This window comes from Plecotus auritus, assembly GCF_963455305.1.
Source record: "Plecotus auritus genome assembly, chromosome: 2".
Taxonomy (NCBI): Eukaryota; Metazoa; Chordata; class Mammalia; order Chiroptera; family Vespertilionidae; genus Plecotus; species Plecotus auritus.
Window position 1 is genome coordinate 54,116,535 of NC_137771.1, and position 72,089 is coordinate 54,188,623.

Consider the following 72,089-nt stretch of genomic DNA (forward strand, 5'->3'; position numbering starts at 1 on the left):
GCTCCAGCCCAGATCCAGGCCCCAGCAAGCCCAGTGACAGTCCCCAGGCAGGCCCCAGAAGGTAAATGTCTGATAAAGGGGTAGGGGGGATACTGGTGAAGGTGTTCAGTGGCACAGGAGTGGGGGAAGGGGGATCACTTAAAATGACACAGGAGGATCAGAGGGAACAATCAAAATGACACAGGAGGATCAGAGGGGACAATCAAAATGACACAGGAGGATCAAAAGGGGTTACTAAAATGGTAATCCCCCCCTCTGATTCTCCTGTGCCATTTTGATTCCCCCCTCTGATCCCCCCTGTGTCATTTTGAGTGATCCCCCTCCCCTCACCTTGATACCCCAATTCCTTTTTTTCTTACCCCATGAAATGAGCGCAAAAAGAAAAAGCTACTCCATGGAGTACAAGAAAGGAATCGTGGAAGACTCTTGGGGCCAAAATCTTACTGCTTTCTGCAAAGAGAAGATGTTGAGTATCCGATTGGTCCGAAAATGGCGAGCAGAGTATGGTAGCCTCATTGAACAAGTGGACAAGGGAAATGCTAAAAAGCGCAAGTGTGGATCAGGTCAGCAACCATTATTTTCTGAGCTGGAAGACCTGATCTGTGAATGGGTTGTTGACAGGAGAGCAAAGGCTTTCATTGTGAATAGGGCTCAGATTCAAGAATTTGCCCTTGCAATGGCACCACAGTTTGACATAGCCCCTGAAGACTTCAAGCATCACAACACTGGCTGGATAATTTCCTTCAGCGAAGTGAACTGTCTTTAAGAAGATCTACAACATTGTTTAGGTTGGAAGATACTCAAGTTATGAAGCGAGCACTTGCATTCAAGTCCTTTATTGATGATGCTGACTTCTCTAAATACAATCTTTCCAACATGATTGCTATGGATGAAACTGCAGTGTTTATGGGCCAATCATCTCAAACAACAATTGAACAGCGGGGTGCCTCCTTAGTGTACATTCCCTCCACTGCTTACGAAAGTGCACGTGTTTCCTGTATTTTGGCAATTCATCTGGATGGCACTAAAACCCCACCTTTAATCATTTCTAAGGGCAAGAAGGAAAAGATTGAACGTGTTTTGGGCGTTTTTATTCTTGAAACTGAAAAAGCCTGGGCCACACAAGCAGTTATAAGAAAGTGGGTCGATTTAATGCTGCCGCTTGTTATGCGAGGGAGCCAAAGAGATCTGCTAGTCTGGGATGCAGCCAGCACTCACCGCACTAAAGACATGAAGACATTTCTTCACGAAAGAAAAATAGATCAGATAATGATTCCCACAGGAATGACGGCCTATCTCCAGACTCTTGATATTGCAATAAACAAGCCATTCAAAGACAATTTGAGCATGGAAATTAATGACTACATTGAAAATAGAATGGAGAGAAATCAGCGTGGAAACTTTGTGAAACCTAAACTGCAAGAAGTTGTGACTTGGGTGAAGAATTCATGGGAGAAAATCACTGACAGTTGCATTGCAAATGCACTGCGAGCAGGCTACCTTGACAAGAAGTACTCATTTAAAGACAGTGCTATTGCTAAACATGAGAGATTTGGTCCACTGATTCTGAAAGGAATGGAGTCACAAGAAATTCACCAGGAAATTCAGGAATTGGATTGTTATGATGATGTTCCAGAAGATGATGACATGATTGTCATTGAAAAAATGAGTAAATTCTTGATACTGTAGGATTCACAGTTTGTCTGGTTTGTGTTGACAACTACTGTACTACCATACCGTATACAGGTAATAAATTTCCTTTATTTTCATTTAACAATAAATGTGTACCATATTCTTCTTCATGGAAAAATAAGACATCCCCTGAAAATAAGACCTAGCATGTCTTTGGGGGCAAAAATTAATATAAGACACTGTCTTATTTTCGGGGAAACACGGTAGATGTACCACAGTTTTTTAATCCACGCATCTGCTGATGGGTACTTAGGGTGTTTCCAAATCTTAGCTATGGTGAATTGTGCTGCTATGAACATAGGGGTGCATATATCCTATCTGATTGGTATTTCTGGTTTCTTGGGATATATTCCTAGAAGTGGGATGACTGGGTCAAATGGGAGTTCCATTTTTAATTTTTTGAAGAAACTCCATACTGTTCTCCACAGTGGCTGCACCAATCTGCATTCCCACCAGCAATGCCCAAGGGTTCCTTTTTCTCCGCATCCTCACCAGCACTTGTCCTTCATTGATTTGTTGATGATAGCCATTCTGACAGGTGTGAGATGGTACCTCATTGCTGTTTTGATTTGCATCTCTCAGATGATTAGTGACTTTGAGCATGTTTTCATATGTCTCTTGGCCTTCTGTATGTCATCTTTTGAAAAGATCTATTTAGGTCCATTGCCCATTTTTTTTTTTGATTGGGTTGTTTATCTTTCTTTTGTTAAGTTGTATGAGTTCCCTATAAATGTTGGAGATTAAACCCTTATTGGAGGTAACATTGGCAAATATGTTCTCCCATGCAGTGGGCTTTCTTGCTGTTTTATTGATGGTTTCTTTAGCTGTGCAGAAGCTTTTTATTTTGACGTATCATGCTGTACCATTAGTCTATAAAATTTAAAGAATGGCTGAGTCCATTTGATACATTCATGTTTTATTGATAAATATTTAGAATGAACAGAAACAATTCATGTACAGAGAGAGAGAGAGAGAGAGAGAGACATTAATGATGAGAGAGAATAATTGATTGGCTGCCTCCTGCATACCTCCTACTTGGGATCAGGCCCGTAACCTGGTCATGAATGTGGTCATGTGCCTTTGGCTGGAACTGAATCCGGGACTCTTCTTTCTTCAGGCCAACACTCTATCCACTGAGACAAACCGGCCAGGGCTATGGTGAATTGTTTTTCAAAAATGTCCCATACTTGCTACTTTGAATAGAACACTGGTAGTTTATTTACATCCATATTTTAACACAGTATTTTGTTAATCAAAATTAATTTGGTATAGCTAGTCATTTTATATATATTAGAAATTTAACACTTATTTTTTTCTCATTTGTTTTTTATTGAGCAAAATTACATGATTAACCACTAACTCATTCTCTGTAGAACCTAGAAAATGATTAAAGCTTTTATTTTTAATAAAATAAAAATTGGTAGAATTTTGTATCTCCCAAAGCATACAGTCCTAAATTAATTGAATTCAGTTAAAATGCATAAGTGCCCACTTATTTTCCTATGTTTTCTAGTGTAATCCCTTGTTATTTCATAGAAATGTGGGTATTTTTATTCCCATTTACAAATGAGAAAATAGATATTTAAGGAGATTGGAAAGGAGTAGAGTGCTAATTTTCATATATTATAATACAAGTCTTAATTGGAAAGCTGTATCTACTAGCATTAAAACCAATGAATGGTTCCAAGTAGAGTCTTTTGGAATGGCTCACTGATTAATCATAAACTTTACATTATAGAGTGCCTCAATCCATACTGTCTGAGTCTGTGAGTCTGATGATGCTTTACTTTGAGCTTTCATAACAGGGATAATTTGCAATTCAAAATTAGATTCACCTTTTCTAATTAGGTGGAATTACAGTTGCCATATTATATTTCAAGGTTATGTGACAGACAGGGGTCTTTGTTTGGATTATATCAGATTATTTTTCTGGTTTTCTGAAAATTGTAACTTTTAATGAACATGGATTTTTAAACGTTCTGAAAAATATCTGTTTGTATTTAGGAGTAGAACTGTTTCCTCTCTCTGAACTTGAAATGCAGCTATGACTGTCTATATTATGGGACACATTCAAAAGCATTTCTCTCTCTACCAAACTGTCTAAAGGAATTGATGTCAGAATATTTCCCTTCTAATGAGGACATGATGTCTCCCAGAGATGCTATGAAAAATATCACTGTGCCTCAAACTGAATTATAGTAATATCACTTAATAACGCTTTTTAAAATGCCTGAAATTATACACCATAGGAATATTGAAATATGGAGGTCTTATACAGGAATTGCATTGCCAAAAAGAGCTTTTAGTTTTTGCCCATTGAAAAATTTAAAATGTATTATAAAATCAATGCCAAAGATATGAGGTTAGACCTCATAAACTTGAATAACCTAGGAGCAATTTAGAGTAGTTGTACAGAATCTGAAACCAGATTGCCAGGGGATCAATATAGAGAGCTTTCCCTCCTTATAAGATGGGGAAAAATGCCTAGGATTGTTGCAGGAATTAAGAGTTAAAGCATATAAAATACTTAGAATATTGTTTAGCAAAAGCTTTGCTCTCCAGAGTGTTAATTATCTCCTTTGGACAGAGTATTTGTGATAGAAGTTTTTCAAAAATCTCCTTTTGAAGTTGTTTATGATAATCCATTCTATAATTTATTGAAATTTCTTATATAATAAGTTTTTCTAAACAGTATGCTTTTTTGGTACCTTGTGATTTATGAGTAATTATTTAATCACAACATTACATCACTCTTACCCCTATACCTCTTCTTGGGGTTTTAATCAAAATTTTGTCTCTAGCTAATAAAATAGGTTTGGCTCTAAATTGGACTTCAATGACCTCAAACAAAACACTTTCAATCTACTAGTATAAAATGTTGATCAAATTTCTTACAGATTTTGTTTCATTTTGAAATGTATCTACTTCAACTTTTAATATTTTTATTACAATAAATAAGAACTTATTTCCAACTTCTATTAAATTATATGAAAGTACAATTGATAGCAAAAATATATTCTTAAACTCAATATTAATGAGAATAGGATAAATATAAATTTAAAATTTATTGATATTTAAATGGGTATATACCATATATAATACACTGCACATTCAGAATATTAACTTTAGGAATAAGCTAAAATACCGGATATGATTATACATGACACTGCAGTTTGTATAATGGGTTTTATTCCATTGTAAATATCAAACAATTAATTACTTAAGAGTTTTTGTCTTGGTATTGTTTATAGACTATTTCCTTTTTTGTACTAAAATATTAACAACCATTTATGTTCAATCAAAATATTTCCTTTCTGTATGATATTTTCTCTAATGATGTTGCCACCATGGCAACTGAAGTCCTCAATGACAATACTATGCAAACAACCGAGGTGAATTATGTTGACAGAATTTTGAAGTAATTAGATTATGAAGATGCTTTGTCTTTTCTAGTTCAGAGATTTGTGCAACATTGCTAGATAAATTATTCTGAAAATATTAAGTTGTTTAATCAGTTATTGTCATCTGACTCTATTATCACTCTCTTACAATCTTCTATCATATACACGTTACAGAATTGCTTAGTTGATTCCTATCAATTCACTAATTATTTCCTGTATGAATTTTACTTGATATATTTTTCCTGGCATCGTTTGGTTTTGTGGATGTATTTTAACACATGGAGCGACAATAGACTATAGGTAACAGAATACATCTTATTTAGCTCGGACAAGTTGGACACACCAGGGAGTTTGATTTGGAGAGTTACCCTTTATTTCTTTCTATTTTGCAAAGGCTTTCTATTCATGTATGGATTTGTAGGATATTTGTGTTATTTTGATTTTAACAAAATGTGTTTAAACATGAGTCTGTGTCTATATGTAGAGGATGCCATGAGTAAATTCTTTGGTATGGGTTGCTCAGGGATGTTGGGGCTGGGAAAACAGACCTAGCTGGGAATCTGTCACTTACAGATCTATACTGTGTCACTTTTCCCATCACTGTGGATGGGCAAGTGTAAACAAGTGTCAGAAAATAGATTGCTTGGGCTGTTTTACTTAGGATATTGAAGTTGCCTGGAGAACATTTTAGTTTGTTATTGGAACAGAGCTATTAATCTGGCATAGCAAATAAAAGGTTAGAGTATCCAAAGTACAGGGAGGAACTAGTTAGTAATGCCAAAGATATAGATATGTATTGGTTCTTCCCCATTTTAAAACAGAGTCTGAACAAAAAACATGCGGAGATAACAGCAACTGGGACACTGAAGGCTAACCAAATACTCTTGCCTGAAATTTCTAGGTAACCGTTGGCAAAGACTTTCTGTTTTCATCATCTGAGTAATTTGCCCAGTATTATGACATGATAGATAAATTTGTTTTTTTAAAATTACATGCCAAATATATGTAGATAAGGGAATTTACAATTAATTGGTTATGTTAGAAATTTTCTGTATCTTAAACCAAATCCACACTAATAGTAGTCACTATATGAAGTCAATCCCTATCAACCTCTTAAAATAAATTTATACACAATTTAAAATTTATAAGTCTTTGTCATTCTTATTTCTTCATGGTTTTGGACTTTACATCATAAAATTATCTACTTTCCAAGGTAAATTCATCACTTTCTTACTTAACCATGTGCAGAAATATTTCAAACATCATGGATCTTGTTACAAAGCTAGTGATAGGTTCTCTGATTGTTGGAGTAGAGAATATACTAATTAAGCTTGTTAATTTTAGTAAATTGAACAGGCAAGTATACCTCATACTGTCAGAAGAAAAGAGGTGACCAAAGCTTAGTATAAACATAAATTTTATAAACCAAGGAGAACTCAAAGAAATAAGGTTGTTCATAAAGAAGAAAAGTAACTGAACACTGAAGATTGAGAATAACTGACTTCCTTATGTGGTTGTCAAAGAATCAATATATACTTAATGAAAATTTACATTGGGCAAGGGAGTATTTGCTAGAGATACAGAGCTGAGAAAGTCACTAACCATGGCCTCAATTTGAGTGGAAGAAGTTAAAAAATACAAGTTAAAAACTGATTATAACTAAGTAGTGTTTTGTTACAATTTTAAAAGAAGTAAATGAAAAAAAATGTTGGCCAATGAAATCATATCCACATATGCAGGTCATTAATTTTGTATTTATTTATTTTTTGACAATATCGCAGCTGTCCCCCATTTTTCTCTCCTCTGCCCCCCTCCACCCAGGGCCTGCTGCACCCCAGGTTTTCTCCACACTATTGTCTGCATCCATGAGCTATATATGCATATGTGTTCCTTGGTTAATCTCTTCCCATCCCATTATTTCAAGGAAGGAAAAAGACCATTAAAGCTCTAAAGTGTAAAAGAAGGTAATAAGTTTTCCAGGGATTCATGTATTCAGATTTTCTCCTCTTTACCTTCCTTCTTTTTTTTTCTTCATCCCACAAATTCAACCTACCAAATATGTAATAACTAAGGTTATTTCCCTTCTCTTACGTTTCAGTTCAGGCTTGCTTCCTTGAAGACATCTAATTCTTCTTGTCTCCTTCCTATATCACTGCTCCACACTGTTAACACCATGACCTTTCTAAAACAGAAATCTGATTAGTCTTTCTGTTGCTCAAAGACTTTCACTTGACTGTTATTTTCTACAATATAAACAACTGAAATGACAGGCACTCAAGAGCTAGACCTACTTTATCTTTTCAGTCCAATTGTTTTTTTTTTTGTTTTGTTTAGCTGAGCCTATAGTTTTCATTTCCCTTATAAGATTGTGAAATAGTTGGGTCATATTATGGATATATGACTTTTTTAAAGAAAATATCAATCTGTTTTCCAAAATAGTTGTACCATTTTACATTCTATGTCAGAGTTCCAATCTCTACATTTTTGCAAACACTTAGATAAGCAACCTTTTTAATTTCAGCCTTTTAAATAGGTAGTGGTATATGATTGTGATATAATTTGCATTTTCCTAATGAGATATGATGCTGAGTACCTTTCCATGTGCTCATTTGCTATCCATACATCTTCTTTGAGAAAGTATGCAAATTGTTTTCCTATTGGTAAGGGAAGATATTTGTCTCTTTAGTATTATATTTGAAAATTGCTAATACATTCTAGATACAGATCCTTGTAGAAGTTTTTTGCAAACATTTTCTATAGGTCTGTGGCTTGATTTTTCATTTTCTTAATAGCATCATTCAAAAGTAAACATTATAAATTTTGATGAAGTTCAATATATCCATTTTTTTTCTTTTACATATTTGTTTTTTTGTTTAAATATTGTATTTTTTTTAACTACTAAGGGGATCTTTCTGAATACTCTAGGCTATTTTGTTTGCATTGTGAGATCTTTCCATTCTGATTGAAGAGAAAAAACTATTCCCAATCACTGTATATTCTGATGATAGTTTGACCTGTTTTTCTCTGTCTTGTGGTCCTTCCCCCATCTTTCCTTATACACATGTGCTGACCAGTACTCAGCTAAAGACTTGAGGGATCCCTCTGTATAAGTTCTGTCCCCCCAACTTAGGGAGATCACTGGGTCCTGTTTGGATCTATCTCCATGCTCTGTGGCCCAGTTCTCCCTTCAGGCAGTAACATGGGACAATTGTAGTGCTTACTTACCCTATCTGTTTCCCTTCTCTAAGGGTCATTATGCTGAGATTCCTATTGTCCAGTAATTTAAATAATTTATATATTTTGACCAATTTTGTTTGTTTATTTATTCATTTGAGGTAAGAGAATAAATCTAGTTTGTTACATCATCATGGCCAGGAGCAGAAATCTATAATTGCCTTTGATGGGTCTATGTTCTTTGATAAAATTTAAACCCCCTGAAGGTAAATGATCTAGTCCACATTTACTATTCAACAAATATTTCTTGAATAAAATTAATGCATTTTTCTGAATCCATGTGATTTATTTAGAAATAAGAAGACCTGCTTTCACTTTATTCTTCTATTTTAATCCCAATCAATTCTATTGAAAATCTCTAAGGTGAGTAAAGAAGCAAGAAGTAGAAACTAGCATACAAGCTCATTACTCACAGTTGGGCATCTCTTTGCTTTCTTTTATTTATTGTTGTTTTTAACTTGTTCAGCTCAACTTTGGAAATAACACAAGGCAAGCATGGCATTTTTCTTGAAGGGATTTGAGTGAATGAATATACAAATGGAAAAGAGCCAGACTATATATTAAAATAAAACTCTGACTCAAAACTTGCAGCAACCAGCCCAGGAAGCCAAACCACACCCTCTGTAGCCTTTGGCCCTAAATAGTCAGGACTTAATCAGTAACTGATAAATTCCCTTATTTTTGACCCTGCTTCCAATTTAGGACCAACCAGAGAAAGCCAAATGTACCTCCCTAGTCAATTATATATGATGTCCCATTTCTAGTTTGCTTGCCTCCAGCTTCCCCATGTCTACAACCCCTAATCAGGGCATACCTGACACTTTCCACTTTATTATTTTATTATTATTATTTATTATTATTATTATTATATTTTATTATTATTGGTAGTATTTTGCCTTGAATCTCTGCCAAATGCAAATGATGTTGGCTGGCTCCTTTGCTTTAGCAAGCTCTGATAAAATAGCCTGTATTTGTTCTCATTTGGGTGTTCTTTATTTCCACAGTCATAGTATAGTGAAAAATATAGTACATATGTGATAAATCATGAGAAGGAGGAACTGTGCTTATAGAAGGGAACATAAACTAAGGTTTTTGTGATAAGAGAAGCCACTGAATTGATAATTCTAGATGTTGAAGCAATTTAAAATTTTATATTTTATTCATTGATATATGTATAGATGAAGAAATTTCCCCTCTTATTTTATTTTCATAGATATTTATTTCTATTATTTGGGGGTTTCTTGGGGCAAGAATTTTTGGCATCTTTATGTACTATGAAAATCATGACACTATTTTCAAATCATAGACCTTGCCATACGGAGTAAAAGGAAAAAATCAATGTATGTTTTATCCATTATTTGTTATTGCTTTATTTTACTCCATTCTCGAATTATACCCTGGAAGGAAAGAAAAATAAAATAATATCTATTGTATACCAATCTGGTGTCATTCATAGTTCTACAAATTTTCATAATAACTGAAATCTCATTTAATTCTTAGAATTACTAATTCTATGTTAATATTGTCATTCTTATTTTACAGTAATAAAACTAATACACAAAGAACTCAAATATCTAGTACAAGGTCACAAAGCTAGCAACGTGCTGAATCCCAATAGGAACACAGGTCTCTCTAACTATAGATCAAGGTTTCTGAACCTCCTCCGTGTCACATGATTGTGCATTGCAGGATGATTAGCAGTATTCCTGGCCCCTACCCTCTAGATACCAGTTCTGTTCCCCAGTCATGACAGTCAAAATGTTTCCAGACATTGCCAAAAGTCTCCGGGGGGCAAAAATTGTGCCTGGTGAGAACCACCTACAAATGAAGTTTAGCTATTCTACCTAGTATGAGCGTTCCCTTAGCTAACCTAATCTTTCATAATTAATTATTTCCATAATTTGTTTGATTCAACTTCTTGAAGCATGGGAATGCGCACACACACACACACACACACAAACATACATACACACACATCCCTCATTCACTGCCTTGTCCTTCCCTGTGCATCCCCATACATTCCCTAATAAAATTAGAATTGATTCATTTTCAGCAGGGAGTTCACTTTTAGTTTTAGAATCATTGTCTTGGGAGTTGATGTACTTAAGAAGGCCCCATGGACATTCTGACAAAAGAGCTGATTGTCAGTCTTTAATTGCTGGGGAAGGAAACTAAATTTATGGTCAACTTCCTACCGTGTTTCTTTTATTTTCTGTTTTTTTTTTTTTTTAGAATTCTTTAAATTAGTCTAGCAACCTTGCTCTCTGTCACTCTCCCACAATATTTTCTCCCCACAGCCCCTCATTTCTTTTGTTTTTACTTCTTCCCTTTTTCTCTCTTCTCTCTTTACTACCATCCCTGTTCCTCCCGACTTCTGTTTTCCTCTTCTTTTTTTTCTTCTCTTTGAGAGTCCTGTAAGGCACTAGCATACATGGATTTCAGTATTCCTTTTCTCTTTTTCTCTCTCTCCCTCACTCCTCTCTTTTGCCTCTGGAGTTCCCTGCCAGAGCAGCTGTCCCATCAGCCTTTGATGCTACTCTGTTATCTTTGGCACCAGCTCACAGGCTTCATTGGGCTGAAATTGGAACTCTTCCATCCTCATCTCCTTTCTTTTGTCCTGCAATATGGTTATCCTGAAGGCCACTCAGCTGCCTCCCGATATTAGAGTAGGTGACAAGAACAGGGAATAGACTCTCTGAAGCCAGAGCTAAGCAGCTGAACATCTTACAACAGCGAACACCTTTGTTGTTGTTAATACCTTTTCCCAAACCCATGCAGGGAGCATTTTGAAATAAATTTCAGTACCTCTCACTTTTCCCTTAGCAAGCTGTGGTATCTGGCAGTGGTTTTCAAAAAAGTACTTATCTGAAAATCAGACTGAGTTGAAATTATCCTGATTTCATTGTAAAACATCAGATTGAAGCAAACACATTTTTTGAATTTCATGGGAGTGCCACATATTTTTCGACTATGCAGGAAAAGTGAGCTGAATAATGGGATGTAAAAAAATCTGAAATAAAGAATTTCTGTGACTAACACTGCTCTAAGCCTACCTCCTCCTCTTAAAAACTCATTTCCTACTTAGAACTGAATAGAAAGTATACATTAACTCTGAACCTTGGACAAACTCCTTTGATAAGAAAGAATTGACTCTGATCTTAGAATGTGGATTTATTTTGGCCCATAACATCTTAACACAGACTCAGAATTGGTTTCAATGATTTGGAGGGACAGAAATGTTAAAATTATGTACCGCTCCATTTTCACAGTTCCTGTGGAGAAAAATCAAATTTTAAGCATACCATGATTTTTCTGCATAAACATGAGGAATGAGGAACCAGAAGCTTCTCTGTAGAACGCTGTTTGTACAAAAGATCTTTATCTCCTTCATTCTTGTTTGGTGTTATTTTGTGTGGAAAACTGTGTGCTGCACTTAGTCCTATTTGCTTATCCTACTATACAGCCACCTGCAGACTGATTATTTCCTTTTAAAGCAGGAGTAACATCTCCACTTCCCTCCCTCCTTTAGGCAGCCTCCGCAAAAAGGCAGCTTATACAATGATGTTTTGTGAGAATGGATCTCATTAACAACAACAGCAACTTGGATTTATATAGTGCCTTATCACACAAACTCCAAAGCAACTCCAGGCATTTTCTAAAATGGAAAGCATTTCCTTTTAGGCTTCATCCCAAAATCTTTATTAAACAAAAACAACGGCAGCAACAAAGACTAACTGGAACATGTGAACCAATAAGGGGGAAATACATTCTTCTTGCTCTAAATTATGGTGAGGCAGACTTTAAATCAAATTGCCCATTTCATTGTTTCAGAAACAGATAACACTAGAATTTAAGCAGTTCCTGATGAGAAAGACAACTTTCTGTGAAAGAGATGCTGTCCAAATTTTTAAATGACTGCTTGCCTTAATCCGAGTGCTTTGTTCAGTGTAGTATTTCTTCAGGAAAATTTGAAGGACTTTGATGTATTACTGTGATGTGTTACGATACTTTATTTCTAGGTCAAATTTAAGGTGGAATGCTAATTTTTATTTTTCTGTTTAAGAATTTAGCCAGTTGATTAGTCATTATAGAATCATTTTTAAAATTTGTCTTTTACAATGGTACATAGCTGCTCTCTGTGGGTAGCAAAATAAGTAATCTGTATTAGCATATGCTTCAACTGATAATGGTTAAAAATTATAAATGCTTCTCCAATACAAATATCATACTGTTATATTTGTTATCTTTGTTTCTAGCTTTGATATAGATTGGGTTACACTCTCAACATCCAAAGTTAATGTTATCTTTATGATCAGGGAGCTTCTATAACAGTTTTGTTTATGCCAAAAGCATGATATTTAACATCAGACATGTATTTGGTTTTAATATCTGACCGAGCTATTTATGATTTGTCTGTCTTTGGCAGTCAACTGATTTTTTTTATGACTTGGCTTCTTAAATCTCTAAAATATAAGTAATATTGCAAAAGATAATTGAGACACTATGAATAATTTGATATGATGCCTGTGATTGGTTAGGATTGAAAGTAAAATGATAGTCCAAGATTAAGATGGAAAATGGGATAGCTATCTTGAAATGTACCTTCAGGAAAGCAAATACTCAGATTGAGAGAGCTCAGAGAAGCCCAGAGAGCATTTGGTTCAAGTTGAGGAGCAAACACTAAAGGTTCAATCCTTATTTTATGCAATGAACAAATGGGGTAAGAAACACATGAAATCAGGAGGCAGACCTGGATTAGTTCAGAAATTCAAAGGAAGTAAAACTGAGAAAAATGTACAAAAATAGTCATATTTTCAGGTAGCACCTAACCCTCAAAAGAAAAGGAAGAAAAGAGACACTTAATGTAAATGACGCAATAGACAGTTGTACTTACTGGTCTTAAGGAAGAAACTCAACCAAATTTTAGCTTTACAACCCCATTCCATAGAAACAGACTTACCTTTTACTTGTATAAGGTCAATTCCCTTCTCTGCTGCCAATTTCTTTGCAAGAGGGCTAACAAACAACCTCCCCTTTGGTCCAGCAGGAGTAGCCGGGCAGGTGGCTGACGGTGTAGAGGCTACAGGTTGGGGAGAGAGAAGTAAAATCTAAAAGAACTCACCTACATAATTCTCAGTCATCTGAAAACTAGTCTGATTCCCTGGAATTTAGCCCTGGCTACTGCCTCTAAGAAATAGGTGAGGCAACAGAAACTTACTTTATTCAATATGGTTACTCAAAAAGTAGCCAGCTGTGGACCTACGTGACAAAACAATATGAGTGATGGTGGAAAAGAAAAACAAATGGCAAACTAGAAAACAAAAAGTTGTTGCCATAGAGAGGTGATGCAACTGCTACCAAACATTTTGCCAAAAATTAAGAAAAATTGAAGTAAATGTGTTGATTCATAGAAGCACAAAGCAGAGATAAAAAAAAGCTCTTAAAGGCAAAAGGTGAAAATGAAGAAAAAGCAAGCAAGCATGAGGTTGTAGGAAAAAAATTACCCTCCTCAAATGGATATTAACCAAAATTATAATAGAGCTATAAATTGATCATGAAGCAACATGAGATAAGCAAAAGAATAAAGTTGAAAGTCATGAAAAAGTTAAGATTTGACAGTAAAATTACATATACATTTCTTTGCAGCATTGTTCACATTAACTTAAAACTGGAAATAGCCTAAATATCCATCTATGTGGAACTGCTTAAATCCATTATAATAAATTATTCAAATAAATATCATTAAGCAGAAAAAAATTGGGAAACCTAGTTACACACATATAAAACAGGCTTAGATATAATGTTAAATGAGATAGTAAGACACTTAAACATATGTATATACTACCGTCTGTGTATCATGCTTATGTGTGCACTTTCATGTGTGTTTGTAAGTATTTTTCTTTGGGGAACATATATTATCTCAACTCATACAAATAAGACTAATCTCACTGATGGTCTTAGAGGCCATAAATGGAGACTGGAAAACAGGGATGACAGAGAATAAGTTTTACCCTTTTTTTAATATTATAGTACTAGAGGCCAGATGCACAAAATTCATGCAAGAGTAGGCCTTCCTTCCCCTGGCAGCCAGCACCGGCTTCCCTTGGCACCCGGGACCCGAGCTTCCTTTGCAGCCCTGGCTTCATCTGGAAGGTCGTCCAGAAGGACATCCAGTCTAAGGAGCATATTATGCTTTTATTATTATATATTATTATAGATAGGATTATATTTATTTAAAAATGAACCTTGGAAAATAAGTGTAAGAAAAGTATTTTAGTGCACACAATTTTGAAAATGTTTCAAGTTATTTGAGCTATAATTAAAATATGTTAACTGTCAATCCCATAATAGCAGAATGTTGTATCACTCATTTATTAGACAGAGAAAGGAAGAGAAGATAGAGAAACATTGATGTGAGAGTGAAACATCACTTGGTTGCCTCCCACATACACCCCAACCAGGGATCATACCCATGACCTGGATATGTGCCCTGACCAGGAATCAAATTCACCACCTATTGGGCCTATTCTCCCACACTAGCCAGGGCATCTCACCTTGTCTTAATTCATATTTAGCAGCTCGTTCAAATGACTAAATGGCAATTTGCCTCAACCACATTTATCGGAGGGCTGGCTGTTTATACGATGGTATTATAACCAAGGTACTATTTTTTTATTGTATAGTCAATTTTCAATCTATTTCTAATGTCTATGGTAATACTTACCACTCTATATGTTATAGATCACTCCTTAATTTAAGCATGTAGACTTGGAAATAAAGAATCATTTCATGAACCTTAAGGAAGCATCTGTTTCTTCCCACCAATTTTCTTATGAAATTATGTCCCTTCACTTTTGTCTGCTAATTATAGCCTTCATTGACTCCTTCCCTAACAGAAAAGCATGCTGAAACCTTATATTACCACTCCCTCTTAAAGTTAAATTTAAAACGTTTAAAACAGATTTACACTTTCTACTTATACATTTCCCCTTCGTTTTGCTATAAAATCAACTCCAATCTCATTTGAACCCTAACATTATCTGAAACTGCTGGTTCTAAGGGCCAAAGTAGTCTAGTCTAACCTTCTTGCACCTGTTACCTTTGTTCAACTTTCTCAGATTTATTTAGTCAGTTCTGCATACCACTCCTGATTCTCCTTCTCATTCCACCTTGTTCCTTTCTTTTTGCCCTTAAATTTTTGTATTTTTCCCTTTTATCTTACTTAACTTTTCTCCAGCACTATTTCTACATATGCAAGATCACCTGTAAACCTACATACCAGGTACATTATCTATACCACTAGAGCTTTCTACCTAAAGTCCCTTATATGAAACTGTTCTTGTCTCTAAACATGTTTTGCTCTTTATTCCACTACCACTCAAATGGATTAATCAAGTTTTGATTCTTCTACCTTCTATGTCTCTTGAATCTATCTTTTCAAAACCCTCAGCTAGTGTCCTAATTCAGAATCTTTTCATGCTTTACACATGACCACATATGACACTTAACAATATAACTACCAATAATAGGTCATTGCCATCAGAATAGAAATATGCCATGGTGTCTTCCATTTTAAAAAAACACCAATAACAACAACAATCTCCTTTAGCTCCATCATACTGCTCCAGGCACCATTTCACAAATCTTTTCTTTTCAAAGCAAAATTTCTTGGTTATTCTATATTTATAGTTTTCACTTCTAAATTTTCATTCACTTTGAAACACACTCAGCCTAGTTTTTTCTTTCACCACACATTAAAAATGGTTATCATCATGATCGACAGCGACGTTCATGTTGACAAAACTAATGGAGATTTTTTGTTTTCTACTTACTGCACCTTTCATTGTCACAATGAACTATTCTCCCTTCCTTAAAATACTTATGTCTTCCTTTACACAGTTGGCCCCTGTGTTACAAGCTTTCCTAGATTTTCCCTTAAGTCCCCCCTGCTTCCTTCTCTCTCCTCTATCCAAACCTTCAACATTGTGGTACCTCAGGGCTCAGTTTACATTGGTAGAACATATGCTTCTTAAGCACTGGGGGATGGCTGTACTTGTGTACTTTATAGAAAAACTAGTGACCTGGTGCACGAAATTCGTGCACATTAAAAGGGGATTAGTTAGAGGAAATAATTTAATATTGCTATTTGCCCTTTCTCTATAATAAGAAGTGTCAGAGATGAAAGCAAATTAGTGAAATGTATACGAAAACCTTCCTCCTGTCAGTCTGGGGCTCACCACGGGACCCAGAGTCAAGTCCCCACCCACCCACATGCACCTAAAAATCTCGTGAGACCCAGACCTGGCCAGCGCCCCCGCATTGGACTAGATCCAGACCCAGCCATTCCCATCCTTGTCAAGCCCTGCCGGGCAGGGGGCGTAGCCTCAGGTCCCCTGGCCTGGTGCCAGGATGGGAGGGGTGTGGCCTGAGGTCCCCCAGCCCAGACTGGGGTGGAGGGCATGCCTTGAGGTCCTCTGTCAAGCCCCACCTGGTAGGAGGTGCAGCCTGAGGTCCTCTAGTCCAGCACCAGGACAGGAAGTGCACCTTGAGGTCCCCCATCAAGCCCTGCCAGGTGGGGGGTGTGACCTCAGGTCCCCTGGCCTGGCACTGGGGCAGGGGGTGTGGCCTGAGGTCCCCCAGCCTGATGCCAGGGCAGGGGATGTGGCCTGAGGTCCCCTGTCAAGCCCCACAGGGGCGGGGGAGGGCGTAGCCTCAGGTCCCTGATGATTTTTCGTTAAGGCTCCTTATGGAAACTTGGCCTCAGCTGTGGGTGCAGCCATCTTTGTGATGGAGTGATGGTCAATTAGCATATTCCCTCTTTATTAGATAGGATAAGAGTGATTTAGAAACATTTTTCTGTCTCCCCCACAAAGCTGTGATGATAAAATGAAACAATGATGAAAATACAGGAGAGGTTTACAATACTAAAAATCCATGAAAAAATCCTGGAAAAGGAAAACAATAGAATATTTTCTTTACCTGAGATTTTAAAAATTGTGTGAATTCTTCAGTCTGGAAACAATGTGTGTGGGTGTGTGTTTTATTTTATTTTATTTTTTTTTTGCACTAAGCTTATAGCTATTTTCCAGAAACTTTAAAGTCACTGAAAACTACCATGTTTTAATTACTGTTTTAGAGTAGTTTGAGATTAAATGTATTATTATTAGCAGCTTTTCAAGAGATTTAATATCAAATCCATTAGCACTAATCATAAATCTATCTTCTACATCTATCAGTACACTAGGCTGTAGATGTTTGACGGTGGTTTTTTTTGGAACTTTGAGAGCTCATACACTGCAGGAGATAATTCAGGACTTAACTGAGCAGAGCCTTTGTTGTATTGCCATTAATTTTTACATATTTTTTCTCTGTTCCAAAATTGTATGTTTTTCGTAATAGAGTATACATTCTTACCATATTATTTTTCCATGTTATTTGACCATATTATTTTACACACCAGTTAGAGTCCATTTAACTTACTACTAAGAAAATATTAGGCACTTAACAAGCACTTTCTATATTATTATTTGAAGCTGTTGGTAAAGACAAAAAAATAATAAATTCTAATGTGCTAAAATTGTCCAGAAGGGAAAAAAAAAATATGTAGAAAACCATGGCGAGGTCCAAGGTCTGAATGAAAGAAGAGGGGCTTATCCTGGAACATGATAAAAAGAGGAGGGAAGAGAATGGGAGTGGTTGCTATCTGGGGGCCAAGCCCCAGCAGCCAGCTTCATTGGAAAGACTGAATCAGCAGCCTCATGAGCTTAAATTAAACATTTTACTAATATATAATTCTCTTCATTTTATCTCATTTTACTCGGGTATTAAGTAAATTTGATGTGGGCAAACTTTGCCCAAATTAATGAGGAGCTTTGGAATAACAAGAAAAATGATCATTTGCAATATTCATTGAATTTGTTAACATGAATTACTAGTATAGCGAATGAAAACTACAGCAAGGTTTATTAATAATTTATATTTTTGACAATTGCAGCAATGATTTGGCTAGAAATCTTCAATGTTGTTGAAGAAGAAAAACAAAACTAAACTTTCAACTCTGCAAATTAACTTGGTTAATCATGTATATGAGGGAAAAGAATAAGGATCCAAATGCGTTCTTACATTTAATAAAAGATTTACAAAATGTTTGAACCAGTACCTTGGGGCATTTTTTTGGCAAATAGTATTTCCACTTTAAAACCTAGCAATTTAGCCCTAGCTGGTTTGGCTCAGTGGACAGAGCATTGGCCTGTGGACTGAGGGTCCCAGGTTCGTTTCCAGTCAAGGGGTGTGCAGGAGGCAGCTGATTGATGTTTCTAAGTCTCTATCCCTCTTTCTTCCTCTCTGTAAAAAAATCAATAAAATATATTTAAAAAATAAATAAAACCCAGCAATTTAGACATTTGAAAAAATATTTTTTCCTTGTATTTTGAGTGTACCACAATTATCATTTTAGCTCTGAAAGTTTTGAAAGTATTATGTAAATGCAAACACATACACACACACATATATATATATATACTCACGTTATATATACATATGTGTGTGAATATATATGTACATATACATGCATATATATGTGTGTGAATATAGTGTGTGTACATATATATATATATATATATATATATATATATATATATATATGTATATGTATTTCTTGCAAGTATGTTGCCATTATAGACCATTGTATTTTTTGTTGTGTTTAATTGGATTTGCAACTTTCCAGTCCAGTAAACAACTAATTTTTCCAAAACTGTTCACGGTGAGTTGAAGCTACTGTTCTTGCCTATTCAGCATCTCTTTTAATTTGTAAGCAGTTCCATAAATCTTCCCTGGCTTCTAGGGACATAAAGGCTCCTATGATGAAGTGGCCAGCATGGTGGCTTAACAAGCTAAAGGCTAGCTTCTTCCCTCCGTGCATCTTAGGGACCTCTGTCTTATTCCTGGCAAAGTAGATCAGATTTTGAATTCCAGCCAAGGTAATTAGCAGGCTTTAGGATCTCAATACACAAAGCAGAATGGTCAGCATTAGCAAAAATGTCTTGTGAGTGTTTCTGAGTGGTAGAAAGGAAAAAGGATGGCCAGCTGCAGCAGGTCTTTGGGAGTCTAATGAAAGGGGCCCATTAAATACAATTCCACCTTGGGGAGGGTTGTATATCAACCCTCTAAGCTTTGAGCCAATGTCTTTATTATCTGTTTTTTGTTGTTGTTGTTGGTTTTTTTTTTTTTTTTGCATTCTATAAAATAGGAATACAGAAAGATCTAAGATGTCCTAATATTCCCTAGAAAGCAAATTCTCACTGAGAAATTTATATTCTCTAAAATAAAAATAACAATAAAAAGAAGGTTTTTCTAATTCTAGTAACAACATTCCTGGTAGTTATTTAGCTTACCATACTCTGAAAACACAAAATTGCAAGCTCTTTCTAAAATGGGGTTAGTGATGGAGACAAAATGGCTGGATTGCATTGTTTAGATTTTGGAGCGTTTGGGAAACTGGGCAACTATAGTCAAATAATTTGGAAATATTTTAGAAAGACTCAAGAGCTATGATCAACATTCAACATTCTATGCTTTAGGTCTCATGTTCATTTATTGGTGTTCTACCAAAGTGGTTGCTGATACTTATAACTCAAATTATACGTGTCATTCTTCAAACATATATAATACATATTTAAATGTGTAATATGTATTATATGTAACAAAATTGAGTAGAATATACAGAGAGTTCCCATATATCCACAGCCCCAACATATTCACAGACTCCCCTACCCCCCATCAAAATCCCACACCTTAAAATCAAGAAACCTACATTGACACCTCATTATTACCCAAAGTCCATAGTTTACATTAGAGTCTACTATTGGTGTTGTGCATCTTATGTATTTGAACAAATGTATAATGACATGCACCCACCATCAAAGTACCATTAAGAGTAATTTTGCCACCCTAAAAATTCCTCTATGTTCTACCAGTATATCTGTCTTTCATTCCAATTTCTGGCAACTACTTATCCTTTTGTTTCCATCATTTTGCTTTTCTAGAATTTCTTATAGTACTTAATAATATGCATTTAAGTTTCCTCTATGTTTTATCATGGTTGTTATTGTTTTTTTAAAGCATTGAATAATAATCTATTGTCTGGATATACCACAATTTTTTAATCCATTCACCTACTGAAATACATCTTGGTTTCTTCCAAGTTTGGTCAATTATTAGTAGAGCTGCAATAAACATTTGTGTGCAAGGTTTTGTGTGACATAAGTTTTCAACTCTTTGGGGTAAATACCAAGGAGTACAGTTGCTGGATTATATGGTAAGGAGATCATTAGCTTTGTAAGAAACCGCTAAACTGTCTTTTAAAATGACTACTATTTTGCATTCCCAAGAACAATGAATGGGAGTTCCTGTTGCTCCACATACCATATTTTTCAGTGTATAGGACACTTTAAAAAAAAAAAATCATTAGACTGAAAATTGAGGGGCATCTTATACACAGAAGTTAGCTGAGGAGGGAACAGCAATGGTGCTTAGCTGCCCATACTTTATCAAACAGGCTGCTTCCAATCATGAGCCTTATTGTTACTGACAACAGCTCTTGCTGTAATTGGAGTTGGAGAGTGTGCAGATGCAATAGGGGCCTGAGTGTTCTGAGTCCATAAAGATGTCAAAAAATAAAACGATAAATACTGGTAAGCGATTGTCTTACTCTGCAAAATTCAAACTGAATGTAATCAACTATGCAAAAGAGCATGGAAATAGAGCTGCAGAGAGACAATTTGGACCCCCCTCCCACTGAGTGTATGATCAGACAATGTAGAAAACAAGAACAACTCCTTAAGATGCCAAAAAAGAAGGCTTTAAGAGTAAAATCAACAAAATGTTTAAAATATTGATTTCTTAAATTTGGGTTGAAAAAGTAGGGGGTGTCTTATACATGGTGGCGTCTTATACACGAAAAAACATGGTACTTGCTAGCATTTGGTGTTAGTATTTTGAATTTTGGGCATGTGTCATACTTTCTGAAAGTAAGTTTCTTTGAGCAGCTCATGTGAGAATAACTTTTATTTTGATTTTATTATATACAATATTTAACTTTATATAATACTAGAGGGCTGGTGCACAAAATTTGTGCACAGAGTGGGGGGGGGTGGTGTCCCTCAGCCCAGCCTGCACCCTCTCCAATCTGGGACCCCTCGAGGGATGTCCAACTGCCCGTTTAGGCCCGATCCCTGTGGACAGTTGGACATCCCTCTCACAATCCAGGACTGCTGGCTCCCAACTGCTCGCCTGCCCGGTGGACAGTTGGACATCCCTCTCACAATCCAGGACTGCTGGCTCCCAACTGCTCACCTGCCTGCCTTCCTGATTGCCCCTAACCGCTTCTGCCTCCCAGCCTGATCACCCCCTAACCATTACCCTGCCAGCCAGATTGATGCCTAACTGCTCCCCGCCAGCCTGTTTTCCCCTAACTGCCCTCCCCTGCAGACTTGATCGCCCACAACTGCCCTCCCTTGCAGGCCTAGTCCCTCCCAACTGCCCTCCCTTGCTGGCCATCTTGTGGTGGCCATCTTGTGTCCACATGGGGGCAGGATCTTTGACCACATGGGGCAGCCATCTTGTGTGTTGGAGTGATGGTCAATCTGCTTATTACTCTTTTATTAGATAGGATAGAGGCCTGGTGCATGGGTGGGGGCCAGCTGGTTTGCCCTGAAGGGTGTCCCGGATCAGGGTGGAGGTTCCCTTGGGGCATGGGACGGCTTGGGTGAGGGGCCTATGGTGGTTTGCAGTCTGGCCACACCCCCCAGTGACCCAAGGGGAGGTCCTGGTATCTTGGGTTTATTTATCTTCTACAATTGAAACTTTGTAGCCTGGAACGGAGCCATGCCTTCTGCTTGCTCCTTGGTGGTAGCCATTTCTCTTGGGATTTATGTATCTTCTATAATTGAAACTTTGTAGCCTTAAGTGGAGGCCAAAGCAGGCCAGGGCTGCTGAAGCTTGGCTTCCTCCATTGCTGAGGGCAACCCTAGCCTCCTGCTCTTTCCAGCTCCGTAGCTGCTGCCATTTCTGTTTGGATTTATGCATCTTCTATCGTTGAAACTTTGTAGCCTTGAGTGGAGGCCTAGGCCGGCAAGGGCAGGTGGAAAGCTTGGCTTCCTCCATTGTCGGGGAGACCCAAGCTTCCCTCCTGCTCTCTGTGGCAGTAGCCATCTTGGTTGTGTTTATTTGCATATTTGCTCCTGATTGTCTGGTGGGCATGGCTTGTGGGTGTAGTGGAGTGATGGTTAATTTGCATATTACTCTTTTATTAGATAGGATGATACAACATATTATAAATATTATGCTTAATTATGCATACATATATGTATGTGTATATGTGCATTGGCTTGTGCACAGTGTTTTTAAGTCACAACATTTTCATTTGAATAATTAGCCACATTAAAAAGACACACAAAGTTTATATTGTAATTTCAATAAAAAGCAAGTGCCTGATTAAATGTACATTTAAGACAGAGAAATTGGTAAATCTCAAGTATGGGACTGTATGAGTTTTTATTTAGCAATCGGTAATATATAGTGAAAGTAGCTAATGAAGCAATCTCAGAAAGGGATATGATCTTAAGTTATAAAGCATGCCCTTTATTTACTGGCCCTTTTACATAGCTTATTCTTTTCAAGAGGGTACTTGAAAGATGCTCCAAATTGTTAGTTTGAATGAGAAGCAGGGCAATTCCTCTTGGTATGTTTTTGGTTATTACTATCAATTTCTCATTGACCTCTTGGCTAAGTAGTGAGTCACTGATCCGTGTAGTAGAGATGAGAAAAAATGTCATTTGGTCTATCAAATTAAAAAATATATATATATCAAAAACTCATTTCCAATGAAAGCCAGAGCAGGTCACACAGTTTTTAGTCTTCAGACTCCTATAAATGGTGTTTCTCTCATTTTTTGTTCTTTTATAAACAGAGGGAAGGCAAAAATTACATTTTTAATACAAACTATTATTTGTCTTCATTTTTTAAAATTATAATTTTAAATCAAAATTAACCCCCTAGTATGAGGATATATATGAAAAGTGTGAAGAATAAAGGTAATAAACTCAAGGATTAGGTTACTTCTTTAGCTTGGAAAACACAGGTATTTTTCATTGAGGCAGTCAGCCAGAGATGGTGTGTTTCTATGTGTGCATGTACTCACACATGCTGCATCTAGCAAGATTAGTCCAATGTAAACAATCTCTTTTGCTAAGGTGGTAGAAGTCACCAAAGCCATTCAAGAGTATTTCACAAAGTTAATGAATTTTCCCAACAATTACAAATGATATGTTCTAGTTAATGTATTTGCAACCTCCATCTCCTAAGCATAAAAAAAGAACTATAAAAGAATGCTTAGTTTTAGACTCAGGTAAATATACAAAATTTAAAAAAAATCACATTCTTTATAATGTGTGGTACCAACAATGATATCATTATTTTTTAATTTAATGCCAAATGATTTCATATATAATATGGGTGTGTGTATACATGTCAACCTATGAATCTTTCTATATATGACACACACCCCTAAATATGTTTGTCTTACTTCATAGATTGCCATACTATTTACATGTGATAATACATTTGATCCTTTGGTTATTTTCTTACCAATCAACATTATACTTATTCTTTTAAAATGTTTATTCTTATGAATAATATATGTCTGTAAAGAAAATTAGGTAGCACTAATAAGCAAAATAAAGAAAATAAACACCAGTAAGCTTCCAAAGATATTCACTATTAAAATGTTGATGAATTTATTGTGTGATATAGAGATATGGTTGGGAGGCACAGAAATCTGGATTTAAAACCTGCTCAACAGTTTATGAGTTCCAGTACTCTTGATCAATTAACCAGAATAAGGCTAACATTTATCATCTGCATATTGGAAATGATAATCAGCATGTGTTTTTTTGTTTGTTTGTTTTGTTTTGTGTGTGTGTGTGTGTGTGTGTGTGTGTGTGTGTGTGTGTGTGTGTTTGAGGGCAGAAAGAGAAAATGTAGTTATTGTTATTAACTGTTATTATTACTATTATTATTACCTTTGCTATTATTTGTTTTCAATGTAACAATTTTTTATACCTATATACTGCCTTTTTTTATAAAATACCATACTTTTAACATACTTTTAGGTAATTTGTCATTTTCCTCTAACTGTGTATCTTGAAAAAAATCAATTGCCACTAGGAATAGTTTAGCACCTTTTTTTGAATGACTCTTAAGTAAATGCTTCATTGTATGAATGTTTTATCATTTAGTTTGCAAATACATTATTTTGAACATTTATTTCCAATATTCCATTGGTTAAATAATAATATAATAAACATCTTCATAGCCAATTATTTGTGCAAAATCTTAATTATCTTCATAAGTTTGTTATATATAGGTAGACATATTTTTATAATTTTGATAGATATTTCAAAATACCTTCTAGAAGCCTTATACCAATTTATATTTTATACTCCAGCTGTATATAAAGGTTCCTAGTATGTCATAATCATGAGAATGAGATATTTGAAAGCTGATCTAGCCAGTTGGTAATATGGATAGAGTTAAAGAGCTTCTTCAGTTTCTTATGAGATTGTTATTCTCCTTGGAAAATCTTGAATTTAATATTTTGGATTTAAGATAACCTTTAAAAAGTTTTCCCTTATGCTAAAGGGGGCAAATCAGTAGTTTGTTGTTGGTATTTTTTAACATTTTATGTTCCAGTTTCTCCTGCACTCAATTTAATATTTTCTGATTTGTTTGAATCCAGTCTGTTTCTGTGGATTAGTTATTCCAATACACTGAATATTGGCAATGCTCTCTAAATTTTAAAATATTAGTTATTTCATGCTTAATACAAAAAAAATTACTTTTGCTTGGTCAAAAACAATTATAAACATATGCTCATATTTCCCTCTGAATAGATTTGGTTCTTAGTTTGAATTTTCCTAAGAAGGTTGTATTTGAAACATTCTGTCAAATTCATCTTAAAGGCTTGGCAGATTTGACCAAGCTATTAAGTGACTGCTGTCAGATGTATCATGTCATGCATTTGTTCTTTGGCTAAGATAGAATTCAGAAAACATACATGAATCTTTGCATTGTAGTTAGAAAATTAACTCAAACATTGCATTGGTTATCCTATATAATAAAAGGCTGATTTGCAAATTGACTGAATGGCAGAACGACGGGTCGCTATGATGTGCACTGACCACCAGGGGCAGACGCTCAATGCAGGAGCTGCCCCTGGTGATCAGTGCACTCCCACAGGGGGAGCTCCACTCAGCCACAAGCCGTGCTCATGGCTGGCAAGCGCAGTGGCGGTGGTGGGAGCCTTTCCCACCTCTGCGGCACCACTAAGGACCCCTCAGGTGATGTCCCCAAGGGGTCCCAGACTGCGAAAGGGTGCAGGCTCTGCTAAGGGACCCCTCCCCAGTGCACAAATGTCATGCACTGGGCCTCTAGTATATTCATAAAAGTAATAGACATGTAGGGAAAGAAAATGAGGTATTAATTTCCCTACCACTGGTTTCAAATGCTGAATAATTAAACCAATAGACACAAAAATTACAAATTTGTAGGCATTAAGAGCCAATTCAATTTTTTGTTCATTGTCACTGTTGCTTCAATAATCTTATTTTTAAAATAAAATATATCATTATTTAGTCAACCTACACCTAAGGTGTTTTGCACATCATCTTTTCTTTGGCTGTTATCCTTTCTATGCTCTAGATCCGTGGTCAGCAAACTGAGGCTCACGAGCCACATGAGGCTCTTTGGCTCCTTGAGTGTGGCTCTTCCACAAAATACCACAGCCTGGGTGAGTCTATTCTGAAAAAGTGGCATTAGAAGAAGTTTAAGTTTAAAAAATTTGGCTCTCAAAAGAAATTTCAATCTGTTGATATTTGGCTCTCTTGACTAATGAGTTTGCCGACCACTGGTCTCGATTATATCCCTTCCTGACTTCTCATAGACGGTAAAGTAGAATAAATATTCTCTGTATTTAATCTTTACTTTTTCCTTGTCTGCTATCCTTTTTACAATCATTCAAACATATGCAAATATATCTATCATCTAAAAGAGGGGAAACAAACATATCTTCCAAAGTTTAACAATACTGCTGATTATAGATATTATGATCATTACTATATTATCCTTGAGAACATTAAGATTCAGCGATAGTGAGGGTCTCTTCCCAGGAGTACTGACATTGAAACTCTGGGCTGCAGAATTTCAAAGAAGATATTTTTTGCATTATCCAGTATCTCAAATGTCATATTGCCTCTCTCAAATATAGGCCTATTCTACTAGTTATATGGAATATGGTATATTAATATACTAAGAATGTTTCTAAGATAGTACTGATATTTTCCCAATATTTTGACCTTTTCTTAAAGGCTCTATACCATCTTGGTACTACCTAATTCAGTGAGTCATATTCTTTCTGTAATTCAAGTACATTTCTTAACTAACTCTCCTTGTGAAAGATTGGTGGAGAATTGCACCAGCTGCAAATATATTGTGTTTGATTTTTGTAAATTAGCATGAAGACTGACATTCCTAGAAAATTGATGGTTGGTGGAATTTACATAATTTCAGTCATATTAAGAACTTCCAGTTATTTAAATATAATTTGTTTCTTTCTGCTATAATATCATGCTATTTTTTAAGAAATGAAGATAACAGCTGAGGCCTAATTCATTTAAATTCTATTATACAGTCAGTGAACAATATATCGCCCCCATAAAAAATCCTTTAAGGATGAGTCATTTATGCTAATATAACTTATTAATATAGTCACATTTTATAGACCACTAGAAATTACTTCACATACTTTTTTCATAGTAAATTAACTAGGTTTCTAAGTCATCCGGATACTTGCATTGTTTTGATTTAGGCTCTACTACCTTCTTGTAAACATAAAATGAAAAAGACATTTCCATATATCTCCTACTTTCAGAATTCTCACAAAATTTATTTTGTACCAGTGATGTCATCAACACCAAAGGGCTTTAAATTATCCAGATATGTCCTGATTCTTACTATTTTCCTTCAATTTTGGTGGAAAGTTGTTTCTTTGATATAAAGTGGATAATTACACCTGCATTCCACATATTCCCTCCTTCATTTCAGGGACTTTGGTTCATCAGTTATTCACCTCTCACAACTGAATCTTCAAACACTACTTATATTATTTCTTTCAACATATATCCCAAGGCTTCTCAGATAAACTAGTAAATACCTTCAAATCTCTGCCAATCTCATGTCTCTTTCTAGATATCTTCCTATTTTCTGATTTTTTCCATGACATCTTTCCTGTTCCTTTCTATGCATTCCCCTAACTTTTTTATCTGCATAATGGAAAGTGCCATGTCAAATTTAGTGAGGGGCAAATAGATAAGCAATCTAGACATGGGATAATGATGTCTTTGAGTAGGTCATTGGCAACAAAGATAAAATAGTTAGATTTGGGATATATTTCAGAAATAGAATCAATAGAACTTGGTTAGAGATTTTATGATAAATAGGTTGGTAATGTATAAGAAATACAGGTTGTCCCCAAAAATGTATACACACTTTGAATGTTTATAAAGTCATTGTTTATTAATATACAGTTAATTTTAGCCCTAACCGGTTTGGCTCAGTGGATAGAGCGTTGGCCTGTGGACTGAAAGGTCCCAGGTTCGATTCTGGTCAAGGGCATGTACCTTGGTTGAGGGCACATCCCCAGTAGGAAGTGTGCAGGAGGCAGCTGATCGATGTTTCTCTCTCACTGATGTTTCTAACTCTCTATTCCTCTCCCTTCCTCTCTGTAAAAAATCAATAAAATATATTTAAAAAATATATATACAGTTAATTTTAAAAATTTAAAAGAATCTACATAAATGAATAACATTTTTTGTCAATGCCTGTTTTCAAACTGATGACCATTCTGATTCAGGCACTTGTAATAACATGAAGCAATGAAATCTCAAACATTAAAAATCATTTCCCTTGGTATTTGTGTGCCCTCAATTCATCAACTATTGCCAGTTTTGTACTGTAAACTTTATCTTTTATGTATCCCCATAACAAAGGTCTAGTGCAGTGGTCGGCAAACTGCGGCTCGCGAGCCACATGCGGCTTGCGAGCCACGGTTTGCCGCTCTGTTGACTAATGAGTTTGACGACCACTGGTCTAGTGGATAAATTTTAGGATAAATTTTAGTTGTTCAATTCTTAGTTTCACCTATTATTTTAAGTCAGTTAAACTTGAAAAGGAGTGAATATTAAGTGAGTTATTAGCTGTTAAAATGTGTATTTATTTTTAGGGACACCCTATATATCTAGATGGATTTCCAGTGTACTAGGTGGATGAAAGTGACATTTATTTAGAAAGGTAAGTCTCAGGAGGATATGTTGGTAGTACAATACTAAGAGTTCACCTTCAGTCATTATGATTTGGAGATACTTAAAAGAACTCTGAGTTACCTTCTGAATCTCAGCAAAAAAAGCAGTTATAAACATACAACTGGGAGATGTTGAATTTATATTGGTTTTAAAACCTTGAAAATAGAATAACTTTCTAAGGCAGAACATCCTGAGTGAGAACAGAATTGGGCCTGATATTGACCCATGAGAACTGCTCCATTTATACTTCATTTTTGCATGAAATATTTACTTGTCAGTTTTACAGTTACTTTATCTGAGAGAAATAAATAAAAACCGTTATTTGAAAATATCAACGTTATATTCATGCAATTAATGTGTTAGACTAAATATCTTTAAGGAATTATCTGGCTCTTCCATTTCTAGCACATACCACATTTAATATCTTACTCAGTTCTGCCAACTTTTCTTTCAGACATTTGTTTCAACTGCTATAACCATTGTTCCAACTATGACCTATTCTCTATGTAGATAGCACAGGGTGACTTTTAACACAGAAGTCAAATCAAGTTACTCCCCATACAAAGCTCTCAAATGATACCATCACACTTAGACAAAAATCCAGATCTATCATGAAAGCCTGAAAGATCGTTTCTGCTGCCATTCATAACTATGTCTCTACACTTGTCTCTTATGCTTTTCTTCATCACTCATTGTATTGCAACTATACTAGACTACTTATATTTATCCAACCCTGTTGCTGCCTCTGGACATCCATGCCTATAAAGTTCATTCCCAACATACACCCAAGGTTTTCTTTCTATTCTGGTATTGACTCAAATATCAACTTCTTAGAGAGGACATTCCTATTTATTCTTTCTGATAGCACTTGTTGTTGCCCCTGTACTACATGTACCTTAACTAAGTATTGGGGTTTTCAAAAAAATTACAAAGACTATTTTTTAGATCAGCTTTACATTCACAACATTACTGAGCATAACGTACAGATATTTCCCACATAATTTCTGCTTTTCAGATGGATAGCCTTCCCCATTACTAACATGCCTAACCAGAGTAGTACATTTGTTGCAATTGATTAACCTACATTAACACATTATAATCACCTGAACTCCATAGTTTGTACATTAGGGTTAACTCTTGATGTTGTTCAGTCTGTGGTTTTCATAAATTAAATGTATAATGGCATTTATCCATCATGATGACATCACACAGAGTATTTTCACTGTCCTGCTGATTCATCACCCTCCTCCCCCCAAACCCTTGGCACCACTCATCTTTTTATACCTCCATCATTTTGCCTTTTCTGCAGATATCATATCATACACTATGTAGCCTTTTCAGACTGGGTTCTTTCACTTAGTAATATATATTTAAATTTTATGCATATTTTTTCATGGCTTAACAGCTCATTTCTTTTTAATGTTGAGTAATAGTCCATTACATAGATTTCCCACAGTTTATCCATTCATCTATTGAAGAACAACTTGGTTGCTTTAATAATTATGAATCAAACTACTAAATCATCTATGTACAGTTTTTGTGGGGATATAAGTTTTCAACTCTTTTGAGTAAATACCAAGGAGTGTAATCACTGGACTGTGTGCTAACTTTAGTTTTGTAAGAAACTGCCAAACTGTCTTCCAAGTGACAGAATCATTCTGCATTCCCACAAGTAATGAATGAGAGACGGCTATTCCACATCACACCAAGATTTTGTATGGTCAGGGTTCCAGATTTGGGTAATTTTAATAGCTTTGCAATGGTATTTCATTGTTGTTTTAATTTGCATTTACCTAATGACATATGATGTGGAGTATTTTTTACATGCTTTTTTTTGTCATCTGTACATCTTCTTTAGTGAGGTGTCTGCTAAGGTTTTGGGCTCATTTTTTAACTGTTTGTTTTGTTTATTTATTGCTGAATTTTAAGAGGTCTTTGTATATTTTGAATAACTACTTTATCAGATATGACTTTTGTAAATATTTTCTCCTAATTTGGGAGCACACTGACCACCAGGGGGCAGCTCCTGCATTGAGCGTCTCCCCCCGGTAATCAATGTGCGTCATAGCAACTGGTTGTTCCACCATTTGGTTGATTTGATATTACCTTTTATTATATAGGATTTTTGCATGTGGATGTTCAGTTGCTTTAGCACTATCTGTTGCAAATACCATCTTTATCTTTGCTCCTTTGTCAAAATCAGTAGACTACATTTACATGGACCTATTCCTAAGCTCTATAGTCTGTTCTATTGATCCATTTGCTTATTCTTTTGCTAATACTACAATGTTTGTACTGTAGGTTTATAACAAGTCTTAATGTCAGAGAGTGTCATTCCTCAATATTTATTCTCCTTCAACATTATATTGGCTATTCTGATCCCCCCACCCTTCATATAAACACTAGCATCAGATTGTGATGTTTACAAAATAAATTGCTGTAGTTTTTAGTAGAATTGCATTTAATTTATAGAATGAGGTGGGAAGAACTGGTAATTTAATGATATTATTCATGAAAGTGGAATATATCTCCATTTATGTAGTTCTTTGATTTTGTTAATTCTCACATGAATCTTGCATACATATTTTGTTGTATTTATACCTAAGTTTTTATTTGTTTATATGCTAATGTAAATGGTATTGTGTTTTTAATTAAAAATTGTTCATTACTGGTACATAAGAAAGCAATTGACATATGTACATTTGCTTTTCATCCTGAAACCTTGCTATAATCACTTATGAGTTCAATGAATTATATTTGTTGGTTCTTTCAGATTTTCTACAGAGATGGCCATGTAATTTGTGAACGAAGATAGTTTTATATTTTCCTTCCCTGTTTGTATACTTTTTATTTCCATTTATTTAATCATTGCATTAGCTAGTACTTCTGGTGTTTTGTTGAAAAGTCGTGATGAGACAAGAACATGTTTGCCTTTGTTTCTGATCTTAGAAACAAGTTTATGAACTTCTCAACAAGTTTCTCACCATTAAATATGATATTAGCCATAAGATTTTTACAGATATTCTTTATCAAGTAGAGGAAATTTGCCCTTTATTCCTAGTCCACTGAAATTCTGTATATTTAATGGTGTTGGATTTTGTCATGCTTTTTCTATATCTATTGATATAATTATGTGATTTTTCTTTTTCAACTTGTTCATGTGATGGACCCAGGGTAAATCCCACTTGGTCATGGTATACCATTATTTTTATATATCATTTAATTTGACTTGCTAATATTGTGTTGATTATTTTTGCATATAAATACATGAGATACATTAATCTAGGGTTTTCTTTGATTAGCTTGGTCTAGTTTTGGTATTGGGGTAATGCTGACCTCATACAATGAGTTAGGAAATTTCCCATTTGCTTTTATCCTCTAAAAGAAATTACAGAGAATCGATAACTTTACTAGGTTTTTCATTTCTTCTATAACTCTTTATTAACTGACTCAATATTTACATGTTTATTTATTACCTCTCTCTCTTTTTTTCTCTCTCAAGAATATGTTTCATGAGATGAGAATTATCTATTTTAGTTGTTTTATCTTTAGTTCTAGTATAATATCTGACACACTGTAGGCATTCAAATATTTGTGGAAAATAAATAAAATGGGACATATAATAAGTGTATTTATGAATTTAAAAATTAATGCCATTTATTTCCTTAGTCAATAAGTATTCATCATTTACCTAGCCATTTTAACGAGGTACAAGATAGAAAGTTTTCAACTGCCTTAAATTCAGAGTGTCAAAATCAATTTAAAGGTTCATTGTTGATTAGTAACCTTGTGATTGTACAATACTCCATGGTATTTCAGATCTTTAGCATATCACCCTAGATGGATTTATCTTCAAATGTTAACAGGTGAATTTCTAGAAATTTTTTTCTATAATTTATTTTTTTAATTTTTAAACAAATTTCTTTATTGATTAAGGTATTACATATGTGTCCTTATTCCCCCATTACCCCTTACCTCCCATTCATACCCCCACCCCCCTGTTGTCTGTGTCCATTGATTAGGCTTACATGCATGCATATAAGTCCTTTGGTTGACCTTTCCCCCTAACCCCCTTACCCTCACCCTCCACTACCTTCTCTGAGGTTTGACGTTTTGATTGATGTTTCTCTGTCTCTGGATCTATTTTTGTTCATCAGTTTATGTTGTTTATTATATTCCACAAATGAGTGAGATCATGTGATATTTATCTTTCTCTGCCTGGCTTATTTCACTTAGCATATGCTCTCCATCTCCATCCATGTTGTTACAAATGGTAAGAACTCCTTTTTTACCGCAGCGTAGTATTCCATTGTGTAGATGTACCACAGTTTTTTAATCCACTCATTGGCAGATGGGCACGTAGGCTGTTTCCAAATCTTAGATATGCTGAATTGTGCTGCTATGAACATAGGGGTGCATATATCCTTTCTGATTGGTGTTTCTAGTTTCTTGGGATATATTCCTAGAAGTGGGATCACTGGGTCAAATGGGAGTTCCATTTTTAGTTTTTTGAGGAAACTACATACTGTTCTCCACAGTGGCTGCACCAGTCTGCATTCCCACCAGCAGTGCACGAGGGTTCCTTTTTTTCTGCATCCTTGCCAGCACTTGTCATTTGTTGATTTGTTGATAATAGCCATTCTGACAGGTGTGAGATGGAACGGCATTGTTGTTTTGATTTTCATCTCTCTGATGATTAGTGACTTTGAGCAGGTTTTCATATGTCTCTTGGCCTTTCTTCTGTCTTCTTTCGAAAAGTGTCTATTTAGATCAGTTGCCAATTTTTTGATTGGGTTGTTAGTCTTCTTTTTGTTAAGCTGCATGAGTTCCCTGTAAATGTTGGAGATTAAACCCTTATCGTTGATATCATTGGCAAATATGTCCTCCCATGCAGTGGGCTTTCATGTTGTTTTATTGATGGTCTCCTTTACTGTGCAAAAGCTTTTTATTTTGATGTAGTCCCATTTGTTTATTTTCTCTTTAGTTTCCATTGCCCTAGGAGCAGTATCAGTGAAGAAATTGCTTCGGCATATATCAGAGATTTTTCTGCCTGTGGATTTCTAGTATTTCTATCATTTCTAGTCGTATGTTTAAGTCCTTTATCCATTTTTAGTTTATTTTTGTGTATGGTGTAAGTTGGTGGTTTAGTTTCATTTTTTTGCATATATCTGTCCAATATTTCCAACACCATTTATTGAAGAGACTGTCTTGACTCCATTGTATGTTCATGCCTCCTTTGACAAATATTAATTGAGAGATTTGGGTCGATTTCTGGGTTCTTTATTCTATTCCATTGGTCTATATGTCTGTTCTTGTGCCAGTACCAGGCAGTTTTGAGAACAGTGGCTTTGTAATACAGCTTGAAATCTGGTATTGAGATCCCACATACTTTGTTCTTCTTTCTTAGGATTGCTGTGGCTATTCCGGGTCTTTTTTTTTATTCCAGATGAATTTTTGGAGAGTTCTTTCTAGGTCTGTGAAATGAAATATGCCATTGATATTTTAATGGGGAGTGCATTGAATGTATAGATTGCTTTGGGTAGTATGGACATTTTGATGATGTTGATTCTACCAATCCATGAACATGGTATGTTCTTCCATCTGTTTATGTATTCCTCTATCGCTTTTTTCAGTATCCTGTAGTTTTCCACGTATAGGTCTTTTACCTCCTTAGTTAAGTTTATTCCTAGGTATCTTAATTTTTTTGGTGCGATGGTAAATGGGATTGCTTTTTTAGTCTCTCTTTCTGTAAGTTCATTATTGGTGTATAGAAATGCCATAGATTTCTTGGTGTTAATTTTGTATCCTGCTACATTGTGGAATTCATTTATTCAGTCTATTAGTTTTTTATGGAGTCTTTCGGGTTTTTTGTGTACAATACCATGACATCTGCAAATAAGGACAGCTTTACTTCTTTTCCAATTTGGATGCCTTTTATTTCTTCTTCTTGTCTAATTGCAATGGCTAATACTTCCAGTACTATGTCAAACAAGAGTGGTGAGAGTGGGCATCCCTGTCTTGTTCCTGTTCTTAGGGGAAATGGTTTTAGTTTTTGCCCATTGAGTATGATGTTAGCTGTGGGTTTATCATATATAGCTTGTATTATGTTGGGGTATGATCCTTCTCTTCCCACCCTGTTGAGAGTTTTTATCAAGAAAGGTTTTGGATTTTGTCAAATGTTTTTTCTGCATCAATTGATATGACTATGCGATTTTTATCTCTCAATTTGTTTATGTGATGTATCACATTTATTGATTTGTGGATATTGTACCATCCTTGCATTCCTGGGATAAATCCTACTTGGTCATGGTGTATGATCTTTCTGATGTAGTGCTGGACCCGATTTGCTAGAATTTTGTTGAGGATTTTGGCATCTATGTTCATGAGGGATATTGGCCTGTAATTCTCTTTCACTATGTTGTCTTTATCTGGTTTTGGTATTAGGGTGATGCTGGCTTCATAGAAGGAGCTTGGAAGTGTTCCTTCCTCTTTAATTTTTTGGAATAATCTGAGGAGGATACGTTTTAGTTCTTCTTTGAATGTCTGATAAAACTCCCCTGTGAAGCTGTCTGGCCCCGGAGTTTTGTTTGCTGGAAGCTTTTTGATGACTGCTTCAATTTCTTCCATAGTTATTGGCCTATTGAGATGTTTAGAATCTTCTTGAGTGAGTTTTGGAAGGTTATATTTTTCTAGGAATATGTCCATTTCCTACAAGTTGTCCAGTTTGATGGAATAGAGTTGTTCATAGTAATTTTTAACAATCCTTTTATTTCAGTGGGGTCTGTTGTTATTTCTCCTCTTTTATTTCTGATTTTGTTTATTTGGGTTCTCTCTCTTTGCTTCTTGGTGAGCTTGCTAGAGGTTCATCAATCTTGTTTATCCTTTCAAAGAACCAGCTCTTGGTTTTGTTGATCTTTTGTAATGTTTTTTTGGTCTCAATGTCATTTATTTTCGCTCTGATCTTTATTATTTCCTTCCTTCTGGTTACACTGGGCTTTTCTTGTTGCTCTCTTTCTAACTCTTTGAGTTGTAGGGTTAGGTAATTTATTAGCATTGTTTCTTGTTTTTTGCAGTAGACCTGTAGAGCTATGAACTTCCCTCTCAAGACCGCTTTCGCTGTGTCCCATAGATTTTGGATTGTTGTGTTTTCATTGTCATTTGTTGCCATGATGTTTTTTATTTCTTCCTTGATCTCTCTGGTAACCCAGTCATTATTTAAAAGCATGCTGTTAGTCTCCATATGTTTGATTTTTTTGGATTGTTTTTATTGTAGTTGATTTCCAGTTTTATGCCACTCTGATCTGAGAAGTTGCTTGATATGATTTCTATCTTCTTGAATTTGAAGAGACTTTGCCTATGTCCCAACATATGGTCTATCTTTGAAAATGACCCATGCGCACTTGAAAGAATGTATATTCTGTGGCTTTGGGGTGAAATGTTCTGAAGATGTCAATTAATTCCATCTGGGCTAGTGAGTCATTTAGGATTGATGTTTCTTTGCTAATTTTTTGTTTAGAGGATTTGTCCAATGGTGATAGTGGGGTATTAAAGTCTCCTTCTATGATTGTATTGCTGTCGATCTCTCCTTTGATATCCTCCAGGAGTTTTTTTATGTATTTGGGTGCTCCTGTTTTGGGTGCGTATATGTTTACCAGACTTATTTCTTCTTGTTGGATTGTTCCTTTTAGTATTATGAAGTAGCCTTCCTTATCTCTTGTTATGTCCTTCACTTTGAGATCTAATTTGTCAGATATAAGTATTGCTATTCCAGCTTTTTTTTCATTTCCATTCACCTGAAAAACCTTTTTCCATCCCTTCACCCTCAGTCTGTTTGTGTCTTTTTTTCTGAGGTGGCTTTCTTGTAGACAGCTCATATATGGGTCATGTTTTCTTATCCTATCCGTTACCCTTGTCTTTTGATTGGGGCATTTAATCCATTTATATTTAAAGATATTATTGACAGGTATTTGCTTGTCGCCATTTTTATTCTTTACCCTTGTGTTCCTTCTTTGCTTCCATTTTTTTTTTTTTTTTTTTTTTTTTTTTTTTTTTACAGCAGACCCTCTAGCATTTCTTGCATTGCTGGTTTGGTGGTAATAAATTCCCTTAGTCCTTTTTTTGTCTGTGCAGCTCCTGATTTCACCTTCAATTCTGATTGATAGCCTTGCTGGTTACAATATTCTTGGATTCAGACACTTCCTTTGCATGACTTTATATATTTCATTCCATTCCCTTCTGGCCTGATGAGTTTCTGTTGAGAAATCAGTAGCTAGCCTGATGGTGGTTCCTTTGTAGGTAACTTTCTGTCTCTCTCTGGCTGCTTTTAAGATTCTTACTTTGTCATTGGTGTTTGCCAATTTAATTATAATGTGCCTTGACATCGGTCTTTTGGGATTCATTTTGCTTGGGACTCTGTGAGCTTGTTGGATTTGTGTGGGTTTTTTCTTCCCTATATCAGGGAAGTTTTCTGTCATTATTTCTTCAAACAGGTTTTTCTATTCCTTGCTCAGTTTCCTCTAATTCTGGAACCCCTATTATGTGGATGTTGTTTTGTTTTGTGTTGTCCCAAAGTTCCCTTAGGCTCTCCTCCTGCTTTTTAATTTTTTTTTAGAAGCTGCTCTACTTGGGTATTTTTTCCTTCCTTGTCTTCTAGCTCACTGATGCTGTCCTCTGCTTCTTCTAGCCTACTCTTGATGCTTTCTATTGAGTTCTTTACAGCAGCGAAGTCATTTTTCATTTCTTCTTGGTTCTTCTTCATTTCCTCTTGGTTCTTACTCATATTGTCGAATTTGTCTTCCATTCTTTCCACACACCTTATGACCATTTCTCTGAATTCTTTCTCTGGCAGGTTGCTTGCCTTCATTTTGTTTACTTCCTTTTCTGGTGATGCTTGCTTTTCTTTCATATGCGGGCTGTTTCTTTTTCTCCCCATGGTCTCTCTTCTCCGGGTCTCTGGTTATGTAGTTCTCTCTCTCCTGTGTTTATTTAAAGGCACAAAATACAGCACAACCAGGTACAACACACAAGGCACTAAACAGAAATGTATTCATGATATTAATAACCCCAAATAAAGGTGACCACCAGAGAAAGGCAAATTAGGGGATAGGAGAGGAAGAAGAAGAGAAAAAAATGAAATTGGGAAAAGGAAAAAAAAAGTAAGAGAGAGAAGAAAGAGGATAAGAAAGGAAAAGGGAACAACCTATATATATGGGGAGAAAACTCCAATGTAACAGCCACTAATCCCAGCAAATGCCAGTAACAAGTACCTGGAGATGAATACAAACTACAAACAACAATTAATATCAAGCGAGGTGAGGAAAAAGAGATGCAAAAAACAAACAAAAACAAAGCAAACAAAAAAAAAACAAAACAAAAAGAATAAGCAAAACAATCTCACAAACAAGCATAAAAAATCGATATAATCAACATTCAAGCAAACAACAACAAAAGGACAGAGAAGAGAGAGGTGTGTATGAACTCGAAGTAGGGGATTGGAAATTAGTTATATAAGTAGGGTGAAATTTTAACAGGGGGTAAAAAGAAAGAATAGGGAAAATCTAAAGCAGGAAAAGGGTAAGAGAAACAGGACAACAAAAGGGCAAAAGTTAGGAAGAGAGTGATGGCATAAAGGTAGAGTTGAGATAGAGTAGAATGATGTTAAAGGAAAGATGAAAATAGAATGTGGAACACTAATCTCAAAGTCAAATAAAGAGAAAATAAAATGACACTTTTTTTAAAAAATAAGGTAAAATAGTAGTAGTAATAATACTGATTGAAAATAAAAATGTAATAATTAAGAAGGTAAAATCAAGTGAGGAAAAAAGAAAAAGAATTAGTTTCTTAAGTATAAGATGAAAAAGAATTAAAAAAATAAAAATAAAATGTGCAGTAGTGAAGGTCATTCACTTCCTCTATTGTTCTGTTTGGCACTCCTGTTTCCCAGTCAGGACAGTATTGCAGTTCCCTGCATTCCACTGCTCTTCAGTGTTGTAAGCCAGTCCTGATTTTTAAGCAGGCGGTGTGTCTTACTTTCTTGTATTCCTTTATTTGTGATTACACAAGAGTCAATTTGTGATTTAGCCCCTGAGTGGCAGTGTTTCTGGGTTGACCTCCAGTGCTTAGATCCTGCTTTCCCTGTGGCACTCACTACCGGTTTGTGGGAGTGGGCTGCCCCAGAGCTGGTTCTCTGACGGTCACTCCCCACTCTGATCCCCAGGTTCCAGAAAAACAACTTTCCCCTTCAGTCTTCTAGGGTGTCCCCAGCTGGGTGATCCTATGTATTGGGCTCAGTAGTCAGAAGCAAGGATTCAAAGAGGAGAAAGCGCAAGTGTGCGAACTCCAGGTCTGCGCGCAAGCCTGCGCAATCCCCTTTTTTCTCTTGTGTCCAAGCAGCCGGCACACTCCCCAAATTTTTAGGTTGTCCTTCTGCATCAGATCAAAATGGGTTGCTTTTGAGAGATCCCCTCTGTTAGCAGCTCTGAGTACTCCCTTCCACATTCACGGATCACGCCAGCCCCAACAGCCACGGATTTTTCTAGGTGCAGACTTCCCCCGGTCCTCCAGCTCCCACAGTGCGCATTTCTCTCTCCTGCTGGGACCAGAGACCTCACCTTATCCCAGGCAAAATCTGACCTTTCCATGGTGGAGTGTAGAGCTCCCCTGAATCCACGTGTTTGCACCAATTGGGGACCGGTGCTCTGAGGTTCTCAGCTGTTCAGTGGGTACCGCAGTTATAGATTTTTAGGCTTCAGATAACATCCACTTTCCCCTTCAAGATGGCGCAGTCTCCGTGTCCGAGCCGGTGGCTCTGGGAGGTAACCCAGCAGCAGTGAGGGCTCCCCGGTCAGGGAACCCCCATCTAGCAGTCCCCCACCTTCTCCTGGAGTCTAGAAATGCTTTTTCTCTTTGTCATGGATGTGTCTATATTGTAGATAAAATTAAAATATTTACTATCTTTATTAGCTTGTACATTCTTTTGCATTAATAAGAAGTTTCCATGACAGGGTTTTACTCCATTCGATAATTCAGCTGCTCATTAAAATATAGTAAAGATTTTGCTGAATCCACTCAATACTACTCATGATTTAATAAATATTAATGAGCTTTGTGATTGTCCTGTGGAGCAAAAGTCATATCTCATTAGGTGGACTCCCAAAATGCCTAAAGGTGAGCTAACACAGCTTTAGATATATAAGGTAATTTCATACTTAATTGGTTCCTTACTTGCCACACCAGATATACATATCCAGAGCTACAACTTGAAATGGCATACATGTTGTTTGCTGTGACAAGTCAATAAAATGGTAAATTTCACAGAGAGCTTCTGTGAGTAGTTTAAGGCCCTTCTCTATTATGTTAATAACTTGTCATGTTATGACTTGATTCACATAAAATAGAGTGTAAAGAAGAGAGTCAAATAAGTCTTAACTTGAGTTGACATTTATTTGTTCTATCTTTTGTATAGAATATGGCATTGGAAGTACCTACATGTACTGATATATATTCAGATGCACATTTCAAAGGCATTGTTTGTTTTCAATAACTGACTTACAATGTGGCAGAAAATTTACATATAATATTTTTCTTTCCAATAAAACTCTGAAAGTGGGAACTATTATTTTCACTTTATAGATGAGAAAGCTGATGTATAAAGTTACTTGCTAGAGCTGTCATAATAAAATACCACAGGCTGGGTGGCTTAAGCAACAGAAGTTTATTTCTCTAGTATTGGAAGTCGGGTGTATAAGAGCAAGGTGGGAGTAGGTTGTTTGCTTCTGAAGCCTCTCTCCTTGGCTTGCAGATGTCTGCCTTTTTGCTATGTCCGCCTATGACCTTCCCACTGTGCATGTGCATTCTTAGTGTGTCTTCCTCTTCTTATAGGAAAACAGTCATACTACATTAGGACCCCACCCTTATGTCTTCATGTAACTTCAATTACCTCTTCAAAAAACTTATCTTCAAGTGCAATCATGGTACTGGAGTTTAGTCCTCAAATTCTGAATGTTGGGAAATCAATTTAGTCTATAATATTTGCTAAATATCACATTGGTAATAAGTGGTGGATCAATGAATTGAGTTCAGCTTTCTCTAACTACAAAGTCCAGGATCCTATTCTGTATACTCCACTATGTAAATATGCATAGATTTCAGAATAATGGGTATTACTCTAAAAATATTATATATTTGAAGGGTCAAAATGCAGTTTATTGTGTCATTATAATAAACAGAAAATTTTAACTTATCTAATGGTTGTTAAGTTCTCAGTTATTTCTTTATTTTTAAAATATATTTTTATTGATTTTAGAGAGGAAGGGAGAGGGAAGAGAGAGATAGAAACATCAATAATGAGAGGGAATCATTGACTGGCTGCCTCCTACATGCCCCCCCACTGGGGATCAAGCCCATAATCCCGGCATGTGCCCTAGACCTGAATGGAACCTGGGATCCTTCGATCCCACAGGCCAACGCTCTATCCACTGAGCCAAACCAGCTAGGGCTCAGTTATTTTTAAAAAGCTTTATTATATGTAATATAGAAAAAATTCAATCAGAAATACGTTAATCAATTCTAGCTATTAACTATACATGCATATAGAACATTCATCTTTAGTAAACTTTTTGAAGATCTTTGATTTCTATTTGTTTATGTAATATTGTTCCAAATATACATTTTCAAAGGTGGCACTCTAGTTGCTATTATCACTGGGCATAACTAAGAAGTAGAAAGTTTGGAGTAAAATTCATTTTATTATCAATGTTTAATGTTGTATGGCTCATAAGAATATATATAGAAAACAGAATGTTTTTCAGGATTTATTTTTTCCCCCAGAATTTCAGATTTTTTTTTTTAGAATTGTGCTACTGTCTTAGAGCAGGCTTCTGGTGCAACTGACCTGATTAAAGTAGAAAGACAAAATCTTAGAACTCTGCTTACTAGACCCAGGCTGCATAGCATGTTGTTGCATTCCTGCTAACATTCAGCATACACTAAATTAATAGTGAACATCTGTGAAATTTTTTATAGAGTTCAAATGGTTTTGAGTTTAATCATGACTCTCCAAATATAAGGCTATACCTATAGAATGTCTCTGAAAACTGAAAAATTCTTATACTTTTTACTGTAACATTGTACTTAAGATGAGCCTTTGGACTCAAAGTATGGCCTCAATCCCTGCTCTGATGACTACCACCGTGTTCTCAGCAAGCTACAGAGCCTTTGTAAGCCCCAAATTGTGCAAATAATGGGGAAAATATCTATTAATCTAATATGATATGATAATTAAACTGAATCAGCATTTGTATATAACCCAGCATGGTTCCTAGAGCATAGTAAATGCCTGGCTTTGTCAGTGGTAAACTGACATAGTCATTGTGACAATTTATAATTTTCATTTCAATTGTGTAGTGATTTACTTAAGGTCTGTCTTCCCTTCTAAAGGCAAATTCCATGGAATTACAGACTGTTGTTTTGTAAAAATCTTTGCATAGCTAACTCTTAATGTAATACTTGACCTATGGAAGCCCTAGTGAATGGTTGTTGAATAAATGAGCTAATTAATAAATTGAGTTTTATGATTTGCATAATAACTTCAGTTATATTTGTGAAATTCCACATTGAGCGCCATAGAGAAGAAAAAGACAAGACTGGGTGAATATCTCACTACTCACTAATAGTTTCTATTGCTTATCAACAGACTGAAAACACTATAGGATAAATGAATGGATGATATTCAGCTCTAAGAACACCTATGTTGATTTATTACCCTTGCTCTATTACTTATGGTTAGTTTCAGCTCAAGGAGAGAGAAACTACAATTGAACGATTCTTGTTCTTGCCCTCACTGGGTAGCTCAGTTGGTTAGCACATCCTCCTGATACACTAAGGTTGTGGGTTTGATGATCAGTCAGGGTACATACAAGAATCAATCAATGAATGCATAAATAAGTGGAACAACAAGTTGATGTTTTTCTCTCCCTTTCTCTCTCTTATAAAAAAAATGTTTCTTCTTTTATCTCACGAACTCTTCTGCCATGCATCATTTTTTATTATATCTTTTCCAGTAATTCCAATAGTTAGTAGTTAGAGAATCTGTAGGTTGATTCAGTGTGTCATTTCGCTGAAAGTAAAACTTCAGAGAAAAACCATTTTGCTCAGAGATAGTTTTAAATTTATTCATTACATATGTATCAGGCACTCTTCTAGGCTCTTGAAAAACACCTGGGAAGAATACAACCACATTCCTGCCCTTGTAGCAGGGCACAAATAGATTAAAAAATACATAAGAGCCCAGCCAGTGTGGCTCAGTGATTGAGCATTGACCTATGAACCAGGACGTATGATTTGATTCCTGGTCAGGACACAAGTCCAGGTTGCGGGCTTGATCCCCAGTGTGGAGTGTGCAGGAGGCAGCCGATCAATGATTCTCTCTTATCACTGATGTTTCGGTCTCTCTTTCCCTTCCTCTCTGAAATCAATAAACATATATTTAAAAAATACATAAGTAAACAAAATAACATATATGCAGATGCCAATTACCATGGAGAAAGAAAATTAATTGAAGTGGTCAAAAATATTTGAGCTGAGAAAATACAAGACAGGGTAGCCCCTTTTGAGCAAAATTTTGGGGATCTGAGGGATTATGTTGAAGAATATCTGAAGGAAGACCATTCTAGGCAGAGGGAACAGCTATACCAGGTCAAAGGTAGAGATAGCAAGGAGGACAGAGAGGCTGGAGCAAAGGAAGGGGGAGGAGTAAAAGTAGAAAAAGTGAGGCCATGCAATCAGAGAGATTAAATGTTATGGGAAATTATCTTTAGCTTTTTGAAAACATTGAATACTGTAATCCAATTCTATAAGCTAACAAATGTTGGCTTCCAATTATATTATGACCTCTTCAGGGTATTTTCTATTCCCTGCTGTATTCCCAATGCATGTCATTGCATCTGCATAGAGTAGGTGACCCAAAAAACCTTGTTAAATAAAGGATCCATCACTTGGACACTGGTTATGAAATTTTTGTAGCCCAAACAAAAAATCTGACTTTTAAAACTTATCATCTAAAATACCAAAAATTTTATTCGATTAATAAGCTTGTTTGGTGCATTGTAATGGTAATGTCTTTGTCATTTTTATAGGAAATACCTCAAGGATAGTAGGGATAGAGTGATAGAGCACAAATTTCTCATGCAGCACCTCACAGAAAGAGATTGAGAGAGGGGGAAAAAGCAGAACAGTGAAAGAGGGAGGAAGAGGGGAGGAGAAAGGATTTTGTTAATTTGAGTGTGTGTGTGAGATTTAAAATCACAATCTGTTTTTGTTCATCTTCAGTTAGATTTTGAAAATTATGTAACTACAATCCAATTTGTTTGAGAGCCTCAAATATTGCTCTCTATTTTATTCTCCTAAAGAAGGAAGGTAAATATCTTTGTCCATTACTAGAAGTATATCCAATGTCAATCACGACTAAAGGATAAAAGATGGTCATCTATGTATGCATATGTGCTTGGTAAGTTGAAAACGATTAGTCTGATATGTGGGTAAATATCATTTTGTTAATATATGGACATATATAGGAATCAATAGGAATTACTATGCAATTCACCCTTAAACAATATGGGTATAAACTGAATAGGTCCACTTATACATAGATTTTTGTTTTTAATAAATATTTGTACTCTTTTTAATCAGAGGTTGAATGATTATGAATGCACAAGGCCAATTGTATGCATTGATCTATGCTATTATATATAGGGAACTTGAATATCTGTGGATTTTGGTATACATGGGAGTTCCTAGAACCGATCTCCATATATATTGAAGGACAGACATGTTTTGTGAGAAAATTATACTTAGATTTTCAATTGCACAGCTGTTGGTGTCCCTAACCTCACATTGTTCAAGGGTCAACTCTCTATTCATTTAAAAATAGAATAAATTATTGAGCAAGTTTAACTCAACTTTATTCTATTAGATGTTAAGTTATACAATAATATGCAAAGCTTTTTCTAAGAATTGAAATAATTTTAATATTATTTGGAGAATAGTATAGTTGTTACAGAGGTTCTTTGTACTTTATAGATTGCCTTAGTTATTAAATTAACATTTCTTTTGCCACACGTTACCATTTGAACAAAATAGAAAATAAATGTATTTACTTATTAAACAACTGTATAGATTTATGTATTATAACATTGTTATTTAAATATACACTGAGTGGCCAGATTATTAATAATAATCTGGCCACTCAGTGTGTGTGTGTGTGTGTGTGTGTGTGTATATATATATATATATATATATATATATATATATATATATATATATATTAGAGGCCTGGTGCATGAATTTGTGCATGGGTGGGGTCCATCCAGCCTGGCCAGGGGACGGGGACATTGGCGGTTGGCCAGCCTGCCTGCTGGTCGAACTCCTGGTCAAGGGGACAATTTGCATATTAGCCTTTTATTATATAGGATATACACTGAGTGGCCAGATTATTATGTGTACAGAGATCATAATAATCTGAAGAACGCATAATAATCTGGCCACTCAGTGCATATCTGCATATAAACTTTATAATTAAAAATATATAATTTACTTAGGATTATCTTTTCACCTCTGAACTCTGAGTGCTATAAGATTAGGAGATTCCTATATTAGTTATTTTTATTCTTAAATAGTAAGATAATTATTGCAGCAATATTCTCTTAAAGATGAAAGTTGGATCCACCCCCTGGTACACTTAAATTAGGAGTCTTTTACATTTTTGCAAATTATTCCCCTTTGTAAATGAATATTTTTATGTTAGAAATCACTCCATTAGGTAAAAATATCATAAATGTGGTTATACTTTCTATGCTCAAACTATAAGGGTATTCTATGTACAAACAATGGTTCCATTAAAAACTGGTTCTGCTGACTTTGCCCAGCCAAATGCATATAAGTTAGGGCATGGCAAGGAGGAATATCAATAGTAGATTGATTGTTACTAACACATTCTAAATATGGAATGAACCAAACTACAAAAGCCATCAATGTTTTGATGAAAAAAAAATCATTTTTTTTCTTTACCAAAGTACTACCCAACAATCCAGGCTGACATGAATACTCCCTACTTTGAGACCTACTGTATGCTGAATATCTATCTATCTATCTATCTATCTATCTATCTATCTATCTATCTATCTATCTATATAAAAGCCTAAGGGACCGAAGGTCCTAATGGCCGATCAACTGGTCACTATGATATGCACTGACCACCAGGGGGCAGACGCTCAATGCAGGAGCTGCCCCGTGGTGGTCAGTGCACTCCCACAGTGGGAGTGCCGTTCAGCTGACGGACAGGAGCCAGACACTAGGCTCATGGGTGGCAAGCACAGCTGTGGCTGCTCGAGCCTCTCCCACCTCCACAGCAGTGCTACCAAGCTGCGGTGGCAGGCACAGAAGGGCTGGGATGAGCGGGAGTAGTGCAGCGCCCTTCCCGGGCTCGGGCTCTTCCTTGACCGCCTGCCGCTTCATGCACTACTACATCCCCCAAAGGGGTCCCGGATTGCGAGAGGGCATAAGCCAGGCTGAGGGACCCCACCAATATTTTTATAAAACACCTTTAACATTTTATTACAACTCATTCTGCTTGAGCACAGGAACTGCATATTACTCTTTTGGTAGCTCACAAATTCCAGGGCAATCCCTTGCACACAGTATACATCTCAAGTAATGTTTGTTCCATTAGTAAATTCATAGACACAGACCACTCTGTGGTGGTAGTCAGAGGGAAAGAGGGGTGGGAGTAGGTGGAAGTGGGCAAAGGGGAGATAAATGGGGACAGAAAGAAACTTTGTTTTGGGAGATGGATACACAGTGCAGTATGCAGATGATGTGTTGTGTTTTACACTTGAAACCTGTATGATTTTGTGAACCGATGTCACCAAAAAAAGTCAATTTAAAAATACATGAAAATAAGTCACTTGCTCTGTTTCAATTTCTAAATCCTTCTTGGAAGTACAAGTATCTAGTTATGCATTATCAAAATGACTTTTTTTTCAATTCTCACCCAAGGTTATATTATTTTTCCATTGATTTCAGACAGAGTGGAAGGGAAGGAGGAGGGGAGAGAGAAAGACATCGACATGAGAGAGACATATCCATTGGTTGCAACATGCATGCACCCAAACCAGGGCTGAGGTTTGAACTGGTAACTGAGGTACATGCCCTTGGCTGGGAATTGAACCCTTGACCCTTCAATCCATGGACCAATCTAACCACTTAGCAAAATTGGCTAGGTCAGTGACATTGTATTTTTAGTCACAAGTTGTGATTCAGTTTATACTTCCAGGGAATGCATATATATTTATCTGCATTCAATACATACATATACACACAAAGGCTCATACACAATATGGTATTTTTCACCATGAAATTAATCATAAAATAAGTTGAAGATCCCATATCAATTGTGCTTTAATCAGTATCTAAGTATTTGCACAAAACAAAATTTTTCACTCCTTTTATGGTATATACATGTCAGATAAATTCACATAAATCTTACATCCCTAATGGTTGTGACATAACTAAGATAGAATGCTGGTTATGTGCATTTCCAAAGCTATAATTCCATTCAGTTGCCTTCCTCTCAAGAAAGCATATGAGTCAGCCTTACATTAAAACATGACCTCTTAAATGTTCTAATAAAGTACATTACTTACTTTGAATTTTTAAAGTAAATTACTCAAAAGTTAGTTCTCTAAACTGTGATTAATAACAAATTACTTGTGTTACTTTCTGTAATGAATCTCATTATAAGAGTGATTCTGCCTTTGGCCTGGTTCCCATCTTGACTCTGCCATCTACTAGCAATATAGTATTTCAGCGCTCAGTGTTCTCATCTGTAAAAATGGGAAAATACTATTAATGATTTGAGTGATAATCTATATATATATTGATTTGGGGGATATCTGCTTCATAGTAATCCTATAAAATAAAAGCCTAATATGCAAATCGACTGAACGGCGGATCGACCGTGGAATGACTGGTCACTATGATGTGCACTGACGGCGAAGGGGCAGATGCTCAATGCTGGAGCTGCCTCCCCCCCAACCCCAATCGTCCTGCCAGTCACCCACAGATCAGCCCTGATTTCCAGCCAGGCCTAGGGACCCTACCCGTGCACGAATTTTGTGCATTGGGCCTCTAGTTATTTAGAAAGTGTTAGTTGTTGTGTCATTCAAGGATCAGTACTGGAAATTAAAATCGGTATAGTTATTTTAAAAAGAAGCATATTTAATACATAAGAATAAGTGCTTAGAAACATCTTTGGAGGATTGGGGGAGCATGCTAAAGTCTAGGCTACAGAAATAATCTCATCTCAAAACTACAACTCAAACTAATGAATGTATCAGGGTTGCTACTTAAATTGCACAACCAGAAGTTGTGAGGTCAGGGAGCCACCACTGCCTCACATGAGTCACAAGAACAAAGGGCCATAGCTGTACTTGAAGGGTCTGAAGACTGCCACTATCATCACTTCACTTCAACTCCCATGAAGTGAATTATAGTTCACAGGAATCCTACTACAGAAAAACTCATGTCTACCAATCTGCTTGCAAAGAGCAAAAGTTAAAATACTAGGAGGTGCCTCACCTAACTCCTACTTTCCAAATCTCATGCAAGTGCATGAAAATGGCTACCATTAATTTGAATTTAGAGCCCTAGATGTAAAAGGATATGTGGAATTTAGTTATTTGTTTTCCATCACCAGTAACCAAGAATGATTATTGGCAAAGATGAGTGCCAAATCATAGATATTGTTATCATTATGGTTAATATAGATACTGATATTCTGTGCTATTTTTTGAAGAGTGTATCATCACCACCATGTGCAGTATCCTCATTTGTAGTAATCAATATCCATGCCATGCAAAATAGCCTGCTAGAACCTAGGATATACAGGTACATCAACCATAGTACTTACCCTTAGAAGATTTACAATAAAAAAATGTTGTGTATATAAAAGGTAAACGAAAATCTAAAACAAATTTTGCCAACTGCTACATGTATGTTTAACAGGCTATTATACTTACTGACAAGCATCTTCTCAAATGTGATTTGCTTAGATGACCATTTATTGAGGATCTCTGGTTACCATATATGGGAATTTACTATTTAACAATATAAAATAGCTTTTAATTTTTTATGAGAGATAAATATGAATTTATTGCTTGTGATGAAAACTTTTAAATTAAAAACACAACAAAGCAGCTGTCAGCCTTCAATGCAGCAACTGGCACTGATAAAAGGCAGAGAAACAGAAGGCTTGTGAATAGTACTTTAAAAAATCCTCCATTTTATTCTTCTCTAAATCACTCTTGGTTTTCATATCTTTCTTTACAGGGACATTCACTATTTCATATGCTGACAAACAGCAAGGGAAATGATCAAAGTTTGTGAAAGACTATATATATGACAAAAGAGGACACTAGGTTAAACTAATGGAGACACAAGTCAGACAGGCACCACATGACAGAGGCTTTCTCTGCTCAAGGTCAATGTGCACAAATATCATTAACTTGCACAGAAATTTGCTATTGGACTTTAAAAAGAGTAACCTTATTTTTAAGTACACTATTTGTCTATGTTATAAAATACATTTATTTGTTTTGATAAACACCACTATAAGCCCTACCATATTTTCACTGTCATATTTGTTTACACAAGAGAGAGATTATCTCCCTGAATTCCAGAGATAGATTTATTAATTTTATCATGATGTGCAAGGTTCTGGTTGTGTATCTCTCTAGCAATGGGTCCAGAAGATATTTTTCCAACACAGAAATGTTCATAAGAGTAGGACCTAAGGAGTGGAGAGCAGAAGAAGGTAATTATTAGTCCTTTTTGTTGTGTTGTTAAACACACGTTGCAGAAACTAGAAGTAAAATTTTAAATGATATATTTCTCAGTGACTATTTAGGAACCAAATTCGCATTTATAAAATCATGTACATAAATTAAATTTTGTTTAAAAATATAAAGATAAATAATAATACAATTGACTAGGGGGTATAAAACCTATAACAGAAGGTATTGTAATAAGTTACAAATACAAATATTAAAGAATTTCAGGGGGTAATGTAGTTATCTTCTTAATGGAAAGATGAAAAAAAGTCATCAATAAGAAGGTAAAAAAAATGTATGTTAAGGTTAAACAGTTAGGCATGCCAGGTTTCTGAATAAAGATAGTAGACTAAATAAGGAGAGCAGATCTATACTCCTTTCCAAAGACCTATTAAAATGAGTATTTCTTTAAAAAATGTAATTTTATATACACTATTGGGGAGAATAAGAAAGGAGACAATGGCAACAAAAATCTTAGAAGTTGGAAAGAAGGCGGTTGAATGATAACTTAGACAAACCAAGAACACTCATCCTAAGAAGTTAGAGGGGAAAGTTAAAAGGCAAATCTGAGTTTTATTGGAGATTATTTAAAATGCTCAAGAACTATCTGCATACAATACGTTTGGAAATGCCATGAGGATGAAACTAAAAGCCAAAGATTTGTAAAAAGTCTAAGAATCACTTTGGGACTGAAAATTCAAGAGACCATGATGAGAAATATCAGAACATTTACTTCCAAAATCCTAACAGACTAGAAAAGTAGTATCATCAGATTCAATAGGCAGTCACATATAGATAAAGAATTTCAAGTAAGCATATCAAACATGCAAAAGATCAAGGGAACTTTGTGTAATATAAAGGAACAAGAAATAATAAAAAGGATCAAGTATACAAGTTAAAAACATATAAGTTTATTAAATAATAAAATATTCAGGACAAGTAACAGTATTGATTAGCAACTTTTAAGATAAATCCAAGTAAGTCTCTAAGAAGATAGCAGGGAAAAATAAAGAAATATAAAAATATATATATTTTTAAAGTTAGGAGACATAAAAGATAAGAAAGTGCCACCCAATATCACAATAGGCTAACAGAGCCCCAAGAAGAATAAAATATGAAAATGTAAAGAATATATTCAATTACAAAGAAAAAAGATAAATATAACAAAATAAGACAATGAAACAAATCAGATTGAAGGGCCCATGGAGAATTATAGGGGGGAAAAGAAAATATTCTCAAAATTTCCAGAGAGAAAGGAGATACTGTTTACCAATTAAAAAAATTTAACTGAGGTCAAATGTTAACAGCAATGTTGGTACAAGAAAACAAATAGTAGGCTTTTAACAAATGAAGAAAAATAACCAAATCTAGAATTCCATATCCAGCCAAACTGATCTATCCTGATATATAAAAAGCCAGGGGCCATCTCGACCAAAACAACTAGACCAGTGGTCGGCACGCATTAGTCAACAGAGCCAAATATCAACAGTACAACGATTGAAATTTCTTTTGAGAGCCAAATTTTTTAAACTTAAACTTCTTCTAATGCCACTTCTTCAAAATAGACTCACCCAGGCCATGATATTTTTTGGAAGAGCCACACTCAAGGGGCCAAAGAGCCGCATGTGGCTTGCGAGCCACAGTTTGCTGACCATGGAACTAGAAAGACGACTGAACAGCAGGCTGCGTGGGGCAACCAGGCTGGCAGGGGGGTTAGTGAGGGATGACCAAATGACTGAACAGCAGGCTGCGTGGGGCAAGCAGGCCAGTAGGGAGGGGGCAGTTGGGGGCAACCAGACAGGTGTGGGGGGGCAGTTGGGGGCGATCAGGCCAGCAGGCAGAGGCAGTTAGGGATGGTCAGGCAAGGCAGGCAGGCGAGCGGTTAGGAGCCAGCGGTCCTGGATTGTAAGAGGGATGTCTGACTGCCGGTTTAGGCCCAATTGCAGGGATCGGGCCTAAACTGGCAGTTAGACATCCTCAAGGGATCCCAGATTGGAGAGTGTGCAGGCCGGGCTTAGGGACACTCCCTCCCCACCCCCCATGCACAAATTTTGTGCACCGGACCACTAGTACATATATAAAAGGCTAATATGCTAAGTGTCTGACCGTTAGGATAATGACGTCAAGTAGCAATGCCTGGCTTCCTCTCCCTAGCGACTAGCTTCCTTGCAGTTTCTTCAGCCCAGGTGGAAACATTTCACACTTTAAGCAAATTTCTGTGAAGTGTTTTTCCCATGCCTCATCTCATTTGATCCTCACAGAAGTCCTGGAGTAGGTAGATAGGTGACTTGTTGGAATCCTATTTCCTTTTCATTAGCCAGAAAATGGAGATTTAGAAAGCTTAGAAACTTGACCTGACTGAAAAGAAGTAAGAAATGGTGGACCTTGAAAATGACTTCTGGTTTTCTCACTGCACAGAATATAGTCAAACATTGCTGCAGTTAAATATTTCACCCTTTGTTCTCCCTGCATGATGTACAATAATAATCTGCTTCGTGTTGATATTTACTGAAAGAGAAGTTGGGGTGCTTCACTGGTCTGGAAAAAGTTTAGCTAAATCAGAAAGCAGGTCTAATTTAGCAAGTTTATTCTATATCTATAAAAGGCTAAGTTGACTCGTGTGTGTATGATACATATAAAGCTCTCACTGGTGCCAATTGCACACATGTGTTTCCATCTGTCATTGTCAATCGTGAATTTGGTTGACACTTCTATTATAGAGAAAGGGCCAATATTAAAATATTTCTTCTAATTAATTTCCTTTCAATGTGCATGGATTCGTGCACCAGGCCAATAGTATTTAAATAAGACAGCAATACAAAAACCAAGTAATATTTTCAAGGTATAATAACTGGAAGGTTAGCCTCATAACATCAACAATAAAACATCTTTTAAAAATAATGCTTAAAAATGGAAAAAAAAATACAAAAGGTGCTGAAGATACCTGTGAGTTAAATATAATAAATTACCTTTAAAATGTGTTATTAAAGCAAAATAAAGGTTACCTTCCTTGAAAAACCAAAATATTCCACAAAAAAGAAAAAAATGAACACATATACATTGATAAATCCCACATTAAAATTCTACATAAATCTATATGTTAGGGATTCAGCTAGGCAGAATGTAAATGGAATAGAGGTGTTAAGGGGAAGAAATTGATAGTATTTAATATGTGTACATATAAATATGTATTTGACTTTTTGTTTCTATTCCTCTGATTGAAAATGATAAAGTGATTGAAACAAAATTTAATATTCAGAATTGATTACTCAGAATTTATAAAATAAAATAGTGCAAGCATTTCAACTAATTAAACTTTCAAAATATATATTTTACAGTTTTGTAACATTTATGCTTCTGAAGTTATTAAGGCTTAAACTGCCCTAAAACTTTCTAAAATACTCTAATTTTGCATGTGTTTTTTGCGCCTATGTGTATAATATGTGTGGTCCCAATGTGACTGAAAAGAAAGCATATATGGAAAAGAAAATTGTGAGTAAAACCAAGATAATAAAAATAAATGTAAATTAATATTTTAATATCACATACACATACATCCACACACAATCACATACTTGTATACATACACATTACTTATGATTAGGTATAATGTAAGCTTCTAAGTAAAAACAAGTATTTCAATCTTTTGCTTCTCATGATATTCAGTGAAATAGGGACAATGATAGGATACAACAATTGGAATCAGTTTGGAAATACAAGAGATGACCTTCTTTAGCAAATTCAGACAGAATGCATTTCCAGCCTGGATGTCAGTGTTTGTGTGTGTGTGTGTGTGTGTGTGTGTGTGTGTGTGTGTGTAAGTATGTACCTGTAATTTTGCCCTCTATAAATATTAAAGTTCAGCATTAAAACTTCTGCATTGGAGTTATACATTGTTTTTGCAATAAACTCATTAATTTAAGGGTCCTCAGCATGTGTTTAAACACATTTTTAGGAAAAACTAAAAACATATTTTGAAAGAAAACATTTTTACTGTGCTTTTCAACTTCTCTACAACAAAACAGTTCAACAGAGCTTCTCATGGCTTTTCTAAGATTCTAAGAGACAAGGCTGAGCTTTCCTAGAGTTCTCCTTTGACCTTAGAAAATAATGGATCAATCAATTAAAAACACCTCAAATAAGATCAACCAAAGGACTTATATGCATGCATATAAGCCTAATTAATGGACACAGACAACAGGGGGGTGGGGTCATGAATGGGAGGTGGGGGGTAATGGGGGGATAAGGACACATATGTAATACCTTAATCAATAAAGAAATTTTTTAAAAAAGGATATTAATCCTGGAGAAACCAAGATGGCAGCATAGGTAAACACTAAACTGCTGCCTTGCACAACAATATCAAAACTACAACTAAAAGACAAAACGGACACCATCCAAAACCACAGGTAAGCTGGCTGAGTGGAAATTCTACAACTAGAAGAAAAGAGGAAAGCACATTTAGACTCAAAGGAGCTGCAAAAGGCTGAGGTACAGAGACTCGCACGTGGAGAGGACAGGCAGCTGTGTGCATGGGTGGCTGAGTGCGTGGCTGGCTTTCTAAAGCGGGAGGGAGACAGAAGCTCCCGACTGCACTAAACTCCAGTTCTGGGCAAGTTTCTGGGAACCCCGACTCATTTGGGGAAAAACTGGACTGTCTGGAAGCAGGCGAAACTCGAGGGCGGCTTTCTCTCAGAGGTGCTTGCAGCAATTACCAAGGGACACTGAGACCCAGGGGCCTCATAGGGCAGGGCTGACAGGAAGCCAAGGCTATCTGCTCTGCCCTGAAACTCTGCCCCATCCAAGCTGAGCACAGAGCCTTTTGCAATTTTGCAAGTCTTATCTCATGAGTGTCTCCAGTACAGAAGTTTCCCAGCTTGGACACAGCTTATCCTCACAGCCAATTGGCCTGGAGGTCAATTCCTTTCAGTGATACCAACAACAATCAAGACTTAACTACAACAAGGCTGAGCACACAGTCCACAAAGGGGTGCACCAAGAGTGTCCACCTCAGGTAACTGAAGAGGCTGAGCCACTGTGTCCTAGAGGACACCTATCACACAAAGCTACTCTACCAACTCAGGGAAGCAACAAAAATGCGGAGACAAAGAAACAGATCACAAATGAAAGAAATGGAGGAAAACAAATGATTGGATATAGAGTTCAAAACCACGGTTATAAGGCTTTTTAAGAATTTCATAGAAAAGGCTAATAAATTTAGCAAGACCCTCGAGGATATGAAAAGGACCAGCTAGAAATTAAACATACACTGACTGAAATAAAAAATATTATACAGAGACCTAACAGCAGACTAGAGGACCGCAAGAATCAAGTCAAAGAGTTGAAATACAAAGAAGCAAAAAACACTCAGCCAGAAAAGCAACAAGAAAAAAGAATCCAAAAATTTGAAGATAGTGTAAGGAGCTTCTGGGACAACCTCAAGCGTACCAACATCCGAATTATGGGGGTGCCAGAAGAAGAGAGAAAGCAAGATACTGAAAACCCATTTGAAGAAATAATGACCAAAAACTTCCCCCACCTGGTGAAAGAAATAGACTTATAAGTCCAGGAAGTGCACAGAACCCCAAACAAAAGGAATCCAAAGAGGACCACACCAAGACACATCATAATTAAAATGCCATGAGCAAAGGACAAAGAGAGAATATTAAAAGCAGCAAGAGAAAAACAGTTAATTACCTACAAGGGAGCACCTATACGATTGTCAGCTGATTTCTCAACAGAAACTATGCAGGCCAGATGGGAGTGGCAAGAAATATTCAAAGTGATGAATAGCAAGAACCTACAACCAAGATTACTCTACCCAGCAAAGCTATCATTCAGAATTGAAGGGCAGATAAAGAGCTTCACAGATAAGAAAAAGCTAAAGGAGAGTTCATCACTACCAAACCAGTATTATATGAAATGCTGAAAGGTATTCTTTAAGAAGAGGAAGAAGAAGAAAAAGGTAAAGATAAAAATTATGAACAACAAATACATGTCTATCAACAAGTGAATCTAAAAATCAAGTGAATAAAAAAATCTGATGAATAGAATAAACTGGTGAATATAATAGAATCAGGGGCATAGAAAGGGAGTGGACTGACAATTCTCAGGGGGAAAGGGGTGTGGGAGGTGCGGGAAGAGACTGGACAAAAAGCGTACACCTATGCATGAGGACAGTGTGGGGAGGTAAGGGCAGAGGGTGGGGTGGGAACTGGGAGGAGGGGAGCCATGGGGGGAAAAAAGAGGAACAATTAGAATAATCTGAAAAATAAAGATTTATTAAATTAAAAAAATAAAAAATAAATAAAAACACCTCAAATACAGTCTATGAAATACATTTCTTTATTCTATAATCATCAATGCTGATCAGTAATTGAGCTCTCTTTCTTTTCTTATGGCTTCATCAAAAACTATTTTTTTCCATGGAAAAGAAAGTGAGGGAATAAAAAGAAATCCAAAATTACAGTGGAAAGTGTGTAACCTTTCCACAGCAGAGAGAAGTTAACTGTGCAAGCAGGTTATTTAAAATGACTCAAAACTGGCTTGCATGTGTGCCCCTTGGATGAAGTGATGATTATTTACTTAGCAGGTTGACCCTGACATGGACCTCTCAGGATGGCCACTAAAGAACCCCTATGTTACTATGACAGGCCCCTTATTAACACCAAAGTGATAATTTCAAACAAGTGATCAATTCTGGAACAAAGGACAAGAATAACATTTACTCATAATGCAATGTTCAGACCTTGGCCTGTATAATAAGAGCGAGGTTACAGGATGCATTTTATTTGCATATTATTTTATTAACATTTACATTGACTAAGCAAATAGAGGCCACATATGGAGCCCAGAAGAAGTCACCACCCCTGTATAAAAGGTTTTCGACCTAATCTAAGTACAAAGAGGAGTAAGAACACATGCATCTTGGAGGAATTCCAATGGTGGAATTGCCTTCTGTGTACATAAAATTATTCCTGCCTTTCTCACTTGAGAAGTTAATTTTTTCATCTCCCTTCCTAAATGCCATGGTTCTGTGGACTGGCCTTAATGGGTGCCTATTTCAGCTCTGGGAGATCGATCACTGTAGATAAAACCAATGAAGCATTTGGACATCCTTCTGTGTGAAAAGTATAATATAAACATAAGGCAGTATTTCTTCCCCTTGGGTGGCTCAGTTAACATGACATGGAAACATGTATTGGCAAGGCAACCTGGTTATTCCATTCTGTTATTAGGAGTTGGTTCTGCTTTGAGAAGGAGTTTAGTGTATCTCTGATTGTGCACATGACATTTAATACCAAATGCACCTTTGCCTGAGAATGTCAAGATTCCACAGGAACTTTGTGCATCTTCTGCAATCTTTGGGTGTAGGAGGAGGTGATTGAGATGCTGCCAGCAATGAACAATGAACTATTTTAAACTTCTACTAAGTTAAAAATCTGTGGTGCTGAGGGAGCTCACAGTAAACATATGACAATGTGTCTCATGGATACTAAAAAAATGAAGACAGGATAGAATCCATTCAATGTATAATACCAGGTATATATGCTGGTGTTGCAATTCTGGGTCCAGTTGAATCTTGGCAATGCAGCCTAATGTTGCATTGTACTTACAGGGCTGTCTGTTAGGAATAGTGATTTGCCATCTATCTATCCAATCTATAACTTGCTGCAAGCATGATGAAATGTATTCAGCTTCTCAAGGCCTTAGTTTCTTTACTCAAAAGTTTTTCAGAGGGTTTGCTGTAGCAATTAAATAGGAGATATTTATTGAATGTAGGTAGCATAAGAACTCAATATATGATATATGGTAACATTAATTATATTTATTGAAGTCAGTAAGTTACAATTTCTATTTATTTTTAAAAGAATTGGATGCACAGATGGCATCCCTCTACACCTAATATATTAAAAAAGAATATGAAAATATACTTAGAAATCACAACAGAAGAAGAGGGAAATAAGCTCAGAAACTCAGGACTGAGAGTTACATTTGAGATTCTGTTTTTAAGCAACAGATGCTAAGAAATATGAAAACATGGAAGAAATATGAAAGCATAAAAAAGTTTACATAATTTTCATTGTTAGATAAAACAAACCTGTCACACCATTAGTAGAAACAAACACTTTCTGACATTAAGTGGCAGATTGTCTTTAAGTTAGTGGCTTAATAAATTAAAAAATGTTTAGCATCTTTAATGCTACTGTGCTCTAACAGGAGATTTTGACTCTAGCAGTTGACTCTGCCCAAAGGTCTGTATCAGTGCTGTCCAATGCAGATATAATGAATAGAGCCACATATGTCATTTTTGATTTTCCAGAAGCCACATTAAGAAAGATAAAAGTAAAAAAGTAAAATTAATTTTATAATACATTTTATTTGATCAATTATTTTTAAAAGACTATTATTTCCTCATGCAATCAACATAAAATTATTAATAACATATTGTGTATTTTCCCGTACTAAGTCTTTAAAATCTGTTATGTATTTTACATTTATAATATATCTTCACTTGTACTAGTCACATTTTAATTTTTTAATTATATTGAGTAGTGTGATTCTAGATTAACTAGTACTTTTATGTTAGACTAGAGGCCCAGTGCACAAAATTCATGCACTTGAGGGGGGCGTCCCTCAGCCTGGCCTGCACCCTCTCACAGTCTGGGAGCCCTCAGGGGATGTCTGACTTGGGGGGGATGTCTGCTGATGGCTTAGGCCCACTCCCATGGGGAGCAGCCCTACTAGTAAGCTATCAGTTGGACATCCTTAGCACTGTCACGGAGGTGAGAGAGGCTCCCACCACTACTGCTGTGCTCACCAGCTGTGAGCCCAGCTCCTGGCTGAGCAGCACTCCCCCTGTGGGAGTGCACTGACCACCAGGGGGCAGCTCCTGCATTAAGCATCTGCCCCTTGGTGGTCAGTGCACGTCATAGCAACTGGTCATTCTGCTGTCAGGCCAAAACCAGCTCTCCAACATCCCTCAGCATGTCTTAGCAAGCAGTTGAGTGGCCTTAGCATACCAATAGCATATTACGCTTCGATTGGTTGAATGGCTGACTGGACAACTGGACACTTAGCATATTAGGCTTTTATTATATAGGATACCATGGTTCAAATTTAACTTTACGTGGGCATACCTGATATTCAATTATTTAGAAAAGTAAACAACAGAAAAGGATGAGCCAGCATGTCTATTACACAGAAGTTTATATACACACATACTTATGATGACATGATCATTATTTGTGTGCTCAAAATTGTATTAATTTTCCATTTTATCTCATATTTAATGAATGTATGATTTTGTAAGATTTTTAAATACTCAAAACAGTGCCAAAAGTATTCTAGTCACTGAACAGAAAGCAGCAAGCAAAATAAAATTCTTGCTTTTGGAACTTAAATTCAAGGAGAGGCAGGCAGATACTAAAAAAAAATAATAATAATTGTATATTTTGCCAGGTAGTGATAGGAGCTGATGTCAGATAAGAACTTTGGGTGTTTCTGAGAGAGCTGGGAGTTCAATTAAAGGATCTGATCAGAGAAATGACATGATGCCGCTTAGGTTTTGAAAGGCCATGTCTGGCTGCACTTTTCTTTGGAAAAGAGATAGCAATAATGGAAGAGTTGAAGCAATGGCAGCCCAGATAAGAGACTACGTTGTTTTGGCCAAGACTAGTCGAGATATTAAATCATCTTGATGAAAATAAAAATCATGTGCTAAATACATAAAGCCAAAGGCTTTATTCTGCTTCCAGTTGAAACAATTATTGGATGGACTGTTCTACTAGCAGGATAAGCCTATTCATACCTTGCAAATTTAGTTTCCTATGTGGTATTAAGTGCAAATTTCAATATTGAACTCAATACAAATTAATGTTGTTTCTTATGCCTTTGGCATGCAGTGTACTTTGCCAGATAAGAAGAAAATAATCCCATGCTCCCTGACTCCTTTCTTGCTCCCTGTCCAGGCCTCGTGGTATGAAAGATAGTCCCTGCACAGATTTATATAGAAACAGTCAGGCAGTAGTATGTTTTATCATAAAGGGCAAATCAAAATTAAATGAGGCAATAAACAAGAAAAAGATTAAATTAAACTGTCAAATTTATTCATATGTCTATCCATTCGATGACTATTGTGTCAGAGACTGTGATATGTGTTGGCTAGTCAAAGATGACTAAAATTGTAGAGTTTGGGAACGGTTCATGAACAAGGATTCTATCTGTAAGGGCTTACCTGGGATATAGCATCACAGAGTTGGGTAGGCTGCTTGGAATATTTACCCAGAATAGTTGCAAGTAGCATAGTTAGAAAAATATTCTGCAAGATGGCTGCAGAAGGCAGCAAAATGTCAAACCCAGAGCAAGTGTCAGATTCAAAGGACAAGGTGGGACTCAAAGTTGGAATCCACGCAGATCAGGAACTGAGTTAAAGCTAAATAGGGGATAGTTCAGAGTAAGCAGATTAGTTAATACAAAGACGATGTGCTGGGGCTGATGCAGGGAAAACGATGGTTGTATGAATCAAGGGCACACCTAAAGGTTTAAAAAGAGTTGGATTCCACCAGGGATATTGTTCCTTTGGTATATAATTGGAATTGACAATGTGAGAGGGGAGTGGATAGAAAGGGATTCCTTCCAGAAATGAAATTTTAATGGTGGTATGCATACTGAAGGTTGCAAAGCATTAAGGGAGGACAGTAAGTATTCAGCATGTGTGTGACATGTCCAGTATATGTGGCAAGAGAAGTAAAATTGGAAGTAAACCACAGCCATATTATTAAAGGGTTTGCTTATTTATTTATAATTAAATTTATTGGGGTGAAATTGGCCAATAAGATTATATAGGTTTCAAGTGCACATTTCTATGAAGAGCTTTAAATGTATCTATGTAATTTATTCAGTGTGTCTTGGCAAACATTCCATTAAAGTTTTTGTTAAAACCTTGTTATTTAAAAATATAGTTTAGCTTTCAGTGTATGCGACAGATCAGAGGGAAGACGCAGGAATATTGAGTACCTAAGAAAGTGCAAGAATGAAGTGATTGAGGGTACAATGAGGGTAAGAGTGGAAAAGAGAAAGATTATACCAGAATAAAATAGAGGTGGCGTTGGCATTAGTTAACAAAGGCAGGGCTGTGTTAATTGTATAATTTTCATCTCGCCGTGCCTTCTATACTTCCCCTCATGTATATAAGCTAAGTGAAAGAGGTCATGTGTGATAAAAATTGTGTGCCTTGAGGGAATGTGACTCATGACAGAGGAGAGCATAGAAAACCCCTGGAAAAGGAGATAAAATTAAAAATAAGTTATATTGGGATACATGCTCCTCTTTTACCCATTCATTCCATAGTATGTATTTTCCTACTTTAGCACTGACCATGTAATTTATTTTAGAAATATTGATTGAGGATATATTCTTGCCAAGTATTGTATTGAATAGCTGACCATCTAGCTTTAAACACTCTGCTTAGACTCTATTGACAAAATTTAGTTGAGAACTGTGGGAGAAATGAAGTGCTCTCAGATCAAGGCATGGATACCTAATTGAGATAGATTGGGCAGAGAAATGTATTTTTTTCATCTTTCTTTTTGTCCTAATTTCTCTCCTTATAAAGCATCAGAAAAAAATCACAATTGGGAGGTATAATTTGGAATTATTTCTATATAGATACTAATTAAAATCATGTACTTGATCATGGATCAGATAAAATAGATAAAGATGCTTATACAGAAGAAGGAACAGAGTAGATCTTTAGAATATTTTAATACTCAGCCTCCACAGAGAGTAAGATAAGTCAGCCATGAAGACTAGTGGAATGACTGAAAGAATGTGGAATAAAGAAATGATATGCAAAAAAGATAAATAAGAATAAAGAATTTGGGAATAACCAACTTAATAAAAACCTGTTAGAAGTTAAGTAAGATAAATATGTAACTCTTGAAGGTAGCATAGAGACAATTAGATGCTTACTCTTTAATTTACAGCCCTAAATGCACAAAATTACCTTAGTCTGAATTTTCATATGCTGTGTTTTTCCAACTATTTGCAATGAATAAAAAGTTTCTCATTCTAAAAAAACAACCACTGATCTTTCTAGGGTCAAATCCCTTCTCTTTTTCTCTCTTTCCCTCTCTATAGACCTCTTCTCCTTAACAGTTATATTCCATTATCTTCTGTCTTTAAAATTAAGTATACAAATAAAGCTTAGGTTCCAGTTCATAATGGTTCCTATACTTGTTTTTGTTTTGTTTTCTTGAGAAACCAGTAAAATAGCTTTTGGTTTTTATGAACCATGAGGTTAGGCCATCATAGAGAATGAGAGTTTAGTGAAGCTTTGGACATTTTGAGAGAGATAAGTAGAAAATAGAAGGGGAAGGTAAAGGTTTTAGGGAGATAGTATAATAGCTGGTAGTCATGATACATTGCACAACATTTGAATTTTCACATTTACTTAACTTTAGGACACTCAAGACAAATTTAAAAAAAGGAAATGGAACTTTTTCTCTCCTCATTTGTAGAAATACATTGTAACCAATGTATGTGTATGTGTTATTAAACTCTATTTTTCTCAGCAATCTAGTAAGTAAAGTGCTTTTTTTCTGGTTTCAGAATCCAAAAAGATAAGGAACAATACAAAATTACCTATCACATTCAACTAAAAATTAAACTGGATTTACATAAAAGGGTGTGGCGAATTAAATTGGAAGCAAAATTTCAAAGAAAACTATTATAGCCCTAGCCCAAACTGAAATATTTTATGTTAAGATAGCAGAAGCATAAAGCATCAGAGACCAAATATGCATTAAATGAGGCATAGCATTAAATTATAATTGAAATCTGCTCAAAATTAAATAGGCCAAAAAAAGTCCTTCTACCTTTTGGAATTCTGTTCTTATGGCACATGAATGATAGATAATCCACACTTTTAAGTATCACACTGTTCTTGAACTTGATACCACTTTGAATGTGAAGATACATGATGAGAGTATGGAGCATTAGACAGATGTTGATACAGAAAGTGTTTCTTTTTTTGCTTGCTATTTGAATAAGAACATACTACATATCTTCTACATGGTCCTATATTAGGTATATTAGGTGTATCTGTTAATAATGCAGATTTTTTTCAATAGATGGAGTTACACCTATGTTGATATATATGTGATTTGGTATGTATGCTATTTTGTTGTATTGACAACAAGCTTCAAAACTTCATATGTCAAATTTTCTGAAGGTGTTAACTTCATAGATATTTTTATGCTTAAAAATGTTGAATTCCGTGCCAAAAAAAGAGCATTTGTGGGAAGTTTTAATGCATTACTTTATTTTGAAGAAAAGTGCTGCTGAAAGTTATCGTATACTTTGGGACGCTTATGGTGAACATGCTCCATCTCAAGATACTTGTGAACACTGGTTTAAATGCTTTAAAAGTGATGATTTCTATGTGAAAGACAAAGACATCCAGGTCTACCAAAAAAGTTTGAAGACCAACAATTACAAGCACTATTGGATGTAGATGCGTGTCAAACTCAAAAACAATTCACAGAAAGTTTAAATGTTGCTCAGCAAACAATTTCCAATCATTTACAAGCAATGGGAAAGATTTCAAAGGAAAGAAAATTGGTGCCACATCAACTGAATGAAAGACAAATGGAAAACCAAAAAGTCATCAGTAAAATGTTGCTTCAACGGCATGAAAGAAAGTCTTTTTGCATTGAATTGTGACTGGCGATGAAAAGTGGATTTATTTTAAGAATCCAAAACACACAAAATCATGGGTTGATCCAGGTCAACCATCAACATCGACTGCAAGGCCAAATCGCTTCAGAAAGAAGACAATGCTCTGCGTTTGGTGGAATCAGGAAGGTGTGGTGTATTATGAGCTTCTAAAACCAGGTGAAACTGTTAATACTGATTGCTACCAACAACAAATAATCAATTTGAACCACCCTTTGATCGTGAAATTACCAGAATGGGCCAGAAGACATGTCAAAGTAATTTTGCTTCATGATAATGCACCATCACGCACTGCAAAACCAACATGTTAAAAGATCTTGCCTGGGAAGTATTAACCCACCTGCTGTATTCACCAGACCTTGCTCCTTCAGATTACCACTTGTTCCGATTGATGGCACACGCACTTTCTGAGCAGCACTTCTAAACGTACAAAGAAGTAGAAAATTGGGTCTCTGAATGGTTTGCCCCAAAACAAGAAAAGTTCTATTGGGACGGTATCCACAAATTACCTGAAAGATGGGGGAAATGTGTAGCTAGCGATGGAAATTACTTTGAATAAAGCACTTTTGATGTTTCTCTTGAATTTATCATGTTTTCTTTGATTACAAAATCCGCATTATTAACTGATACACCTATATCCACTCTCTACCCTTCTCTAAGTAATTTGGACCCTAGAAATCTGGCTGCCTCAAAGACCTCCTGTGACTTTCTCTTTCTCTTGGGTTCAGCCAATGAAATTCCTGATAGGATATTTGAAGATGAAAGAACACAGAGACCACAAGAATGGGTTGGTTACATTGGGTTTGCTATTTTCTTTCTCTAAGGAGCACTTCTTTGTAGTTATTTTCTCTAGATTTTGGTAAGCCCTTCCTCCACTGCCCTTTAGAGACTCAAAAACGATAGCTTCCTGCTTTTACTAGGCCTGGGATACTGTATTATCCTTCATTAAACCCTGATCTAACCTTTTATAAATACTCCTTTACCAAAGCCTTCAAATCAGCAGCTTGAGCATGATATATTGCCTTCTTGGGACCCTGACAACTAGGAAGGACTCTCAAGAGACAGAAGACATTTGAGTTGGAGATTGCATTGATATGGTAATATTAGAGTCTATAGGAACTTTGAGTCAGGCTTGGAATAGTGCATGTATGGTCTGACTCTTAAGGTTCAGCGAGACAAAAAATTCCTGTTCCTCTAGACGACTTCAGGATAATACGAGAACACAGCTTCTGTGGAGATTCAGCACAGAGCCCTACCAACTAATTTTAAGAAATTAAATAATGATTCCAGAGCTATGCCAGGGAAAACACACAATATAGCTAGAAGGATATTGTAGTACCAGAAAGGAAGAAAGTGTTCCAAGCACAAAAGTATGGGATGTGTCAGAGGGACACAGGGAGCCAAGCTGAAAGAATTCCCAAAGGCTGGACCTGGGACAATTTCAACAATAGAATAAATAATAAATAAATAACATAGTACTGGATTATAAGCTAAAGTAAAAAATAAATATACATAAATCTATGGTGACATAAATAAAAGACTGAATAAATAAATTGAGAGAGATGAGTAATCTTATAGAAGAATCATATAATACATGTGGATATCTGTAATTTTAAATGATTAGTTGGATGTTTAATGCTACAGGAACTATTCAAGATTTCTTTTAAGCGCTTTAGTTATATAGTCTAATTCTTCACTGAGAACAATGTAATGAATTTTCTAAAGATTGAAAGCTGTTATCCCTACTAAATTCTAATATCCACACTCTCCCCCAATCCCTGATATAAGCCGGGTTTAAACAAATGGTACTTATTATACTGGCAGTAGCAAGACACAAGTTGAACCAAATGAACTATTGTTTCATTGTGTGTGGAGTTTTGTTTTTGTTCTTTTTTTAAACAAAACAAAAAAACCTCCACTCTACATTTTTTTCCAAGGAGAGAACAACCAGTAGTTTTGTGTATTCCATTGATTTCTATAGACAAGGAAAAATAGTTCATTTGCAAAGATGTGGTGAGTATGATTTCATCCTCTAACGTCAGAAGGGTAAAAGGAACGCATCATTCTGTACATGGAAATGAGACAATTTTCTTTCCACTACTCTCTGGCTGCTTCAAGTGTGAATCATGATCTGAATGGAGAGATTTACTGTTCCTGAGAAACCCATAGAAGCACAATTTCCCTTTTGCTCTCAAAGAACTATAGGAAAGAGTGATTACAAACATTGCACAAATGAAAAACAGCAAAAAATCAGCACAAACTTATTGAACATCTGCTTTTTCAAGGTAATTTACTAGATACCAGTAGATATTGGGGAGGTATAATGTATGCTTATATTATTACATTGTACATTTCAGAGAAAATTAGGCTAGATAAGTTTTATGAAAATCAAGGTTCTTTTTGAAATATACAGGCAATCTTTGGGTTACGTTGGACTCGACGTATGTCATTTCTTGGTTACGTCGCCATCTCCCACTTATTTATAAAAAAAAGTTCCATCATTTCAACGTATGTACATATGTGCTTTATGTTTTTTATTATTTATTTCCCACAAGTAAAGGTCAGAAATTGTTATATTCCTTTTAATTTTTTTTTCTGTGTCATTTCATTACTGCTGTGTATGTGTTCCATGTGAGTGACCTAGGTGCTTATGTAGGTGGGTTCCGACTTACGGCGAAATCATGTTACCTCGCGGCATAGGAATGGATCTTCGACGTAACCCAAGGACCTATTGTATATAGAAATAGTTAAGTTGATTGAGAAAAGAGGTTAAGAATGAATATGTATGATCATAAAGTCTAATTTGGTGTACCAAGCCAAGCCAAGTGACTGTGAGGGGTCATCTTACATCCCCTAACTAGAAAAGCAGCCATGCACAGACTAACATTCGAAAGATTACTCCTAGAAATAGGAACATGGAGGGACTTACTTACAATAAAATTGATTTTTAAATGAAATGTGAAGTTCTTTGAGTTTGAGAAATGTAATACTATATAGCAAGCCATAGCTTAGCAATCAAGACAAAATATGGTCTGAGAATTTTTATACAATATCAAAATGACTCAAGTTTGCAGACAATAATTAATGGAAAAGTTTCACATAAAAATAGAGAAAACAAATCTCTGTTTCAAGTATAAGGTTGATTGAAAGATTGTAAAATGTTGAAAAGATTAAGAAGTCACAAAAAGTTTCATAGAATGTTACATTTTTAGTAATCTGGACAAGATTATTTATTCCTTGATTGTTTTATTTGATTAAAAATACAAACAAACATGATTAGGCATTCTGGATTTCTCTGAAGCTCCATAAATCCTGGTAAACAAAAATTCCTTGTATAAATAATTATTCTGAATGCTGGCAACATTTGTAAGGAGTAAGATAGTAAATAAAATGACCTTAGCTAAAATCTAGTGGTCAAACCCAAAGAAGTTTATCAACAGAGAAAAAGACATTGAGTTTATCATCAGTCTTCAAATATGTTGCAACTTGTACAAATGTCTTTGTACATATTTTATCAGGGATTCTAATAACTTATAAGTACCCTTCTTATGGCAAAATCATGGTTATTCTTAAGACCCTGCTCATATATTACTGAGGTTTTAATTATTTTCTGTCCTGGTGTAGATTTTTAACATTCATTAATTTAACATTTTTTCTATTTCCACCCTGAAATTATATTGACTATCTTTTGTATTTTATGCCTACCCACATTTGGAATTGTTTTTCCCTTCATGAATGGAGAAGAATGTTCATCTTCAATAGCAAAAGCCTTATCCCAGCTAGTGAAAATGCAGAATAATATTTGTAATTTTAAATGATCAGTTGGATGTTTTAATGTTATAGGAAGTATTCAAGATTTATTTTAAGTAGTGATAATTTAATATTTGAATAATCTAGAGATGAACTGGGTTGTGTCAGTGCTGTTTGTGTTCTTGGCATCTTAGCTCTGGGACAGAGCTTTCACTATAAGAAGGTGACTGTTATTCTTAAACAAAGAAAGAAGCATGGGAGACAAAACTTGTATAGATAATTGTTTAATGGTAGAGACTGGAAGTTAGACAAGGAATGGGATGCCAATTCTATTATTTACTAGTAGTATGAATTTGGGTAACTTCCTCATGAAATTGACAATGAAAGAGCCTTTTGTGCCTTGTTGGGTTATATTTAAGCCTAATCTAATTAAGTTAATTAATATGAAAACGAAGATCCTATCCTAATGCAAATCATTGAGGAGATGTATAGGCCTTTTCTATATTATTGGGGAAACAACATCAGATACATTACATCACAAAACATCTTAAAAATCCTTTTAGAATGTGACTGCCCTTTTGACAAAATGTCTGCTCTTTATGGCTGTTCTCACATTATGGTCATTCTTCCAGCTTTCTTGGTTTCCCTCAATGCAGCTCCCTTTTAAATGGCTGCAGCTCTCCCCTCCAACCCTCAGAAACCCCTCTTTGTTCACTCATCTGTGTCTCCAACCTCATGTAAAACAATTTTCTGTCTCTTGACTTCCCCAATTCTATTACTCAGACATTACCTCAACACTCAAATCAGTAGAAAAACAAACAACATAAAACTGAGTGAAGGAAGCATTTTGTTAGGTATCTTGAGGAAGCAAATGAATCATCCTACTTAGGAAACAGAATAGGTGATATAAAGGCTTAAATATTTTTGTATCCTGTTATATTTAATCTCTCTTAATTTTAGTTATTTTTATCTGTAATGATAAAAATAGAACAGTATATACCTCCTAAGTCTGTTAGGATTTTAATGTGATAATGTTAAAAGTGAGAATGGATGAAAACAATGTTGGCTTTATGTTAGCATAAAGCTAACACTGGTTTTAGTCAATAGAGTGCAGAATCTCTGAGGAAAGACAGGGGAGGGTGGGTGGATGGGAGGTAATCTACCAAAGACCTTGGATGCATATATGCATAACGCAGACAGCAGGGTGGTGAGGGCCTTGGGTGGAGAGTAGGGGTAGTTTGGAGGGGGTTAATGGGGGGGAAAGGGGACATATGTAATACTTTCAACAATAAAAATTTTAAAAACTAGTATCAATGGATTTATTAGACACGTTTTGGTCTTTAAATAATGTCTTCACTTGGCCTTCTAATGTCATCTCACCTATAAATTCTATTAATTATGTGGAAGTTAACTTCATTATTCGTCCAGACTCTAGGCGACCCACAGGTTGAGAACCACTGCTGTAGAGCCTAAGACCATCGGAAAACACAGATATTTACATTATAATTCATTAACAGTAGCAAAATTACAGTTATGAAGTACCAATGAAAATAATTTTATGGTTGGGGGTCACCACAACATGAGGAACTGTATTAAGGGTCGCGGCATTAGAAAGGTTGAGAACCACTGGTCCAGAGCTTACTTCTGTTTTCAGGTTTTTGATTTTTAACTGAACAACACCTGGAAATTTATGCCAAATGGTTTTCTAAGCCCATTAGATGACCATGATTTCCCATATCATCTTTTTAAAAAAATAACGCAATGCATTTATGCCTCCCTCCTACAATCTGAATTTTCTTATCTATAATAATAAAAGCATAATATGCTAATTAGACTGGACATCCTTCCAGACAAAGCTGGGGCTGGGAGGGAAGCCCAGGTCCTGGGTGCCAGAGGGAAGCTGGTGCTGGTAGCTGGGGGAAGGAAGGCCTATTCTTGCACAAATATTCATGCATCAGGCCTCTAGTAATTAAAATAATTGTGTTAACACAAAGCAGAAATCTCAAACATAAATATCTCCTTTTAGAAGGTACATGAACTTTGATATTTACTAGTTATGAGATCCTGGGGAAATTTTACAATTTCTTAGTTAGTACACTGAATCATCATTTTCTATCTTGAATTGACCTGAAACCCTGTGCATATCTAAGTTGGATATACAGAGACATGATTCCATTTATAGGTTGCTGCCATGCTTCATTATTCCAATGAACTAACCCAGATTGTGTGTATAAGACATCCTAATTTCTAGGTATTTCTGACAGTTGAGTCAAAATGGATAACTCAGTAAAGTTCTATAGTCTCATTGACCATAGCTTCAGATCTTTTGATAAGCTGAGCAATGATTAAGTGCACTGAAATATGTAGAAACTCCCAGAATTAACACCTTCTCTACATTGCACATGTGCCAATATCAATAGGTAGCATATAAGAATAGTTCTATATTTCTTTTTTTCTATTTCAGAAGACAGATTTACTCCAATTTCATGGCTTGTATAGCTTGATGATTGTGCTTGACAGATGATATATTTGATCATATTGCAAATACAGTTTCTCTGCATTGATAAGGGAAAATGGATATAATTTCCTTCCAAATGAAAAGAACAAATATTTCATTCTAATTGCTAAAGTACTTTAATAAGACATGGAATCTTTTTATCCATGTCCTCTAAGAAGGAGATTCTGGATAGGACTTCTTTATAGCCCTATATTTATTATTTTTAAAATACTGTTTGATTGTAGCTCTAATATATATAACTTGACATACTGATTTTACATTTTTTTCATTTGTTGAGTTATGGGGTGACATTTTTTATAACAATTTAATAAAAAAGTGATAAATTACTTTTAATGCTAGTTAACAAAACAAATTTTACTTAAATACATCTTTAAGAATAAGAATAATTTTGCTACTTTCAATCAGTTGTTTTAGGTAACATTAAACTTTTACATATTAATTGTAAACTTACTAAAGCTTGTAGTGTTTAGACACATTTGTTTCAAGTAAACTAAAAGCACTATGACCAATGAAAGAAAGTCTTGTTAAGATTGGCTTGATGTATTATTAGTACACATTATAAGTTAATTATATTTTAATTGGAAAATATATATAAAAATGAGCAATTATCTGAATTCAAGCCTATTTTTATTGCTTAAATCTTGATTAAATTACTCAGGCTTATAATAAACCTTATTAATTCTGTCTTAAAATCTTTCAATATTACCTTAAATGGTGTTGAAAAACATGTCAAGAAGAAAATTTTGTGTTTTTTGTTGCATGTGAGCATCCAATTATCCAGGTAATGAATGACTTGATTAATCTGTTCTCCCATTATGTCTATTACTTATCTGCCTTCTGTAAATGATATTCTAGATCTCTAAATATTTAAACTTTATAGTGACCACACATAATGCCAACACATTGAAGATGCCCTAACGAAAGAAATGAAGTAATAAAAGGCCCAAATAAGATCAAGTAGCATATTAAAACACATTATCAAGTATTTCTTGGCCCTGGTTAGATGTTGACTAGAGTATTCTAATCAGCTGTGGACTTGCATATAACAACTTAGGAAAGAAAAAAAATATGGCACAGGACATATGCACATTGCAGTCTGATTTCTGAAATGTAAGTCTAGCTTTGATTTGAGATCTGAGATAGTACATATGAAAGTGGTATTGGGTTTTGAGTCTTAGTTCTGCCACTTACTATTTCATATTGGACAAATTGCTCTAACTTTCTAAAGATAATTTTCCTTATCTGTAGTATAAATGTACATACAAAACTCAAAAATAATGCAAGTAAGGTATTTCCCAAAGAAAAGATTTAGTGCATATAAAAGCTAAAAATATTAAGTAGCTATTATGTATGTATTATTACCCATTATGCATTTACTTACTTAAATGTGTATATAATTGTATTACCCCTAACATCTTTCTTCTAGGGATTTGGTGCAAATTGGGCTCCCCAGAAGCGCACTCTGAGAAAGATATTAGAGTGCAGTAAGTTCTTAGGGAGTACAGTCAGAATCAGCTCCTACAGAGGGAAGGTATGGAAACAAGACTGGGCAGTGAGAGAAGTTAGGCAGCAGTGCAGTCAAAGCAAGGTTTCAACCTTCTCCCTGAGGAGCTCTTCAACGGGGATATCCCTTCACAGTTATTTCTTACTAGGTACCCGGTGCACAAAATTCGTGCACGACGGGAGCGGGGGTGGTCCCCCAGCCCAGCCTGCACCCTCTCCAATCTGGGACCCTTGAGGGATTTCCAAACACCCATTAGGTAGGATCAGGCCTAAATGGGCGGTTGGACACCCGTCTCACAATCAAGGACTGCTGGCTCACAACCGCTTGCCTGCCTCTGCCTGATTGCCCCTAACTGCTTCTGCCTACCAGCCTGATCACCCCTAACCACTCCCCTGCAAGCCTGATCGATGCCTAACTGACCCCTGGCCAGCCTGATTGCCCCTAACTGCCCATCCCTGCATGCCTGGTCACCCCTAACTGCCCTCCCCTGCAGGCCTGCCCCCACTCAACTGCCCTCCCCTGCTGGCCCGGTCACCCCTAACTGCTCTCCCTACTGGCCTGATCACCCACAACTGCCCTCCCCTGCAGGCCTGGTCCCCCCAACTGTCCTCCACTGCAGGCCTGGTCCCCCTCAACTGTCCTCCACTGCAGACTTGGTCCCCCCCAACTGCTCTCCCCTGCAGGCCTGCCCCCTGCCAACTGCCATCCCCTGAAGTCCTGGTTCCCCCCTAACTGCCCTCCCCTAAAGTCCTGTCCCCCCTCAACTGCCCTCCCCTGCTGACCTGGTCTCCCCCAACTTCCCTCCTCTGCAGGCCTGCCCCCCCAACTGCCCTCCCTGCTGGCCTGGTCACACCTAACTGCCCACAACTGCCCTCCCCTGCAAGCCATTTTATGGTGGCCATCTTGTGTCCACATGGGGGCAGCCATCTTTGACCACATGGGTGCTGCCATCTTGTG